This window comes from Gossypium hirsutum, chromosome A03 (genome assembly GCF_007990345.1).
Source record: "Gossypium hirsutum isolate 1008001.06 chromosome A03, Gossypium_hirsutum_v2.1, whole genome shotgun sequence".
Classification (NCBI taxonomy): Eukaryota; Viridiplantae; Streptophyta; class Magnoliopsida; order Malvales; family Malvaceae; genus Gossypium; species Gossypium hirsutum.
Window position 1 is genome coordinate 26,560,674 of NC_053426.1, and position 72,089 is coordinate 26,632,762.

General features: G+C 37.9%; 4 non-coding genes across 4 annotated transcripts; 1 reads left to right on the plus strand and 3 right to left on the minus strand.

Annotated features, from left to right (window-relative positions):
- Positions 1–12,768: 12,768 nt before the first annotated feature.
- LOC121225528 (small nucleolar RNA R71) lies at positions 12,769–12,875 on the minus strand. The gene has a single exon (XR_005923393.1). It is a non-coding gene; the product is annotated as a small nucleolar RNA R71 (small nucleolar RNA).
- A 24,165-nt stretch (positions 12,876–37,040) lies between these two features.
- LOC121225722 (small nucleolar RNA R71) lies at positions 37,041–37,144 on the minus strand. Its single transcript, XR_005923588.1, has one exon. It is a non-coding gene; the product is annotated as a small nucleolar RNA R71 (small nucleolar RNA).
- Positions 37,145–67,579: 30,435 nt separating this feature from the next.
- LOC121226917 (small nucleolar RNA R71) lies at positions 67,580–67,685 on the plus strand. The gene has a single exon (XR_005924601.1). It is a non-coding gene; the product is annotated as a small nucleolar RNA R71 (small nucleolar RNA).
- Positions 67,686–70,478: 2,793 nt separating this feature from the next.
- LOC121227814 (small nucleolar RNA R71) lies at positions 70,479–70,584 on the minus strand. The gene has a single exon (XR_005925336.1). It is a non-coding gene; the product is annotated as a small nucleolar RNA R71 (small nucleolar RNA).
- Between the last annotated feature and the right edge of the window lie 1,505 nt (positions 70,585–72,089).

Below are 72,089 nucleotides of genomic sequence, written 5' to 3' on the forward strand. Positions count from 1 at the left end.
TAATTTATCAAGTGAGAAATCTGTACGTACCGAAATGAAATAAGTTGATTTCGTTAAACTGTCAACAACAACCCAGATCACATCTTTCTTTTTCGAAGATAAGGGCAAACCCAATACTCTATCCCACTTCTACTTAGGAATCATAATAGGCTGTAATAAACCTAATAACACTTGATGCTCAGCTTTGACTTGTTGACAAATCAAACATTTCAAAACAAATTCTGAGATATCTCGTTTCATGTTGTGCCACCAATAAAGCTATTTCAAATCGTTATACATTTCGTGCTTCCTAGATGCACTGATAAACAACTATTATGTGCTTCATTTAGAATCTTTTGATTGAGCTCAAAATTTCTTAGTACACATATTCTATCACAAAACATCAAACAGTCATCAGGCCCTATTCGAAACTCTGAATCAGAAGTCGACTCACACTAAGCTCGTTTTGCTTACAATTCATTATCAAATTTTTGATCCCCACAAATCTATTATAGAAATAGTGGTCTCGCTTTAAACTCGGCCACTATCGATCCATCATCAGACAAAGCTAATTGCGTGTACAAAGCACGTAAAACAAATAAGGACTTCTGACTCAAAGCATAAACAACTATGTTCACTTTCCCCGGATGATAGTCAATCACTAATTCATAGTCTTTTAGCAATTCTAACCATCTCAGTTTTTGTAAATTCAAATATTTCTAAGTCATCAGATATTTCAAACTTTTGTGATTAATATAAATATGGCATTTCTCACCAAACAAGTAATGGCGCCAAATTTTTAATGCAAACTCTATCGCGGCTAACTCTAGATCATGCGTCGGATAATTCTTTTTGTGTGGCTCCAACTCTCTCGAGGCATAAGCTACAAATTTTCCTTCCTATATCAAAACACAACCCAGGCCATTTAATGATGCATCATTGAAAACTACGAATTCTTTATGTAACATCCCGAATTAGAGCCTAGTCGGGATAGTGGTTTTAGGACCACAAATTCGACGTAACAAAATTTATTTTATTATATTTTTATGGTCTACAATTTCACGAAATTATTTTGTGAAAATTTCGTTGTTTGGCACACAATTTGGTCAAAAGGACTAAATTGTAAAAAGTGCAAAAGTTGAGTTCTACATGTTAGAGGTGTCTAATTGTTATGAAATTTTAAATGGGAGGTCCTTAAATGGTAGTTAGACCATGTTATAACTTGTTGGACAAAAATGGCCTTGGTTGGGTAAAATTTGAAAAAATAGTAAAAAGGGCATTTTGGTCATTTAGGGGTAAAATGAATTAAAAGACAAATTTTAAAACCAAAATGTGTCCTTTTCTTCTTGATTCAGCCGAATGTACCAAGAGCAGCCATGGTTAGTGTTTGGCCAAGCTTCCAAACTCAATAGTAAGTGATTTCGACCTCTATTTTTAACGTTCTATGCATTTTTGAAGTCCCGATAACATGTTATAGCTATTTCTACCATTTATTTGGGCTAGGGTTTGTGTTTAAAAATTTACCCATGAATGATAATCATGTATTTTGATGTTTAATGGTAGAATATGAAGGCTCGGTGTGTAATAAATGACTTTTACTAAGCAAGTTTTGATGAAAACGTCCGAAAGGACCGTTTTGTAAAAATTGTAAAATTGGTCATAAAAGGGTGATTTAGTGGAAATTTGGGGCTGTCATAGTTATGAAAATGATTCGAATAGGCTTGAAATGCAAGAAAATTGAATAAAAATCATTTTACGAGCATTGGGGCAAAAGTGTAAATATGTGAAAGTTTAGAGCTCAAAATGTAAAATTGTAAAATATGATTTTTGGACCATATGAATAATGTGACTAATTAGTAGGCTAAATGTGATATTATAGATCAAGGAAAACAAGATTCAGGCTTAGAGCGGGGTTGAACAAGGTTAAGCACAAACTCGAAATAAACAGTCGTACTCGAAACCAAGGTAAGTTCATATGTCAATGATAATGCAATGATATTATTTTTCATACTTGAACTTAAATTGATGTATTAGCATTGTGTGATGGATATTTATTTAGTTGATGTAAAGATTATATATTGTAACAAATGCCTAAATAAAATTGTATGCAATACCATGTTTATTTCATGGACTAATGTCTAAATAAACATGGAAGTATGTTGAACTGGATGTACATTGCATGATCAGCTATGCATAACGAGAAACTTGATGAAAAGAGAAAAAATTCCGGTTGAATAAAAAGGGAAATTCGATGGATAAACCATGGATTACATGACTTGAGATCTTGCATGTGTTGTAGAAAAGGATTTAGCCCAGACAGGTAATCCGTTGATCTCAAATATAGAAAAGGATCTAGCCCAGACGGGTGTTCCTTGAGTGATCGAGCCTCCTGAAGAATATGTGTGCATTGTGGATTTAGCCCGGACGGGTAATCCGATTAGGGTCTGAATTTAGCCTGGACTGGTAATGTAGATCCGACTCATTAAGGGTGTTTGTCGCTATAAGGGATTTAGCTTGGACTGGTAATCCTGACATCACCTTATGAGTTTACATTACGGGGGTTTTAGCTTGGACTGGTAATCCCACCGTAAGATGTGAAGTTCACGGGAGTTTGTAATTGAGATGATCACTTGTATGACTTGACGGTAAATGGATTATCCATCAAGATTTTCGAGAAATTCAACGTGTATTAGAATGAACAACGTGATGAAAGTCCCGAGATGGGCGTGGTGATAAAGGTAAAGTTAATCGATATGCTATGGATAAATACAAGTACGTACATTATACTCATAAGTGATGCCTTATTGAAATGTGATAAATGATGAGTAAGCGAATTCATGCATACATATCTGTATACATGATGAACAAGTGAAAAGATTTGAAAGACGAAACTATCCTTATGCTTGTGATTATGAATTGTGTTTTAGTATCATGTTAACTTACATTGTGTAATTGAATACGAGATTTACGCAATAATAAGTCCATGATCAATGTGACAATGAAATTATGATAGCTATTGTGATTTTGCACTGAAACAGTGTTGAATAGCAGCAGTAGCCCAAGTTTGAAAAATCACCATAAATGGTGGAAGTCGAATTAGAGACTGAATAATATATAAAATTAAATCTTAATGAGTCTAGTTTCACAAAAAGGAAACGATGTAAGTAAAATAATTTTGTATTATGAGATATTTGAATTCTTGTGAGACAGAGTCGGAGTAATTCTAGACTCCCCTGTCTTAAATTTGGAAAATCACTAGAAATTGAAAAAAAAATAATTTTGAGTTAAAATTCATATTACTGAAATCCTTAATGAGTATGTTTTAAATAAAAAGATATGGTAACATTATCCGAGTCTCGTATTACGAGATATATGATTTTGAGTAGATAGAGGTTGAAGCTATTGGACAGCAAAATAGGGGAGAGTTTAAAGAATAAAATGTAATTATTGGCTAGACAAAAAAAATTGAAAATTTTTTGGTAATAAGATATATGAGTCTAGTTTTAGGGAAAATTAACGGATCTTAATTTAGAGTCCTGTAGCTTGAGATATAAATAATTTATGAACTTTAACTCGAGTAGATAGCTTGACCAGAATATGAATAAAAGTGTAATTATAGTTGTTTTACCTAAGGAAACATGTGTTATAATGCTTATTATTTTCATATGGACTTACTAAACATAAAGCTTACTCCCCCTTCCATTTCTTCTAGGGTCTTCAGGTCGGCTCGAGGTTGGAGATCGTCGAAGGCAACCTCACACTATCAAGCTACCATTTTTGGAGTATTGTTGAAACTTAATTTCTTCAAGTGAGTGGCATGTATAGGGACTTAATTATTGATATGTGTTTTTATGATTTGGTCAAGATGTTGGCTTATATTAATTCATTGTATATAGCCATGAGATATGGCTTATAATGATTTTGGCTTGTAAGCCTATTTGTCCAGGATATGTGTTAATGTCTTGTGATGTGGATATGTGATTATGCTTGTTCACTATGTATGAGAAGTATATGGTACATGTACATGATGAATGCCCCAGGACCATTTGAGATGGTCGTGACCATAGAGTGAATGTGTAACATGGTAGTAAGATGATAATGATGGACAATTGTTGAATGTGTAGAGATTAAGTGTTGGGTAATAAACAAATGTATGACAACATGCAAATTATTTAATTGAATTTCACCAATGGTTGATTAAACATTAAATTGATGTTATAATTTGTGCCTATGATGTGTAAAAGTATTGGGGAAAAATAAGGTCAACATAAGACTTGGAAAATAGCCTAAGTGTTAGCTACATTGGCAGAGACGTAACCATGTGTCTCAACCGTGTGGAGGACAAGGCCTAGTACACGGGCGTGTGGCCTGGCCGTGTGGTATAAATTATTTTGCTGACGTCATGAGCAAAGAGTTACACGGGTTGAGGACACACGCGTGTCCCAAGCCACACGGGCGTGTGCGGCCACATGGCCCCACCCACACGAGCGTGTGACTCTCCAAAGCAAGAAAATTTATTAAGTTGCCCAAAGTTTATCGAATGTTTTTGGTTTTGTCCTGAATCGCCCCGATGTATGTTTTAGGCCTCAAAGGCCTGTATAAGGGATGATATGCATATGTTTGAGAAGTTTTAATTTTGGGCGAATTTGGTGACCCGATTTTGTATGTTTGTGAACGTTTAGGTCTGGTAATGCCTCGAGCACTGTCCCGAAGTTGGATATGGGTGAGGGGTGTTACACTTTACCCGACTTAGGCAGAACTAACACTGGTGCCTCTTTCAATAATGCTTTCAACTGCTCAAAGCTCTGCTGAGACTTTTCGAACCACTCAATTTTAACATCTTTTTGAAGCAATCGTGTCATCGGAGTTGCAATCATCGAAAAGCCTTTCACAGATCGTCTATAATAGCCGACTAGTTCCAGAAAACTACAGACTTCAGATTCATTTCTCGAAGGCTTCCAATCTATAATTGTAGAAATTTGCTCGGGTCAACTCAGATACCTGCTGCTGAAACTATATGTCCTAGAAAACTAACCTTCCATAACCAAAACTCACATTTGCTGAACTTTGCAAACAACTATTTATCTCTCAAAGTTTGTAACACAATTCTCAAATGCTCGGCATGCTTAGATTCATCACGAGAGTAAATCAAAATGTAATTAATAAACACAACTACAAATCGGTCTAAGTACGGCCTAAAAATTCGGTTAATCAAGTTTATAAAAATAGCAGGTGCATTTGTTTGTTCGAAATGTAGAACTAGAAATTCGTAGTGTTTGTACCTTGTTCTAAGTGCAGTCTTTGGCACATTTGAGTCTTTAACTCTCAACTAGTAATAACCCGATCTCAAATCAATTTTCAAAAACACTGTTGCCCCTTTTACTTGATCAAACAAATCATCTATTCGTGGCAAAGGTTATTTATTCTTGATCGTCACTTTGTTGAGTTGTCAATAGTCTATACACATTATCTTTGTGTCATCTGTCTTTTTCACAAATAACATCGGCGCACCCCAGGGAGAGAAACTCGGTCTAGCAAAACCTCTATCTGTCAACTCTTGCAACTGGGCTTTCAACTATTTTAATTCTGTTGGAGCCATTCTGTACGGAGTTGTCGATATTGGTGTTGTTCCTGGTACTAATTCAATACCAAACTAAACCACTCTGATAGGTGGTAAACCCGATAACTCTTCAGGAAATACATCTAGATACTCACACACAACTGGTACTAATTCGATCTTTGTTTCAGACACCTTTGTATCAAGTACGTATGCAAGATATGCATCACAGCCCTTTTTCATACATTTTTGAGCTAACACAGACGACATCACAGTAGGTAACTCACTCGAATCATCAGACTCAATCCGAAGAATTTCACCGTTCTCACATTTCAATTCAATAACCTTTCATCTATAATTCACAACTACATCATGCATAGTCAGCCAATCCTTATCCAAGATCACATCAAACTCACCGAATGGTAAAAGCATCAAGTCAGCTAGAAAATAGTAACCCCGAATCATCAAAGGACAATTCTTACAAATTTTATCAACTAATATAGACTTGCCTAAAGGGTTCGATACTTTAATTGCAAATTCTATAAACTTGACATGTAAACTCTTTTTGTAACACCCATCATCCATATCCAACGCTGGGACAGGGTACGAGGCGTTACCGGACTTAAACCTTCACCAAAATACAAAATCGGGTCACCAAATTTTGCCCAAAAATTAAAACTTTCAAACACATGCGTACCGTCCCTTATACAGGCCTTCGAGGCCTAAAACATACATCGGGGCGGTTCAGGATGAAACCAAGAACATTCAATAAACTTTGGCCAACTTAATAAATTTTCTTGCTTTAGTGAGTCACACGCCCGTGTGGGTGACGTCGTGTGGTCACACACGCCCGTGTCTTTAGCCCGTGTAACTCTCTGTTTATGATGCTAGCATGCATTTAGGGGCACATGGCCAAGACACACGCCCGTGTGTCTAGCCCGTGCTCGAAACTGACTTAAAATTTTAGGTGCAGGGGACGCATGGCCATACCACACGCCCATGGGGGTGATCTGTGTGTCACACACGGCCTAGAAACACGCTCGTGTGTCTACCTGTGTGGACCTTGTAGGGCTATTTTCCAAGCCTTTGGTCACCCTCTATCAATTGATCACACTTATAGGCTAACTTAATACATAATAAGGCCAGATTATACACTTACATAGAACCTTGATAAACCTCATTGCACGTAAACCTCATATCATCAGTTTTATACATGATAGGTTAATTTCCTTTTCGTATTAAGGGTTTTCATTTCTCATTGACACATTTGAGATTGGCTCATTCTTATAACTCATTTCCAATTATAGTCAAGCCATCCAATGTAAACATAAACATGTATAGATTTGTAGGTCATAGCCTACTTCACAATGAGCCAATTCCCATGGCCATATACAAATAGAAGTGTATATCTTTACATGTCTTCATTATGGCTAATCAAATGACATATCTAACAAAATAAACCAAGAGCCCTAGACATGCCATTGAACAAAATAAAAGTGCCCATATACCAAAGCTGGACTAGTTGATAGTATGTTAACTCTCCAACCGTCTTCCAATCTTTACGAGTCCTCGAGCTCTGTAAGACAGGGAAAAGAGAGGGCTAAGCATTTACATGCTTAGTAAGCCCGAATAACTAGAAAGTAAACTTACCGATTAATTAGCATACAACCATATTAAGTAAATAAACCAATAAGAATGAAATAGTTTCCCTATCACATGCATTCAATCAACAAGTTAGTCATAATAATAATGCAACATGTAATTTGTCTTAGATGAGCTCATCATTCATCATTTCATTTATATACATCCTATTAATCCCGTTGAATTTCTAGGAAATCTCGATGGATTATCCATTATCCGTCAAGTCATAAGAATGATCATTTCAAGTATGCACTCCCGCGAATCTCACATCTTACGGCAGGACTACCAGTTCAGGCTAAATCCCCGCATCATAAACTCATAAGGTGAAGTCGAGATTACCAGTCTAGGCTAAATCCCTTATGGCGACAAACACCCTTAATGAGCTCAAATATGAATTACCAGTCTAGGCTAAATTCAGACCCTAATCGGATTACCCGTCCGGGCTAAATCCATAATGCACACATATTTTCGAGAGGCTCGATCACTCAAGGAACACCCGTCCAGGCTAGATCCTTTTTATATTTGAGACCAACGAATTATCCGTCCGGGCTAAATCCTTTCTGCAACACATGCAGGATCTCAAGTCATGTAAGCTATGGTTCATCCATCAGATTTACTTTTCAACCTCAACCTGGACATTTATACACATGTCATTATTAAGGATATATTTCATAGATTTTCATGCCATCATCAAATGCAATTACCATACATTCATAAATCATGCAATTAAGCATACTATGAGTTTACTTTAAGTTATTCAAACTTACCTGGTACTCATCTCGGTTTGTGTTTCGGTTATTCCAAAACCTTTCATTTTCTTCGATTAACCTCCGGAATTTGTTCCTCGGGGTCTATAACAATAAAAATAAACCATTAACACCTCACATTGTACTTTTTGAGTCTACATTTCACCCCGGTCCAAATGACCATTTTGCCCCTAACCTTTCACATTTTTTTGATTTAGTCCCTAGGCTCGTATAATGGAATGCATGCAATTTCTACATTACCCAAGCCTAGCCGAATGTTCTTTCCTCTTATGGAAGCCCACTTTTTTCCAATATTTCACATTTCTACCTCAAATTTTACACCTTTTACAAAAAGGTCCTTTTTAGGGGTTTTTCATGAAAATCACCTAGGAAATGATGTTTAACACACATCCAACTTCCATATTACTCCATAAACCATCAAAATGAAAGTAACTCATGCATGGGTAAATTTCTAAACATGAACCCTAGCATGAAATATGGGTAGAAATAGAGAGAGTAAGCTACCAGGATTTCAAAAATATGAAGAACATTAAAAACGGGGCTTGAGAGCACTTACTATTAAGCTTGAAAATGTTGAAAACCCTAGCTATGGTGACTTGAGAATTGTGGTTGGACAAGGAAGAAGAATGACTGATTTTTTCCTTCTTTTTCCCATTTTATTTCATTAAATTGCCAAATGACCAAAATGCCCTTAAGCCCTTTCTTTAAAATTTCATCCATACAAGCCCATTTTTGCCCAAAAACTTAGAAATTGGGAAAATTTCTCCTCAAGACATTCTAATTAATATTCTAATGTAATTTCATACAAATTACTTCTAAAACCCAAGTTTTACAATTTATTCAATTTGGTCCCTAATGTCCAATTGGACACCTTACTCAAAGAATTCCTTCATGAAACTTTAGCACATGCATATTCTCATATTCTAGACCTCATAATAATCATAAAATAAATATTTTGACGTCAGATTTGGGGTCCTGAAACCACTGTTTCGACTAGGCCCTACTTCGGGATGTTACACTTTTTAAATACTAAATTCATATAAATATATAAATGGGATGATCCAGGATCTATCAATGCAACTATATCAGTATCAAAAGAGAAAAAGTACCGGTAATGACGTCTGGCAATGATGCCTCCTCTAGTGCACAAATAGCGTAAGCTCGGGCAGGTGCTCGTGCCTCAGGTCTCACAGCAGAATCTCTCATCACACCTCTTCCACTGGATACATTTCCTATATTTCTTGGCGGTCTCCCTCTTATTTTTGTATTGCTTGATCCTGCATGCTGGGATTTATCTTTTTCATTTAGCTTGGGACAATCTCTAATAAAATGATCTCGCGAACCACAGCTGTAACAAGCTCTATTATTATTTTTTACCCAACAATCGCCAAAATGTCGTCTTCCACACTATTGCCATTCGGGTTTAACATCTTTCACATTGCCAATAGTCGATACTGATGTGGCTTGAGCCTTAGGGCTGATGTTAAAATAGTCTCTGGATTTCTTCAACAAAGATTGATAAAGTTTACTCATCAATCTCTTCCTTGAATCTCTTGCCTCTGAATCAGCCTTTTTCTTTTCTTTGCTAAGTTCTTCGGCTTTGCAAGCTCTATCTACTAAAACAACAAATTCCTTAAGTTTTAAAATTCCAACGAGAAGTTTAATATCTTCATTCAATCCATCTACAAATCACTTGCACATGATTTCTTCAGTGGAAACATATTTCCGAGCATACTTACTGGACCGTACAAATTATCTTTCATACACTGTCATGGTCATTCGGCCCCGTTTCAACTCTAGAAACTCTTTATGCTTTTGATCAAGGAACCATTGACTTATAGATTTCTTTCTGAACTCCGTCTAAAAAAATTCCCAGGTCACTCATTCTCTCAGTACTACAGACACCAAGGTATTCCACCATTGATATGCTTTGTCTCACAACAAAGAAACGACACTCTTTAAACATTCAACTGGCGTGCAAGAAAACTCGTCAAACACTCGAATCATATTGTCAAGCCAAAACTTGACTTTCTCAAGGTCATCATCAACATTAGCTCTGAACTCTTCCGCCCCATGTTTGCATGTCTTGTCAACTAGAGGCTTATTCAATGTTAAAAGCTTGAATCCTCGAGGAGCTATAGGTATCGGTTGGGGATTAGGAGGGGTGGAGGTTGTTGAGCAGCCGGGTTTGTTCTAATATATTGAGTGAACTATTCGTTCATCATTTGGATGAAGGCTTCTTTAGCCTCTCCTCCCTAGCTACCCGTCACGGGCCTAGAATTAGATGGCGCTGTTCCTTGCGTGGAAGCAAGTGCAGTACTCTCAACTTCATTGGCTATAGCTCGATTGAGATCCATTACTATATGAAAACACAGTTTAAAATGATAGGGGTCATCACACTATCTCAGTTTATATGTATGGCATGTATAGCTAGACTCACTTACACTACGTTAGTCTTAGAATCAACTAAACCGTATCTCTGATACCAATAAAATGTAACACCCCTAACCCGTATCCATCACTAGAGTAGGGTTACGAGGTATTACTGATCAATTCACAACATATAGCATACATTTATCAAACATAAAGCATTCATTCTCATAAATCATTCAGCACAATCACATTATCCCTTATAAGGGCCTACGAGGCCTTAAACATGCTTCAAAAGTGGTCCAGGACTAAATCGATAACATACGAAAATTTTTGGAAACTTAGAAAAATTTTAACCATACAGGGGTCATACGCTGAACAGGCCGTGTGCCTCACACAGCTCCTGATAAGTCGTAATTTGTACATATTTTATCCCATGCTTAAGCTTATTTTTTGGATGAATTATCATTAAATTTGCGGAATTTGATGCTTCTAATCCTTTAATTTATGTCTTATACTTAGGTGAGCATAGGAGAGTAAAAAGAACGAGAAATGAGCCAAAAACAGAGAAAATGGGTCAACGTGGTAAATCAACACGGCCTGGACTTCCTTATGCCGGTAGACCATACGGCCGTGTCTATTTAACAGACTCTAAACATGGCCTAAGCCACCCCACACGGGCGTGCCACACGGGCGTGTCCCTGTCGAGCCCAGTCTAGTTCTATTCGGAAAAGGCCACTCTTGAGGGTTTTGAAGCATTCTAAAGCCTATATAAACACCCTAGGAGGTACCTAGAAAGAACACATGGAGTAGGAGGCAAGGAATTACTCGAAAAAAGCCGATTGATGCATCTCAAAAGCTGGATTCTTCTTCAAGTTTGAAGATCTCCCTTCAATTTCCTTCAGGGTTTTCTTTATGTTTTGTTATCATTATTCTTCTGAGATGTTTTCCTTTACATATATGAACTAAATCCCCTAAATACCTAAGAGGGATGAAACCTAAGACGGATCTTGTTATTATTTTCTGAATTATATGATAAATACTTAATTTGTTCTTAATTATGTGTTTTTAATTCTTGCTTTAATATTCTAAGATATTGATTCAAGTATTGATGTGCTTATTCAGATGAGCAAAAGTCCCTATCTAAGAGTAGATCTAGCATAATCAAGCGGAGTTGATTGCACCCCTAGACATAGGGCGACATAAATCTGCCGGATTAGGGTCAAACCTAATAAGGGAATCCATAGATTGAGTTAATGCAACACTAGGGGTTTTAATTAGAAAGAGATTTCAATTAATCAACCTAGGGTTAGACGTTGTTAGTCTCGAGAGAGATAATAATATAAATTAGGGATTTCTACGAATCAAGCCAAGTGAATAAATCGTCTAATTCAGAGTCAAATAACAAGTGAAGTCTAGGTGAAATTTCCATTGGGTATTGTCTAAATTAATCAGTTTTCCCAAAAGTATTTCCTCAATTTACTTCTTGTGTATTCTTAGTTTAGTTAATTAGTTTTGATAAAACAAATCCTCTTATTTTTAGGCTAGATAATAAAAAGAAAGTTAATACTAGTACTTTTTGTTCCTGTGGGTTCGACATTCCGGTCTTACTATAAACTATACTACTATTCGATTGGTGCGCTTGCCTTCATTGTGATAGTAGTTAGTTTTCAAGTACGATCAATCATAAATATAAAACTTATCACGAGACATTGAATCAAGTTTTTGGCACCATTTTCGGGGATCTAACATATTAGGAATGTTTAATTTTTATTACTGTATCCATTTATTTTATTGCAATTTAAATTTTATCTTAGTTTTGTTAATTTTACTAAATTTTCTTTTGTTTGCTTCTAGTAGGTTTTTATAGTTTATGATTAGAAGAAACCCGTCAGGACCATTACTCTTTGACAGTGAGATTGAAAGCACAGCTCGCAGAAACCGAAGAGAAATAAGGTGAAACCTAAGAAACATAGAGGAAGGACAAGATGAAGATATCCATAATACAACCGAGGAGATGGCTGAAAATCAGAATAATCAGCTTCCTACGGCGGTTGCTGCAGATCTAATAAATCAAAATCCAGCTCCTTGTACTATGTATGATTATTCTAAACCTAATTTAACAGGAACTGAATCGAGTATAGTTAGACCTGCTATTGTTGCAAATAATTTTGAACTTAAACCTAACACGATTCAAATGATACAACAATTTGTTCAGTTTGATGGCTTGCAGGACGAGGATCCAAACACTCATTTGGCGAATTTTCTAGAGTTTTGCACACTTTTAATATCAATGGCATTTTTTATGATGCCATTCGCCTGTGATTGTTTCCCTTTTCGTTGAGGTATAAGGCTAAACAATGGTTGAACTCGTTACCACGAGGATAGATCACCACTTGGGAACAAATGACCGAATTTTTTTTGCTTAAATACTTTTTGCCAGCTAAAATGGCTAAATTAAGGAATGATATTTCTTCTTTTGTACAGATGGATTTAAAAACATTCTATGATGCATGAGAGAGATACAAGGATCTATTGAGAAGGTGCCCTCACCATGGGTTACCACTTTGGCTACAAGTTCAAACTTTTCACAATGGCCTGAATCCTTCGGCTAGACAAATGATTGACGCAGCTGCTGGTGGAATTATCAATAATAAGACACCTGAAGAGGCTTATGAATTTATGGAAGAGATGTCACTGAATAACTATCAGTGGCAAGTCATGAGAACAAAGCTAACAAAAGCAGTCGTTGTTTTCAACCTTGACGTGGTCACTATGCTATCTAACCAGGTAGAACTTTTAAATAAAAAGATTGATGGTTTATATGGTTCTACTCAGGTATATCTAGTGATGAGGTGCGATGCAAATGGAGGAGGAGTGCATATAGAATATCAATCTTTCAACCCTAGCACTAAGGAGGAACAAGATCAATATATGGGTAATAATAATTCTAGACCTCAAAACAACCAATACAGTAACACTTATAATGCAGGATGGGGGAACCATCCCAACTTCTCGTGGGGTGGCCAAGGAAATCAAAGGCCACAACATCTCCTAGGCTTTCAACAACCACCTTACCAGCAGGAAAAGAAATCGAACCTTGAGGAGATGCTAACAAAATTTATCTCGCTGTTAGAAACTCATTTTCAGAATACCGAGACAACACTTACGAATAAGCAAGTGTCGATCCCAGGGCCCGAAACCCAGATAGGCCAACTTGCCAGACGGATCTCTGAACAACAACAAGGTAGCTTGCCGAGTAATACTGAATCAAACACAAGGGAACAACTTAATGCGATTATCGTTTGAAATAAAAAAGGGTTAGTTGCACCTGAACCAGAACTGAGGCAAGGAATTGTGGTAAGTAAAGGTAAAGGTAAGCAAAAACCGGTAAGTAAAGAGTACAAACCTCGTGTACCATATCCCAATGTAACAAGGAAAGACCACACGGACGAATAATTTAGTAAATTCCTTAAATTATTAAAGAAATTACATATTAACTTACCGTTTATTGAAGCTCTTTCACAGATGCCAAACGCAGTTAAATTTTTAAGGGAGCTTTTAGAAAATAAACGAAAGTTGGATGAGGCGCCGCATGTGCAGTTAAAAGCAGTTTTCTCAGTCATTCTACAGAATAAGCTGCCCAACAAATTGAAAAATCTAGGGAGTTTTACGATTCCTTGTTAATTGGTAGCTTATATGTGAATAATGCATTGGTTGATTTAGGGGCGAGCATTAATGTTATGCCTTATAAAATGTTTAAACAGCTAGGTCTTGGGAAACCCAAACAAACTAGGATGAGCATTCAACAGGCTGATAAAACCATTAGATTTCCTAGGGGTATCATTGAAGATGTTCTTGTTAAAATCGATAAATTTATATACCCAGTAGACTTTGTTGTTCTAGATATGGAAGAAGAGAATCGACACTTTGTGTAGGCGATGACACGATCACTTTCCAAGCTTGTGATTATACTAAAATATCTAGCAATCGAGATGATTCTTTAAGTTTGGTTAATTTAAATAACATTACAAATCAAACTTCTTTGCAGGTGCCCCTTAGGACGAACGTGACAGAGCCTAACCCATGCCACGAAAACAAGCCGACTCATGAAGAATGAAGGCTTCAGATTGATGAACTAGATGAATGCCGAACACCTGTCAAGGAAAAACCGAAAGCACACAAAAAATCAAAACGACACCACAATGAGCATAGGGATGAAACAAAGCAAATTAAAGTTGGGGACAAAGTATTGTTAGATGAAAATGACCCCCGAATTTCTACTTTAGAGCGTAATACGGATAGAGTGACTCCCTTCACTGTAATAAACATCTTCCCTCATGGTACAGTCGAGGTAACACATACTATATTTGGAACTTTTCAGGTAAATAATACTCGACTCAGACCTTATTTTGATCAAATTGATAGTAGAGGTGAGGAGTTTCAACCCCTCAATCTACCATAATCATACGAAAATGAGGTAAGTCAAGCTTAAACTATAAATAAGCGCTTCTCGAGAGGCAACCCAAGCACTAACAGTGTTGATTTCTTTAAAATTTTAGTTTTTAACATCTAAATCAGTAACTGAGTCCTTGAACACAGTTTTTCCAAATCCACACGGCCAGGCACACGGGAGTGCCTTAGGCTGTGCTCATACCACGGGCAGTGTGAAAACAGAGTAAATATTTCCTAAAACACGAGATTCAATACATTGCCACGGCTGTGCGTCGTGGCCGTGGGCAATTCTGCCAAATCAATACGGGCGTGCGACATGCTCGTGTCTATAATCTGTGGTAGAAATTGAGAAATTAACACGGGCGTGCGACACCATAACGCCCCAAAAATCCTAAGACCCAAAAATTTTAGAATCCCGAACTTTCTTTGTTTTCAGTTTTAATAAAAAATTTGTTTTATATTCCTAGCCAAGTGATAATTATAGTAAGCCTTAATTAAGGTTTGAGTTCGAACCTAGGGGTAAATGAAATTATAGTTTAATTATAAAAAGGACCTTGTTGGCAAGTAGTTGGGCTTTTAAATAAAGATAGGGAAAAATGGCATCAAAAAGCCTTGTGGAAGAGTGGCTAAGTGACGCCACGTAGAGTGTAGGGAGGTGGCGTTAATAGCTAGTAAGGAGGTCCAAGGTTTGAATCCTAAGCTTAGTGTTTTTAAAAGTTTAATTTTGGCCTTCTAGAAGGTTGGAAGTGGCATGGAAATGGACTCCAAGGGATGTGTTCAAGAGAGAAATCTGATGAAAAGATCAAAGGGTTATTAGGGAGAAAAACAAGGAGATAAGAAGTGAGGAGCAAGTGGAGCCTAAATGGGAACTTGGGCTTGAGGAGTTCGACGTTAAAGGTTATAAATAGGTGCCGAATGCAAGGGTATGAGGCTAATGCCGAAATCTTTTTCTCACCTTGTTTCCAGAAACCCTCTTCTCTAAAAGCCGAAAACCCTTCTGTTTTCTTCCTTTTCTTTTTGTCGATTTCTCCAAAAGCCGAAAACCCTTGTTCTCCTTTTTAGTTTCCTTGTGCCAATTTCTTTGTTTCACTTTTGGGTTTAGCTGATTCTTCTTCCTCTCTCCCTTGGTGCCGAATAAGCAAGTGTTGCCATTCAAATCTCTAGAGCCGAATACTCTTTGACCAAATCTAGTGTAAATGTTACTCTTCCAATCGGTTTTCTTTGCTAAGTATCGAATATTGCTCCTCACTATTTCTTAGCTCATTGTCAAATTACTCCATAGGTGTTGCGGTATTGGTAAGTATTCCTCTCCCATTGGCTGAGGTGGCCGAATGTTCATAGTTAAGGTAAGGGGACTTGTGTTGGATATGAGTCATCTATTATTCTAGTTTTAATGAATACGATTAGTGCAGATCTAGGGAGTACGTGATCAAGGAAAGCTTTTAAGGATTGGTGTTCAAGGTAAAGTTAAGGTGAGGTTTCTGTTTTTGGGTAGAATATGGATTAAACATACGATTAATGAAAGGGTAATATCATTGTAGGTTGGTGACTAAGGGAATCGTGACACGCTTGCTTACCAGGTGTGTACATACATTATAGACACACTATGAATTGACAAAAGCCGAAATGCCGAAATACCGAAAAGCCAAAATGCCGAAAAGCTGAAAGTTTGGCTACGGTAGTCTTGCAAGTGCACGAACACCCGTAAGGAGGGGACCAATAGGTTGCCTGAGACCCACGGGCAATTCTGTGGACTTGGGTTGTGATTTGGCCATACTGGCCAGAACAAGCTAAATGGGCCCGATGGGCTGTTGGGCCCATAATAGGAAAACGCTGAATATTGATGCTATGTGATAGGAATTTGTATGTGAGCATGAATATGAATGTGACTGGGCCTAACGGCCTGTATAAATGTGATTTGGGCCTAATGGGGCATATATAGGTGATTTGGGCTTAAAGAGGCCATATGAATATGATTGGGCTTAATGGGCCAGATATAGGTATGTGAATTTGATTGGGCATTGTAAGGGGTTTTGTGCCTAGTATATGATAACTACATAAGACTTAATTAATATATTGTGACCGTGGACAAGTCAAAGGGTTAAAGTGTGGCAACGGGTATATGCATGTCTAGGATTGGATCTAGGGAGAGCTTGGTACTTAAGTGGTCTTAGTGACCCACATCCTCTTCTCTGGAATCCTACCTGGTGTATAGTATTTGTTCATCTTAGCTCGCGGGACTTGTTAACGGGTCAAGGAAAGTGAAAACTATAATTAAGGGAAAATTACCAAAATGCCCCTAAGGGTGAAAATGACCAAAATACCCCTAGGTGTTGAATGTAAGTTTTATAGATGTGACATGCATACATATGATGCTCTGCTTAGGTTGCATATAGGGTGGGAACTATGGAGCGGAGGAAGTATATGAGGATCACATGGTTGCCTGACAACCGTGGATCCACCGATTGCTTTTAATGCCCAATATATAAATGAAGGTAGTTCCGTAACCGGGCTACCATTGGTGTGTGGGCTGGGTGGGTCGATATCTATATCCCCACATGGTGTGACGAGGGATGGAGTTGGTGTGTAGCGGATGGATAATTTGGATGGGATTGCATTGCATGTTTGATGATTTCTCTTTGAATGCTTATTTTTCACCGAAGGTTGTACACACTGAGTTTGCGAAAACTCACCCCTCTTTTATTTTATTTTCAGGTGATGCTCAATAGAAGGTTTGATGTTTGGAGGGACTCTGGGTGGCCGGCTAGCAAGATAATTTGGACTTGGTTTTTTTTAAGCATTTAAGTTTTTATTTCTTTTTAAGTGTGTTCAGACTAGATTGTAATAAGGTTTTCATTATGTTATTACTAATTGAATTATTATTATCATTTTCATTATAATTTCTTAAATTATAGTATGTTTTCTACGTTTCCGCAACTAAGTTTTTTTTTTAAATCAAATGATTTAAACAAGGCTTTCGTAACTAAAAGGTTTTTTTTAGTTAATTAGGGTTTTTTTAAGAAGGGTTTTCAATGAAAACACAATTTTTGCTAAAACACTTCAATGCGACACGCTGAATTTGGCCATAACATCTGGGCCGAGTTTGGGGTGTTGCATTTAGTGGTATCAAACCCCAGGTTTCAAAACATAGGCTATGAAGTGGGCCTTATTACTTGAGTTCTTTTTGTGTTTTAAAAAAAATAGAAAAGGGGAAGTCTTGCTGAGCGGCACACCGAGCCTCCGACGTTGAACCAAGTAAGTACTTTTATTCTTAAATTTGTTTAAACTGTTATACAGTAGATAGTTAAAGGGCTACTTTAGATGAATTTGTTACAGTAGAACTGAAGCCCATAGGATCCTGAAACTACAGAGGATTTTCGAAAATAATATTCTCTCTAAATACTTTCATAAAACATTAAGTTAAATATTAAAACTAACTAAAACTTCATAAAATTTTTAATTCAGATAATATGTGAATCGACGATGAGTACTAGAAGGGGTACGAGAGGTCGTGGCTGAGGTTGCGGAAGTGTTAGGTGTGAGTCGTTAGCATCAGGCCATGTGCCTAATATTGGAGTAGAAGAGCCTCTCGCCTCACCCATGGCTGAGAATGGATAGTATGATCGAGCCACGGGGGATGATGCATTATCGCAGGTAATGCTAAGGATTTTGGAGAGGGTCGTTGGGCCCAAAAATGGCACTGAAAATAGGGGGTCCATTCTGGAGCGACTTTGATTGAACGGGCTGAGATCTTTAAGGGTGTGGCTAGCGTGGCTCCTAATGTGGAAGAATATTGGTTGGAGGCCACTGAAAGGTTAATGGAGGACTTGGACTGTTCACCAGAACAAAAGCTGAAAGGGGCAATGTCACTGCTTAGGGAAGAAGCATATCAGTGGTGGTTGACAATGAAAGAGGGCACCCAACCGGAGCGGGTCATTTGGGAGTTTTTCAAAGATGCATTTAAAGGAAAGTATGTAGGTGCGAGCTACGTGGATGCTAGAAGGAAGAAGTTTCTGAACTTGACCCAAGGAAACAAATCGGTGGCGGAGTATGAGGAGGAGTTTCTATGCCTTAGTAGGTATGCAAGAGTAACGGTGGCAACAGACTATGAGCGTTGCGGTAGGTTTGAGGATGGACTTAGAGATAACCTCAGGGTGTTTATAGCTCCACAAAGGGAATGAGTTTTCTCGAAATTGGTGGAGAAATCAAAGATAGCGGAGGAGGTAAAGCACACTGAGTGCCTAAACTGGGAGAAAGAAAGGGGTAAGAATAAGAGGAAGGCTAAAACTCCTAGTGTGGGACAAAGGCCTAGGGCTAGGGCCAGAAATAATGGACATGGACGTGGAGCACCAAGCAGAAATGCAGGCTATGCAGAGGCGAGGCAGCCAAATTTGGTTTATACTACTCGTCGCTGAGAAGATGGGGATACCCTAGATGTGATAACGGGTATCTTCTATAAATATGAGTTACTTTACACAGCATTGATTGATATTTGATCAACGCATTCATATGTTGCATGTAGTAAGACTGAGTCTTTGGGTGATATATTTGAGATTATTACAAATGAGATGATTATGGTAAGTCCATTAGGACAGTCTGTAGGAGTAAATAAGATGTTTAGGGAGGTACCCTTAGGAGTCCAAGGGGTTACCTTTTTAATAGATTTGATGGAGCTTCCGTTTAGTGAGTTTGACTTAATCTTGGGTATGGATTGGCAGGTGAAACACCAAGTCACCTTGGACTGCACTGCAAAGCAAATGGTGTTAAGAACGGCTGAGGATAAGGAAGTAGTGGTGATTGGTGAATGCCAGAACTATCTGTCGAACGTGATTTCGGTGTTAAGGGCTGAGAAGTTAGTACGAAAGGGATGTGAAGCCTTTTTGGCTTATATTAGTGATACGGAGGCTAAGAGCCCTACTGTTAAGGAGTTGAGAATGGTTAGGGAATTTTCAGATGTTTTTCCTGAGGAGCTGCCTGGGTTGCCACCCAACAGAGAAGTAGAATATGGAATCGAGTTGTTACCTAGGACGGCTCCAGTGTCTATCGCTCCTTATCAGATGGCACCAAAGAAGTTGGTAGAACTTAAGGCACAGATTTAGGAATTGTTGGATCAAGGATTCATATGACCAAGTGTGTCTTCATGGGGAGCACCGGTGTTGTTCGTAAAGAAGAAGGATGGAACATTACGAATGTACATTAACTATCGATAGTTAAACAAGTTAACTGTTAAAAACAAGTACCCTCTACTGAGAATCGATGATCTTTTTGACCAGTTTAGGGGAGCTTCAGTGTTCTCAAAGATTGACTTGCGTTCGGGGTACCACCAATTAAGGGTTAAGGAGGCAGATGTGCATAAGACAGCTTTCAGAACTCGTTATGGGCACTATGAGTTCTTGGTGATGCCATTCGGGCTGACAAATGCACCCTCCGCTTTCATGGATCTCATGAATATGGTCTTCCAACCCTACTTGGATCGGTTCGTGGTAGTCTTTATAGATGACATTTTGGTGTACACAAAAGATGAGGATGAACATGATGCACACTTAAGGATTGTGTTACAGACTTTGAGGGAGAAACAGTTGTATGCCAAATTCAGTAAGTGTGAATTTTGGCTAAGGGAGGTTACTTTTCTAGGACATGTGGTGTCAACCGAGGGGATTAAGGTGGATCCTCATGAAATTGAAGTGGTGTTAGACTGGAAAATACCCAAGTCGATATCAGAAATCTGAAGTTTTCTGGGCTTGTCAGGATACTATAGGCGGTTTGTGGAGGGCTTTTTAGTAATTGCTGCACCCTTAACTAAGTTTTTGAGGAAGGGGGTACCGTTTGTATAGACGGACAAGCAGCAAGAGAGTTTTGGAAAACTTAAGAAAGTTTTAACTGAGGCCTCTGTGTTGATTCAGCCAATGTCTAGGAAGGAGTTTATAGTTTATAGTGACGTGATCGCGAGGTTTCGTGATAGGTTTTAGATATTTATAATTACTCTTTCTTAAACTAACTATTATCGCGATGTAGGCAAGTGTACCTAGCAAACAGTAGTATAGTTTTAGCAAGACCGGATTGTCAAACCCAAAGGAACTAAAAGTACTAGTAATGACTATCTTTTTATTATCTAGCCTAAGAATAATGGGGTTTTGTTTTAATTAACTAATTATCTAAACTAAGAACGCGCAGAGAAAAGAATTGGGGAATTACTTTTGGGAAAAATCGATTGACTTAAGACAATACCTAAGGAAAAATCCACCTGGATTTACTTGTTATTCTGGCTCCAAACTGGACGATTTATTCATTCAACTTGTTCCGTAGAGATCCCTAAGTTATGTTATTATCCCTATTCAAGACTAATAACGTCTAATCCCTAGATTGAATAACCTAGATTTTTCTCTAATTAACACTCTAGGGTTGTATTAATTCGATCTATGGATCCCCTTATTAGGTTTCACCTTAATCCGGCAAAATCTTGTCACCCTTTCTAGGTGCGCAATCAATTTCACTTAATTACGATAAATGTACTCTTAGATAGGGTCTATTCCCCCTCTGAATAAGATCTTATCTTGAATCAGTATCCTGGGATATCAAACAAGAATTAAGAACACATAATTGAGAACAAGTTAAATATTTATCATACGATTCAGAAAATAATAACAATATTCATTTTAGGTTTCATTCCTCTTAGGTATTTAGGGGATTTAGTTCATAACTAAATAAGAAAACATCTCAGAAGAATAAAGAATACAAAACATAAAGAAAACCCAAAACTCCTGAAGGGAAATTGAGGAGAGATCTTCAGTCTTGATGATGAATCCGGCTTCTAAGATGGATCAATCGGCTTCCTTGGAGTAATTCCTTACTCCCCCTTCTCCGTCTCCCATTTTCTTCCTCCTCTAGGGTATATTTATAGGCTTTGGAATGCCTAGAAGCCCTCAAAAGTGCCCTTTTTCGAATTGGACTTAACTTGGGCTCGAAAGGGACACGCACATGTCTGATTACTTCAGGCCGTGTTCGAGCCTGTTAGAATGGCACGGGCGTGTGCTATGCCTGTGTGAGTCGTGCTTCAATTCTGCCAGATTGACACGGTTGTGTGGTCTGCCCATGTGAGGAGGTCCAGGCCGTGTTGATTTCGTACTTTGGCCCATTTTCTCCATTTTTGGCCCGTTTCTCGTTCCTTTCGCTCTCCTATGCTCTCCTAAGTGTAAAACATGAAATTAAAGCATTAGGAGCATCGAATTCACCAATTCTAATAGAAAATCATCCATAAATGCGTTAAACATGGGGGGAAAATATGTATAAATTACGGTTTATCATGATGCGTCGCATGTGGGCTTGGGATACGTGTTGATGCAAGAAGGAAAGGTGGCTGCGTATGCGTCATAACAACTTAAGACTCACGAGGTGAATTACCCAACCCATGATTTGGAGCTAGCTGCAGTGGTGTTTGTGCTTAAAATATGGAGGCATTACTTATACGGGGAGAAGTGCATTATTTATTCAGACCACAAGAGTTTGAAGTACCTCCTTACCCAAAAGGAGATAAACCCTAAGCAACATAGGTGGGTGGAGTTATTGAAGGATTATGACTGTATGATTGAATACCACTCTGGCACAGCAAATGTGGTAGCCGACACGTTAAGTCTTAGGGCTAAGTCAGACTTGAGGGCCATGCTCACTCGTTTAAGCTTGTTGGATGATGGTAGCTTGTTAGCAGAGCTTCAAGTAAAGCCAGTGTGGGTTGAGCAGATAAAGAGTAAGCAATTAGTGGATGAGACTTTGAGTGCTCATTTTAAATAGGTCGAGAATGGGGAAGCATCAGACTTTAGGTTAAATAGTGAAGGAGTGCTGTGTTTCTGTGGGAGAATGTATATACCTAAAGACGGTGATCTAAGACAGTCTATTCTGCGAGAAGCACATAGCAGCCTCTATGCTATGCATCCTGGTGGAAACAAGATGTATCGGAACTTGCGGGAGCTTTACTGGTGGCTTGGACTTAAGCACGAGGTTATGGAGTTGGTAAGTAAGTGTTTGGTCTGTCAAAAGGTGAAGGTGGAACATCAGCTGCCATCGAGATTGCTTCAACTAGTGAAGATTCCACTCTGGAAGTGGGAGAAGATCACTATGGACTTTGTTAGCGGGCTACCCTTAACGCCTACTAAGAAAGACTCGATATGGGTCATAGTGGATCGATTAACCAAGTCTGCCCATTTCGTACCGATTCGTACCGACTACTAGTAGCAAAAGCTGGCTAGGCTATATGTGGCGAAGATTGTAAGGTTGCATGAGTGCCAGTGTCCATAATATCCAGTAGGGACCCACGTTTCACTTTGCGATTTTGGAAGAAGCTGCATGACACATTAAGTACTAGGTTGAACTTCAGTACGGCATTCCACCCTCAATGTAACGCCCTGCACCCGAGACCGTTGCCGGAGTCGAACACGAGGTGTTAACGAACTTAATTCATTTATTTACACAGTTCATTTTAAAATTTCCAGACAAGCTGGCTAACTGCGTCACTGTCACCTTAAAAATCACATCTCGAGTTCCAAAACTTGAAAACTGATTCCATAAATTTTCCCTGAAACTAGACTCATATATCCATCTACAGATTGTTTTCTAGAATTTTTGGTCAGGCCAATTAGTACAGTTTATTAGTTAAAGTCTCCCCTGTTTCAGGGTTCGACTACTGTGACCTTCATGCATTACGACTTAGATATCTCCCTGTACAGGACTTCAATACTTATGCCGTTTGTTGCTAAAGAAACTAGACTCGAAAAGGAATCTGTACATATAGGGAATGACTTCTAATTATCTCTGATTAATTTATAATGAATTTCCAAAGTCAGAACAGGGGATCCAGAAATCGCTCTGGCCCTATTTCACGAAAACTTAAACATCTCATAAAATACGGCTCATATGATCGTTTTGTTACTTTCATATGAAAGTAGATTCATCAAGGTTACATTACATAATTTATTCACTATTTAATTCCATTCCTACTATTTTTAGTGATTTTTCAAATCCACATCACTGCTGCTGTCAGCATCTTTTTTTTTAAGGTAAACTTTACCTATTTCATGGTTTTCCATGGATCAACTAGAATTATGTCATACATAGCACCAAAATGATCGTGATTAACCATTCCAATGGCTAATCGTTACCAAAATTTCCATACCACTCAATGAACAACGTACAAAATGATTATAATGCTATGCTCAATATATATATAAGCCATTTTTGCATGGCTATCCAAATATATACATTACCAAAGGTACTTGACTAACAACAAAGGGCAGTCCTATACATGCCATTATCAGAGTTCAACTAAAAGAGTACCAAAAGGGCTTCGATAGTGTGGACGACTTCGACTTTGACAATCCCGAGTCCGATAGCTGACGAGCAAAATCTATAAAATAGAGAATCAAAGCAACGGAATAAGCATTTAATGCTTAGTAAGTTTGAGTAATGAAATTAGTTTTGACTAAAGTATAACATTCATATGGCTAAATGAATAACTTCATATATGCACATTCTCATAATCATACTTACTTCACGCTTCAATCAACATATTCATACACAAGGTATCAAACCTAACTAAAGGCCGAAAGTTCGTTAATCAATTGAACGAATACTATTTAAAACGAATCGACTTTTTCGATGCATATACGAAACATACCTTATCGTTTGGATTTTATGAGCGTATTAATTGAAATTATTACAGCAAGATCGCTCAGTTCCAAACCCAAGTATCTTCGGGATTTAGTCGGATATAACAACTCGTACAAATGCCTTCGGGTCTTAGCCCAGATATAGCAACTCGCACAAATGCCTTCGGGTCTTAGCCCGGATATAATCACTAGCATAAATGCCTTCGGGACATAGCCCGGATATAGCAACTCGCACGAATGCCTTCGGATCTTAGTCCGGTTATCATCCGAATAATCATGCACATATGTCCACAAATCATAACACATCTTTATTTCGTTTTCATTACTAGAACTCAGACACAAGGCACTTATCTACCATTACCATTTTCGGCTCAATAACCACATACAAAGAGCATGGTTTTGATTCGCTATATAACATGATCTAATCAAATCATAATCTAAGTTCCATTACTCGAAAACTTACCTTGGATGTTGTCGAATGATTTCAACGGCTATTCGATCACCTTTTCCTTTCCTTTATCGGATTTAGTTCCCCTTTGCTCTTGAGCTTAATTTAAAACAATGGAATTCATTTAATTTCAAATCAAATAGGCGATTTAATATAACACATGTATATTATAAGGTTGAGGTGCATATGACTTAATGGTTAACTATCAAACACCATACGCATATATATATACTCTAGTCATGCACAACCCAACATCTTACTTAGGCATTAACAACTTTATAGATATATGCATATCTATGTTAAGGCCGAATATATATATTTAACACATTCTACAAATATGGTTATTTATGATGACTAAGCACCATTTTACCTCAAGTTATACTTATAAGCACATCCATCCAAATACATTCGTACTTAAACATCATTCCGTCCTAACACTCATATTACATCTATAAACTACAAGCGAATATCCTATACTCACATCACTTAAACATCACCCTCAATTCTTTGACAAAGCACATTTCCGAAAATGATAAGGCAATATAACAGCTTTTAATCCAACTTATAATTCATACATATCACATTCCAAGCATTCACTCTATTCTATCACTTAAAATACACACATTACTCAATAACTTCCTAGTTCAAATTCGGCAACTACACCAATTCACTAGATGATTTATTATTATTATTGTTCATTTATTCAAACTACTTACAATTTCCTTAAACTATCACAATTAACAACCATTTATCTCTTCCATTTTCTACCATGGTCGAATGTTATAACCCAAGCCACACATATTGTTCCTCAAGGCCCTTCAATGACCACATTCGGCACCTCCTTAAGAACAACCAATTTCAACCTTCAAGAAAGAAGAAAAAAATATATGTACTAAGAGCTTCAAACTACTTGGCCGAATATCAAACTTCCAATCAATCAAAACTTAATCCATGGAATGAATAGAACTTGAACTAACCACCTTCTTTATACATAATTTTCCAAGAATTTCAAGGTACTTACCTCTTCCTAATCCTCATCCAAGCCGAACACGAAGCAAGAGAACTCCTTTCTTCTTCCTTCCTCAAGTTACGGCAAAATGGGGGAGCAAGGATGAAACAACTTTGGTTTCTCCTCCCACTCCCCTCATATTTTATTATTCTTCCCACAACATATTAACACAAAATGCTTACAATATGTTTTACCCCATAGCATGGCCGGCCACCATCTAGATTTTGGCTAATTTGACATGCAAACCCATCATTTATACAACATGCATTAATAGGTCCTTATAGATTAACCTATCACATTTCAAAGTGTCACACATAAGTCCTATTACTAAATTCACATGCAATCGACTAAATTGAAGCTTAAAACTTTCACACATTCATATTCACATATTTTAGACAATAAATATCATATTCAAATACTTTGGTGACTCGGTTTAGCGGTCCCGAAATCGCTTTCTGACTAGGGTCACTTTAGGGCTGTCACACTCAAACTGATGGACAGTCAGAAACGGGTGATCCAAGTATTGGAAGATATGTTGAGGGGATGCGTGATTGAGTTCCGAGGTAGTTGAGAGTGATAAACCATAAATTATACATATTTTTACCCCATGTTTAATGCATTTTATGGATGATTTCTCATTAGAATTGGTGAATTCGATGCTCCTAATGCTTTAATTTCATGTTTTATACTTAGGAGAGCATAGGAGAGCAAAAGGAATGAGAAACGGGCCAAAAACAGAGAAAATGGGCCAAAGTATGAAATCAACACGGCCTGGACCTCCTCACATAGGAAGACCACACAGCCGTATCAATTTGGCAGGCTCGAGCATGGCCTAAAGTAAACGAACACGGGCGTGTCCCTACCGAGCCCAAGTTGAGTCCAATTCAAAAAAGGCTAATTTTGAGGGCTTCTAGGCATTCCAAAGCCTATAAATACCCCCTAGAGGAGAAGGAAAATGAGACGGAGAATAGGGGCTAAGGAATTACTCCAAGGAAGCTGATTGATCCATCTCAAGAGTAAGATTCATCACCAAGACTGAAGATCTCTCCTCAATTTCCCTTCAGAAGTTTTGGGTTTTCTTTATGTTTTGTATTCTTTATTCTTCTGAGATGTTTTCTTATTTAGTTATGAACTAAAAACCCTATATACCTAAGGGGAATGAAACCTAAGATGAATCTTGTTATTATTTTCTGAATCGTATGATAAATATTTAACTTGTTCTTAATTATGTGTTCTTAATTCTTATTTTAATATCCCAGGATACTGATTCAAGACAAGCTCTTATTTAGAGGAGGAATAGACCCTGTCTAAGAGTACATTTATCATAATTAAGCGGAGTTGATTGTGCACCTAGACATAGGGTGACAAGATTTTGCCAGATTAGGGTGAAACCTGATAAGGGGATCCATAGATCGAGTTAATGCAACCCTAGAGTGTTAATTAGAGAAAAGTCTCGGTTATTCAATCTAGGGATTAGACGTTATTAGTCTTGAATAGGGATAATAACATAACTTAGGGATCTCTACGGAACAAGTTGAATGAATAAATTGTCTGATTCGGAGCCAGAATAAGAAGTAAAGTCTAGGTGGATTTTTCCTTAAGTATTGTCTTAAGTCAATCGATTTTTCCCAAAAGCAATTCCCCAATTCTTTTCTCTGTGCGTTCTTAGTTTAGATAATTAGTAAATTAAAACAAAACCTCTTTATTCTTAAGCTAGATAATAAAAAGACAGTCATTACTAGTACTTTTAGTTCCTTTGGGTTCGACAATCCAGTCTTGCTAAGACTATACTACTGTTCAATAGGTACACTTGCCTACATCGCGATAATAGTTAGTTTAAGAATGAGTAATTATAAATATTTAAAACCTATCACGAAACCATGCGATCAGGGAGGACTATTTACCATTAGCCAAATTCACGTACAATAATAGCTACAAAGCAAGCATTCGGATGGCTCCATACGAAGCACTGCATGGGTGAAGGTGTCGAACTCCAACATGTTGGAGGGAGTTGGGCGAACGAAGGGTTTTGGGCCCTGAGTTAGTAGCCGATACGGAGGATAAGGTGAAATTGATCCGAGATCAGTTGAAAGAGGCCTCGGATAGGTAGAAGTCGTATGCTAACCTTAGACGTCGAGAAATAGAGTATGCAGTGGGGGACTTAGTTTTTCTGAAGGTCTCTCTGTGGAAGAAGGTATTAAGGTTTCGATGAAATGGGAAGGTAAACCTAAGGTTCATTGGGCCATATCGGGTTATAAGGCGGATTGGGCCAGTCGCTTATCAGCTAGAATTACCTCTTAAACTAAGCCAGATCCACGATGTGTTTCATGTTTCCATGCTAAGGCGATATCTCTCGGATCCTTCACATGTTGTAGCGGTTGAAGAAATCGAGGTTAGGCCAGACCTAACTTTCGAGGAAGAACCCATACAAATAATTGGTCGAAATGTCAAAGAACTGAGAAGGTAGTCTGTTCCATTAGTCAAAGTGCTTTGGCGGAATCACAAAGCTAAGGAAGCTACTTGGGAACCTGAGGAAGCGATGTGATGCCAATATCCTCAACTATTTGAATCAGGTAAAATTTCGAGGACGAAATTGCTTTTAGGGGGTAGAGTTGTAACTCCCCAAAAATCCCGAAACCCAAAAATCCCAGAATCCTAAACTTTCTTTGTTTTCGGTTTTGATAAAAATTGTGTTTTATATTCCTAGCCAAGTGATAATTATAGTAGGTCTTAATTAAGGTTTGAGTTCGAACCTAGGGGTAAATGAAATTATAGTTTAATTATTACAAGGACCTTATTGGCAAGTAGTTGGGCTTTTAAATAAAGATAGGGAAAAATGGCATCAAAAAGCCTTGTGGAAGAGTGACTAAGTGACGCCACTTAGAGTGTAGGGAGGTGGCGTTAATAGCTAGCAAGGAGGTCCAAGGTTCGAATCCTAAGCTTAGTGTTTTTAGAAGTTTAATTTTGGCCTTCTAGAAGGTTGGAAGTGGCGTGGAAATGGACTCCAAGGGAAGTGTTTAGGAGAGAAATTTAAGGAAAATATCAAGGGGTTATTAGGGAGAAAAATGAGGAGATAAGAAGTGAGGAGAAAGTGGGGCCAAAATAGGAACTTGGGCTTGAGGAGTTCGGCCATAAAGGTTATAAATAGGTGCCGAATGCAAGGGTATGAGGCTAATTCTGAAATCTTTTTCTCACCTTGTTGCCAGAAACTCTCTTCCCTAAAAGCCGAAAACCCTTCTATTTTCTTCCTTTTCTTTCTGCTGATTTCTCCAAAAGCCGAAAACCCTTGTTCTCCTTTTTTATTTTCCTTGTGCCAATTTCTTTGTTTCACTTTTGGGTTTAGCTGATTCTTTTTCCTCTCTCCCTTGGTCCCGAATAAGCAATTGTTGCCATTCAAATCTCTAGAGCCGAATACTCTTTGACCTAATCTAGTGTAAGTGTTACTCTTCCAATCGGTTTTCTTTGCTAAGTATCGAATATTGTTCCTCACTCTTTCTAATCAACTGTGGTAGGGAATTAGTATGGGATCTCGGATCTTAGCTCATTGCCGAATTGCTCCTTAGGTGTTGCGGTATTGGTAAATATTACTCTCCCATTGGCTAAGGTGGTCGAATTTTTATAGTTAGGGTAGGGGGACTTGTGTTGGATACGAGTCATCTATTATTCTGGTTTTAATGAATAAGATTATTGCAGATCTAGGGAGTACGTGATCAAGGAAAGTTATTAAGGATTGGTGTTCAAGGTAAGGTTAAGGTGATGTTTCGATTTTTGGGTAGAATATGGATTAAACATACGATTAATGGAAGGGTGATATCATTGTAGGTTGGTGACTAAGGGAATCGCGGCACGCTTGCTTACCAGGTGTGTACATACACTGCACACACACTATGAATTGACAAAAGTCGAAATGCCAAAATGTCAAAAAATCGAAACACAAAAAAGCTGAAAGTTTGGCTACGGTAGTCTTGCGAGTGCGCGAACACTCGTAAGGAGGAGAACAATAGGTTTCCTGAGACCCACAAGCGATTTCGTGGACTTGGGTTGTGATTTGGCCATACTGGCCAGAATAGGCTAAATTGGCCTGATGGGATGTTGGGCCCATAATAGGCAAAAACTGAATATTGATGCTATGTGATAGGAATTTGTATGTGAGCATGAATATGAATGTGACTGGGCCTAACGGGCCGTATAAATGTGATTTAGGCCTAATGGGCCATATACAGGTGATTTGGGCCTAAAAAGGCCATGCGAATATGATTGGGCTTAATGGGCCAAATACAGGTATGTGAATTCGTTTGGGTGTTGTAAGGGGTTTTGGGCCAAGTATATGATAACTACATAAGACTTAATTAATATATTGCAATTGTGGACAAGTGAAAGGGTTAAGGTGTGGCAACGGGTATATGAATGTCTAGGATTGAATCTAGGGAGAGCTTAGTACTTAAGCGGTCTTAATGACCCACCTCCTCTTCTCTGGAATCCTACATGGTGCATAGTGTTCGTTCATCTTAGCTCGCGGGACTTGTTAACGAATCAAGGTAAGTGAAAACCATAATTAAGGGAAAATTACCGAAATGCCCCTAAGGGCGAAAATGACCAAAATACCCCTAGGTGTTGAATGTAAGTTTTATGGATGTGACATGCATACATATGATGTTCTGCCTAGGTTGCATATGGGGTGGGAACTATGGAATGGAGGAAGTGTATGAGGATCGCATGGTTGCTTGATAATCGTGGATCCACCAATGGCTTTTAAAGCCCAATATGTAAATGAAGGTAGTTCCGCAATCGGGCTACCATTGGTGTGTTGGCTGGGTGGGTCGGTATCTATATCCCCACATGGTGTGACGGGAGACGGAGCTGGTGTGTAGCGGATGGATAATTTGGATGGGATTGCATTGCATGTTTGATGATTTCTCTTTGAATGTTTGTTTTTCATCGAGGGTTGTACACACTGAGTTTGCAAAAACTCACCCCCTCTTTTATTTTATTTTCAGGTTATGCTCAGTTGAAGGTTCGATGTTTGGAGGGACTTTGGGTGGCCGGCCAACAAGATAATTCGAACTTGGTTTTTTTAAAGCATTTAAGTTTTTATTTCTTTTTAAGTGTGTTCAGACCAGATTGTAATAAGGTTTTCATTGTGTTATTACTACTTGAATTATTAATATTATTTTCATTGTAATTATGAGAACTAGAACATGGATTTTTTAAATTATAGTATGTTTTCTACGTTTCCACAACTAAGATTTTTTAAAAATCAAATGATTTAAACAAGGCTTTCATAACTGAAAGGTTTTTTTTTTGGTTAGTTAGCGTTTTTTCTAAGAAGGGTTTTCAATGAAAACACAATTTTCGCTAAAACACTTCAATGTGACACGCCAAATTCGGCCATAACGTCCGGGCAGAGTTTGGGGTGTCACAGACACTCCCGTGCCCACCATTCGTGGTCGAAATTGTCAAAATAACGCGGGCGTGCGCACATATGCACGAGCGTGGGAGAAGTGAACGAAGTAGCACACGGCCGTGCCACACGGCTGTGAGTACCAACATTCCCCAAAGAACACGGGTGTGGGTCGAATCTCAGATGCGCCCAAATTTGAAAATCACGAAACAGACGGGCTAAAATAAGGGCACATGGGCGTGCCCCACGGCCGTGTGCCCCCATAGCTATATAAACCCTCACTATTCATCACCTCCTTCCCCAAATACCCTAACCCTAGCCCCCGAAATCTCTTCCCCCTACCGACCGGCCACCCCTAGCTCCCCTTTCTTTTCTATTTTATCCCCTATCTCTTTCCCTTCTCCTCTCTTCTCACCCTTGCGTGCCCCACGACCTCACTGCCCACGCCTGTAGCTGACCCACATCACCCTCGCACAACCAACGCTTGTACCACTGACCAACCTTCCGACCACCACCAATCGTCGGTTCCCATGTTCTTTAACTTATTTATTCTCTATTTTACTCTATGTTATTTTTATTCTTTTGATTTGGATTATTATTCTTTTAACTTTAGTTTTATTATTAGTATTCATTCTTATTTATGTCTATTGTTCTTACATTCATTCTAACAATAGTATAGAATAGCTTGATTTTTATTTTTATCATTTTGATTTTTAGTTTCATTTACTATCCTAAATAATAGGTTCTTTTGATGGTTTTCGGTTTGGTTAGTAGTTAATTATGTTAGGAATTTCCACCTTATTCTTCACCATTAGGTGTATTTGGATGGTTTCAATTAGTTTGGTATACACTTAGTTTCGATTCATATATTGTGAGTTTTTTTTTCTTTTTGCATTTGTGAGCATTAGGCACACCAAAATAAAAGTTACATGATTTATTTATAACCTTCTCGATACGTTTGCTTGATGCTGTGTTTGTTTTTAGTTTACTGATATTGAAATGTTTTATCTTTCAGGCACACTATGACCAACACTAGAGGCAAGAGGACTGACGTCCCCGCCTCAAAGAAGCGAAAATGAGCAGCATCATCCTCGGGTCCTACCACTAAAATTCGACACCCATTTCTACAATTTCCACCGAGATCATAGGAGAAACTATTCCTGATACTACGAGCCTGACACCTAGGTGTGGGTCGTTGCATTGATTGGACCGCCCTAGAGCTGATCCAACTCTCTGACGCAGTCCAGGCTCTCCTGACAACTGAACCTTGGGGGCTCTTCTTCGAGATCATTGAGCCGACGTACGTCAAGCTCACACTCAAACTCTGTTTGACCTTCCACCTTAAATCAATTATGATAGAGTTTGATGATCCTGGAATGGTCCAATTCCATCTCGTGGTCTAGTTCGATAGTTGAGCGTGCCTGAGTTTGGTGTCGCACTAGGACTCTATACGGAGGAATTCATGGACGATGACGAATTCAACAGTCTCCATCGCCACATCCACTATTCTTCTTCAAACTGCTGGAAGGCCCTTGTCCCTGCTTCAGCCACCTATGACCCTAGCCACTCCAAGGCATTAGCTCTCGCCCCATCATTGAGATACTTACACGCCATCCTGGTCCACACCCTGACAGGACGGCGAGAGAGTATCGGCGTCGTCAACACTAATGACGCCTATTTATTATGGAGCATGGCGCATGGGCACGTATTCAACCTCGCTTATTTTATTGCCCTCACTATTCACCATCAGACGGAGTGGCATAGGAAGGGAGTTAATTCCATCGGCCCTTGTGTGGCTCACTTGGCGCAGTACTTCGGTCTCCTCAACACGACAGTGCAAGCATCCTCCCTCACCCTCATCGGTCAGATGTTCCCACAGGGTATCTCGAATATGCTCCGTGTGAGGATGATAGAGCGACGACGTAGATTTGATCCTCCCCAGTACCGCCTCGTTCAGTCAGCCGAGCAGGAGGACCTAGAGGACATTACTGATGATATCCCTCCACCCCATAAGGATCCACCAGCTCAGCCACCAACTATTCATCGTCCAGTTCATTCAGCCATTTCTGTACGAGTAATCATGCTACTTTAAATTTCGTAAATAGTTATTGACTCTATCGCAGTTATAAAGAGCTCTAAACCTCACTATTACTTAGGAATTTGCAACTCCGTTGGAAAAGGTCCTCCACGACTGTCATGTCCTGCTCGACCGTGACCATAGCTACCACTAGTTATAATATTCTTTTCGTGCACCACTTACGAAACCCAACCCCTACCACCACCGGAGTATCCTCCTCCAATCTCATCCTTGCCTTGGTCGATTACTTTCCATAACTCCAATTCAAGGAATCCATTTAACATTCAGGAAGTTTCACTTCTCTCCCTATATTATAATTTATATCTATATTTTTCAGTAAATCTATCTTTGTATATTGAGGATAATGTACATCTTAAGTGTGGGGGGTTATTTATATCATTATCAGAAAATTCCTGAATTTTGTCTTATTCTCACGTAACTCACTCATATCACTATTAGAATGAATTTTGATTAATTTATAATTTTCATTGATATGTATTGAATTAAAACATAGGCATTTATACGTTGATTGTTTAAAAATTTTTAGGTTGTTTTCTCAAGTTTAGGTATTATCTTAAGTTGAAATTCACAAGATTAACATAAAAAAGCCATAATTTTTGTGAGATCTTGAACCTTTAGAGCATATATTATTTCTTTCATGCTCACTTTTATTGTTGCTATGAGTGCGTCAATATTGATTTGTTATTCTAGAACTTGCATGTCAAGACCACACCATTTGATTTGATATGTCGAGATGATAAAGGCATTTAGGTTTAACCCATTTACTCCATAAAAGTCTACCCTCATAATTAACCCTTAGTGAACCCCCTTGAGCCTAACAAGCCATTCATTGATTTACCCTTAATATTAACCTATAACCCATTATTGTTGAAATCCCCTCATTTGATCCCTATTTTTGTCGAGATTTAATTTGAATAAATTGCTGAGCTATGTTTTATTTTTGAGAGTTAGCAAAGTTCTATGTTATTTTGATTTGTTCTTAAAAAAACAAATATATATACATACATACATATTAGTAGTAATTCTTTGTTTTTGAGCTTAAGTATTTAATTTCATATTATATGAAGAAAAGCTCAATTCTAGGATCTTCTAATTAGGAATGTAATTTGTCAGTTTTAGTATTTTTCTTGTTAGGTAATTTTTTAATGCAATCTCGATTCTAACCTTTTCTTTCAGCTTGTGACCACACCCCCTAACTAAAGCCACGTTACAACCCTCTAAAGACCTTTTGATTGATGTATCATATCAATATATAGTGGTGGAGATTTAATTTTCACGCAAGCCTATGGTAATAACTTTTCATATTGATTGTTGAGTGCTAAATTTCCTGTCCTTAAACACCTCGAGTGATTTGAGTGAATCTTTACTGAGGATGTGAAACTTAGTGATATTTTGAATCAAATGTGATTAATTAGATGAGGGGAAACACCTATGTTTTCATGATAAAATGCTCAACTTGGAATGTTTGAAACTATGATGTTCTTCGAGTTGAATTTTCAATGTATGATTACTTATGGATTATTTTGAGATACTGTTGAAAAGAATTATAAGTTGAGAAGAATTTATTTTGATTGTGAGTTGAGGATTTTTCTTGAAGACAAGGAAACGCTTAAGCGTGGGGGAATTTGATAAGTCGTAATTTATACATATTTTATCCATGCTTAAGCACATTTTTTGGATGAATTATCATTAAATTTGCGGAATTTGATGCCCCTAATCCTTTAATATCATGTCTTATACTTGGGTGAGCATAGGAGAGTAAAACGAACGAGAAACGAGCCAGAAACTAAGAAAATTGGTCAACGTGGGAAATCAAGATGGCCCGGACTTCCTTAGACGGGTAGACCACATGGCCATGTCCATTTAACATACTCTAAACACGGCCTAAGCCGCTCCACATAAGCGTGCCACACGGGCGTGTCCTTACCAAGCCCAAGTCTAGTTCTATTCGAAAAAGGCCACACTTGAGGGTTTTGAAGCATTCTAAAGCCTATACAAACACCCTATGAGGTACCTAGAAAGAACAATAATTACTTGAAGAAAGCCAATTGATCCATCTCAGAAGCCCGATTCTTCTTCAAGACTGAAGATCTCCCTTCAATTTCCTTCAATTTTTTTGGGTTTTCTTTATTTTTTGTTATCATTATTCTTCTGAGATGTTTTCTTTTACATATATGAACTAAATCTCCTAAATACCTAAGGGGGAAGAAATCTAAGACGGATCTTGTTATTATTTTCTGAATTATATGATAAATACTTGATTTGTTCTTAATTATGTGTTCCTAATTCTTGCTTTAATATTCTAGGATATTGATTCAAGTATTGATGTGCTTATTCAAAGGAGTAAAAGTCTCTGTCTAAGAGTAGATCTAGCATAATTAAGCGAAGTTGATTGTATCCCTAGACATAGGGCAATATAAATCTGCCGGATTAGGGTCAAACCTAATAAGGAAATCCATAGATAGAGTTAATGCAACACTAGAGGTTTTAATTAGAAAATGATTTCAATTAATCAACCTAGGGTTAAACATTGTTAGTCTCAAGAGAGATAATAATATAAATTAGGTATTTCTACAGATCAAGTCAAATGAATAAATCGTCTAATTCAGAGTCAAATAACAAGTGAAGTCTAGGTGAAATTTCCTTTTCGTATTGTCTAAATTAATCAGTTTTCCCAAAAGTATTTCCCCAATTTACTTCTTGTGCATTCTTAGTTTAGTTATTTAGTTTAAATAAAACAAATCCTCTTATTTTTAGGCTAGATAATAAAAAGAAAGTTAATACTAGTACTTTTAGTTCCTGTGGGTTTGACATTTCGGTCTTGCTATAAAGTCTACTATTGTTCGATAGGTGCGCTTGCCTTCATCGTGATAATAGTTAGTTTTCAAGTAAGATCAATCATAAATATAAAACTTATCACGAGACATTCCATCAAGTTTTTGGCACCGTTACCGGGGATCTAAAATATTTGGAACGCTTAATTTTTATTACTTTAGCCATTTATTTTATTGCAATTTAAATTTTCTCTTAGTTTTGTTAATTTTACTAAATTTTCTTTTGTTTGCTTCTGGTAGGATTTTATAGTTTATGACTAGAAGAAACCTGTCAGGATCACTACTCTTTGACAGTGAGATTGAAAGCACAGCTTGCAGAAACTGAAGAGAAATAAGGCGGAACCTAAGAAACATAGAGGAAGGTATCCATAATACAACTGAGGAGATGGTTGACAATCAGAATAATCAGCTTCCTCCTGTGGTTGCCGCAGATCCAATAAATCAAAATCCGGCTCCGCGTACTATGTATGATTATGCTAAACCTAATTTAACAGGAACTAAATTAAGTATAGTTAGACCTACTATTGCTGCAATAATTTTGAACTGAAACCTAACACGATTCAAATGATACAACAGTTTGTTCAGTTTGATGGTTTGCAGGACGAGGATCCAAACGCTCATTTGGAGAATTTTCTGGAGTTTTACAACACTTTTAAGATCAATGGCATTTCTAATGATGTCATTCGCCTTCGGTTGTTTCCCTTTTCGTTGAGGAATAAGGCTAAACAATGGTTCAACTCGTTACCATGAGGATCGATCACCACTTGGGAACAAATGACCAAAAAAATTTTTCTTAAATACTTTCCGCCGGCTAAAACGGATAAATTAAGAAATGATATTTCTTTTGTGCTGATGGATTTAGAAACACTCTATGATGCATGGGAGAGATACAAGGATCTATTGAGAAGATGCCCTCACCATGGGTTACCACTTTGGCTACAGGTTCAAACTTTTCACAATGGCCTAAATCCTTCGACTAGACAGATGATTGACACAGCTGCTGGTGGAACTATCAATAATAAGACACCTAAAGAGGCTTATAAATTTATGGAAGAGATGTCACTGAATAACTATCACTGGCAAGTCATGAGAACAAAACCAACAAAAGCAGCCGGTGTTTTCAACCTCGACGCGGTCACTATGCTATCTAACCAGTAGAAATTTTAAATAAAAAGATTGACGGTTTATATGGTTCTACTCAGGTACATCCAGTGATGAGGTGTGATGCAAATGGAGGAGGAGTGCACACAGAATATCAATCTTTCAACCTTAGCACTGAGGAAATCAAAGGCCACAACATCCCCCAGGCTTTCAACAACCACCTTACCAGCAGGAAAAGAAACTGATCCTTGAGGAGATGCTAACGAAATTTATCTCAGTGTTAGAAACTAATTTTCAGAATACCGAGACAGCACATAAGAATAAAAAAGTGTCGATCCAAGGGCTCGAAACCCAGATAGGCCAACTTGCCAAACTGATCTCTGAACAACCACAAGGTAGCTTGCCGAGTAATACTGAATCAAACCCAAGGGAAGTACTTAATGCGATTATTGTTCGAAATAAAGAAGGGTTAGTTGCATCTGAACCAGAACCGAGGCAAGGAATTGTGGTAAGTAAAGGTAAAGGTGAGGTGGACCACAGTAAGCGAAAACCGGTAAGTAAAGAGTACAAACCTCGCGTACCATATCCCAGTGAGACAAGGAAAGACCACACGAATGAAAAATTTGGTAAATTTCTTAAATTATTAAAGAAATTACATATTAACTTACCATTTATTGAAGTTCTTTCGTAGATGCCAAATGCAGTTAAAATTTTAAGGGAGCTTTTAGCAAATAAACGGAAGTTGGATGAGGCATCGCATGTGGAGTTAAGCATAGTTTGCTCAGCCATTCTACAGAATAAGCTACCCAACAAATTGAAAGATCCAGGGAGTTTTACGATTCCTTGTTTAATTGGTAGCTTAGATATGAATAATGCATTGGCTGATTTAGGGGCTAGCATTAATGTTATGCCTTATAAAATGTTTAAACAGCTAGGTCTTAGGAAACCTAAACAAACTAGGATGAGCATTCAATTGGCTGATAAAACCATTAGATTTCCTAGGGGTATCATTGAAGATGTTCTTGTTAAAATCGATAAATTTATATACCCAGTAGACTTTGTTGTTCTAGATATGGAAGAGGATAGTAACATACCTTTGATTTTAGGATGACCCTTTTTAGCAACTGCTAAAACTATTATTGAGGTTAGCACAGGAGAATTGACACTTCATGTGGGCGATCTCACGATCACTCTCTAAGGTCGTGATTCTGCTAAAATATCTACCAATCGAGATGATTCTTTAAGTTTGATTAATTTAAATAACGTTACAACTCAAACTTCTTTGTAGGAGCCCCTTAGAAAGAACGTGATAAAGCCTAACCCATGCCATGAAAATAGGCCAACTCACGAAGAACGAAGGCTTAAAATCGATGAACTAGATGAATGGCGAACACCTATCAAGGAAATACTGAAAGCACACGAAAAATTGAAGCGACACCATGATGAGCATAGGGATGAAACAAAGCAAATTAAAGTTGGGGACAAAGTATTGTTAGATGAAAATGACCCCCCCAATTGCTACTTTAAAGTACAATACGATAGAGCGACTCTCTTCACGGTAATGAACATCTTCCCACATGGTACAGTTGAGGTAACACATACTTTATTTGGAACTTTTAAGGTAAATAATACTCGACTCAGACCTTATTTTGATCAAATTGATAGTAGAGGTGAGGAGTTTCAACCCCTCAATCCACCATAATCACACAAAAATGAGGTAAGTCGAGCTTAGACTATAAATAAGTGCTTCTCGGGAGGCAACCCGAGCACTAACAATATTGATTTCTTTAAAATTTTAGTTTTTAACATCTAAATCATTAACTGAGTCCTTGAACACAGTTTTTCCAAATCCACACAGCCAGGCACACGGGCGTGCCTTAGGCTGTGCTCATACCACAGGCGGAGACACGATCGTGTGAAAACAGAGTAATTTTTTCCCAAAACATAGGATTCGATACATTGCCACAGCCGTGCGACGTGGCCATGGGCAATTCTGCCAAATCAACACGGGCGTGCAACACGTCCGTGTCTATAAGCCGTGGTAGAAATTGAGAAATTAACACAGGCATGCGACACGCCCATGCCCACCACCCGTGGTCAAAACTGTCAAAATAACACAAGTGTGCACACATATGCACGGGCGTGGGAGAAGCGAACGAAGTAGGACACGGTCGTGTGACACGGGTGTGCGCACCAACACGCCCAAAGAACACAGGCGTGGGCTGCATCTTAGACGCCCCCAAATTTGAAAATCATGAAACACACGGGCTAAAATAAGGGCACACGGGCATGCCCCACAGCCATGTTCCCCCATATCTATATAAACCCCCACTATTGATCACCTCTTTCCCCAAATACCCTAACCCTAGCCGTCGAAATCTTTTCCCCCCACTAACCGGCCACCCCTAGCTCCCCTTTCTTTTCCATTTTCTCCCCTATCTTTTTCCCCTCTCCTCTCTTCTCACCTTTATGTGCCCACGGCCTCACTGCCCACGTTCGTAGCTGACCTACATCACCCTCGTACAACCAACGCTCGTACCACTGACCAACCTTCCGACCACCACCAACCGTCGATTCCATTGTTCTTTAACTTCTTTATTCTCTATTTTACTCTATGTTATTTTTATTCTTTTGATTTGGATTATTATTCTTTTAACTTTAGTTTTATTATCAGTATTCATTCTTATTTATGTCTATTGTTATTACATTCATTCTAACAAAAGTATAGAATAGCTTGACTTTTATTTTTATCATTCTGATTTTTGGTTTTATTTACTATCCTAAATAATAGGTTATTTTGATGGTTTTCGGTTTGGTTAGTAGTTAATTATGTTAGGAATTTCTTTCTTATTTTTCACCATTAGGTGCATTTGGATGGTTTCAATTAGTTTGATATACACTTAGTTTCAATTCATATACTGTGAGTTTTTTTTCTTTTTGCATTTGTGAGCATTAGGGCACACCGGAATAAAAGTTACATGATTTATTTATAACCTTCTTGATACGTTTGCTTGATACTGTGTTTGTTCTTAGTTTACTGATATTGAATTGTTTTATCTTTTAGGCACACTGTGACCAACACTAGACGCAAGAAGACTGCCATCCCCGCCTCGAAAAAGTGAAAATGTGCAACATCATCCTCGGGTCCTACCACTGAAATTCGGCACCCATTCCTATAGTTTCCACCGGGATCACAGGAGGAACTATTCCAGATACTACGGGCTCGACCCCTAGGTGTGGGCCATTGCATTGATTAGACCACCCTAGAGCTGATCCATCTTGCTAATGCAGTCCGGGCTCTCCTGACTACTTAATCGTGAGGGCTCTTCTTCGAGACCATCGAGCCGACGTACCTCGAGCTCACACTCGAACTCTATTCGACCTTTCACCTTCAATCTATTATGACAGAGTTCGATGATCCTGGAATGGTCTAGTTCTGTCTTGGTGTTTAGTTCGATAGTTGAGTGTGTCTGAGTTTGATGTCACATTAGGACTCTATACGGAGGAATTCATGGACGATGACGAATTTGATAGTCTCCATCGCCAAATCCACTATTCTTCTTCAAAATGCTGGAAGGCCCTAATCCCTGATTCAGCCACCTATGACCCTAGTCACTTCAAGGCATTATCTCTCGCCCCATCATTGAGATACTTACACGCCATTCTGGCCCACACCTTGACAGGATGGCGAGAGGGTACGGGTGTCGTCAACACTAATGACACCTATTTTTTATGGAGCATGGTGCATGGGCACATATTTGACCTCACCTATTTCATTGCACTCTCCATTCGCCATCAGATGGAGTGGCATAGGAGGGGAGTCATTTCCATCGGCCCTTATCTAACTTACCTAGCACGGTACTTTGGTCTCCTCAACACGGCGACGCAAGCATCCTCCATCACCCTTATCGATTAGATGTCCCCACAGGGCATCTTGAGTATGCTCCATATGAGGATGATCGAGCGACGACGTGGATTTGATCCTCCCCAGTACCGCCTCGTCCAGTCAGTCGAGCAGGAAGACCCAGAGGACATTACTGATGATGTCCCTCCACCCTACGAGGATCCACCAGCTCAACCACCACCTATTCATCGTCCAGTTCATTCCGCCATTTCTTTACGAGTAATCATGCTACTTTATATTTTCGAAAGAGTTATTGATTCTATCGCAGTTATAAAGAGCTCCAAAGCTTACTATTACTTAGGAGTTTGCAACTCCACTGGAAAAGGTCCTCCACGACTACCATGCCCTACTCAACCACGGCCATAGCTACCACTAGTTATAATATTCTTTTGGCGCAGCACTTGTGGAACCCAACCTCTACCACCACAGGAGTATCCTCCTCTAATCTCATCCTTGCCTTGGCTGATTACTTTTCATAACTCCAATTCAAGGAATCTATTTAACATTCAGGAAGTTTCACTTCTCTCCTTATCTTATAATTTTATATCTATATTTTTTTAGTAAATCTATCTTTGTACATTGAGGACAATGTACATCTTAAGTGTGGAGGGGTTATTTATGTCATTATCAGAAAAATCCCTGAATTTTGTCTTCTTCCCACGTAACTCACTCATATCACTATTAGAATGAATTTTGATTAATTTATGATTTTTATTAATATGTCTTGAATTAAAACATAGGCATTTACGCATTGATTGTTTAAACTTTAAGGAATTAGAGAATCAAGCATGACAAGTTGATTTTTTAAAATTAAAAATTTTTAGGTTGTTTCCCCAAGTTTAGGTATTATCTTGAGTTGAAATTCACAGCATTAACATCAAAAAGCCATAATTTTTGTGAGATCTTGAGCTTTTATAGCATATATTATTTCATTCATGCTCACTTTTATTGTTGTTATGAGTGCGTCAATATTGATTTGTTATTCTAGAACTTGCATGTCAAGACCACACCATTTGATTTGATATGTCGAGATGATAAAGACACTTAGGTTTAACCCGCTTACTCCGTAAAAGTCTACCCTCATAACTAACCCTTAGTGAACCCCCTTGAGTCTAACAATCCATTCATTGATTTACCCTCAATATTAACCCATAACCCATTATTGTTGAAATCCCCTCATTTGATCCCTATTTTTGTCGAGATTTAATTTGAATAAATTGCTTAGCTATGTTTTATTTTTGATAGTTAGCAAAGTTCTATGTTATTTTGAATTGTTCTTAAAAAAACAAAATATGTATATATATACATACATACATACATACATACATACATATTAGTAGTAATTCTTTGTTTTTGAGCTTAAATATTTAATTCCATATTCCATGAAGAAAAGCTCAATTCTAGGATCTTCTAATTAGGAATGTAATTTGTCAGTTTTAGTATTTTTCTAGTTAGGTAATTTTTCAATGCAATCTCGATTCTAACCTTTTCTTTCAGCTTGTGACCACACCCCCTAACCAAAGCCACGTTACAACCCTCTAAAGACCTTTTGATTGATGTATCACTCAATATATAGTGGTGGAAATTTTACTTTCACGCAAGCCTATGGTAATAACTTTTCATATTGACTGTTGAGTGCTAAATTTCCTGTCCTTAAACACCTCGAGTGATTTGAGTGAATCTTTAGTGAGTATGTGAAACTCTATGATATTTTGAATCAAAGGTGATTACTTAGATTATAGGAGACACCTATGTTTTCATGATAAAATGATCAAATTGGAATGTTTGAAACTTTGATGTTCTTCGAGTTGAATTTTCAATGTATAATTACTTATGAATTATATTGAGATACTATTGATGAGAATTATAAGTTGAGAAGAATTTATTTTGATTATGAGTTGAGGATTTTGCTTGAGGACAAGCAAACGCTTAAGTGTGGGGGAATTTGGTAAGTCGTAATTTATACATCTTTTATCCCATCCTTAAGCACATTTTTAGGATGAATTATCATTAAATTTGTGGAATTTGATGCTCCTAATCCTTTAATTTTGTGTCTTAGACTTAGGTGAGCATAGGAGAGTAAAAAGAACGAGAAGCGGGTCAAAAAATGGAAAAAATAAGTCAACATGGGAAATCAACATGGCCTAGACTTCCCCACACGGGTAGACCACACAGCCTGTCTATTTAATAGACTCTAAACATGGCCTAAACCACCCCACACGGGCGTGTCCCTGTCGAGCCCAATTCTAGTTCTATTGGGAAAAGGCCACTCTTGATGGTTTTGAAGCATTCTAAAGTCTATTTAAACACCCTAGGATGTACCTAGAAAGAACACACGGAGCAGGAGGTAAGGAATTACTCAAAGAAAGCCAATTGATCCATCTCAGAAGCTAGATTCTTCTTCAAGACTGAAGATCTCCCTTTAATATCCTTCAGGGGTTTTTTGGGTTTTCTTTATGTTTTGTTATTATTATTCTTCTGAGATGTTTTCTTTTACATATATGAATTAAATCACCTAAATACCTAAGGGGGATGAAACCTAAGACGGATCTTGTTATTATTTTCTGAATTATATGATAAATACTTGATCTGTTCTTAATTATGTGTTCTTAATTCCTGCTTTAATATTCAAGGATATTGATTCAAGTATTGATGTGCTTATTCAAAGGAGCAAAAGTCCCTATCTAAGAGTAGATCTATCATAATTAAGCGGAGTTGATTGCACCCCTAGACATAGGGCGACATAAATCTGCCGGATTAGGGTCAAACCTAATAAGGGAATCCATAGATCGAGTTAATGCAACACCAGGGGTTTTAATTAGAAAGAGATTTCAATTAATCAACCTAGGGTTAGACGTTGTTAGTATCGAGAGAGATAATAATATAAATTAGGATTTTTTACGGATCAAGTCAAGTGAATAAATCGTCCAATTCAGAGTCAAATAACAAGTGAAGTTTAGGTGGAATTTACCTTGGGTATTGTCTAAATCAATCAGTTTTACCAAAAGTATTTCCCCAATTTACTTCTTGTGCATTCTTAGTTTAGTTAATTAGCTTAGATAAAGCAAATCCTCTTATTTTTGGGCTAGATAATAAAAGGAAAGTTAATACTAGTACTTTTAGTTCCTGTGGGTTCGACATTTCGGTCTTGCTATAAACTATACTACTGTTCGATAGGTGCGCTTGCCTTCATCGTGATAATAGTTAGTTTTCGAGTATGATCAATCATAAATATAAAACTTATCATGAGACATTCCATCACCTTCAGACATGTCCGTGTCTCTGGCCATGTGAAAACAGGGTATACATACTGACTTGGGTCACATGGTCAACCACACGCCCATATGTCTAGCCCGTGTGCCCTTCAAAGTGGCCACAGACGCCCGTGTGCTAGGTCGTATACTAGGCCATACCAATCCTATAGGGTATACTGACTTACGCAACACTGCCAAGTCACACACCCGTGTGCTAGGCCGTGTGCCAATTAGGGGGTCTACTGACTTGTACCACAAGGCCGGTCACACACTCGTGTGTGAGACTGTGTGGAGCATACTGACTTTATTTTAATTTCAACACCAGGGGACACACGATCATGCAACATGACCGTGTGTCACACACGGTTGAGACACACGCCCATGTCTCTACCCATGTGGACAGAAATAGGCCATTTTTCCAAGCCATTTTACCACCCATTTTGCACATGCTTATACAAGCCCAATTGATACCATTTCAAGACATAAAAATGCAGCCAAAAGTCATCAACCAATACACAATCATACTATATCCATTTCAACCATTTCAATACTCAATTCAGTGTCATTTACCTATTCAAGTACGTATCAACTCAACTTGTTTTACTAGACATAATTCACATATATAATTCATATGGTTAAACCATTCCAACATGCATTATCAATTCAACTTCATTCACTCAATATAGGTCAATTACCTATGTAATGCCCTGGAATTAGGCCTAGAAGTATTGGGTCTTGAGCATGGGAACGGTTAGGAGACTGCTCATTAATATTTTAGTTAAGCAAGAAAGTGACACAATATGACATGTTTGCTTTACAGCTTGGTGATTTGAGTGGGTTTGGGAGTGTTTGAGAAGCCTGGGTTCAAGCCTTGGCCTTTGTAGAATTTTTTATTAAATTAGCTCTTAAATGTATCTAGACTCTAGTACATAGGCTTTATAAATAATTGTGCTTGTTTTAAGTCACAAAAAGCCTTGTGGTCTAGTGGCAAGGTGGCATGTAAAGGAACCTTGAGGTCTGAGGTTCGAATGTTGTCATAGCACAATTGAGGTATTTATTTTGCAGCTTGGTTCGACAAGTGGTTGTCTTGCAGTAAAATTCTGATGGATGAGTGGTGGAGTGATAGGTGGAGGATATCAAGGAGGAAATCGTGGAGAGGATTGGGGAGAGATTTGTGGAGAGGAATTAGGAGTTTGATGAGTGTGGGGCTGTTGGTACCATTTGGTATCTCTAATTCGGCATTGGCAAAAAAAAATTGACCATTTTCAGTATTTGTGAGTGTTTTGGAAGAAGGTTCTTTTCTCCTTTTTGTTAGTGGTGGCCGAATTCCTTTGGGCAATTTTGACATTTGGTTGTTTCGGGTTTTTGCCTCTCGCGACATTGTTCTTCTTTTAGTCTTTTCTCATTCTCAACTGAACACTGTTCTTCTTTCTTTGCTACTCTCTTGACATTGCTGAACACATCTTCCTCCTCTTCCCTATCTTTTAATTTTCTTTCTTAGCCAACTTTCCTTCTTCTTCCCTCTTCATTTATTTTTCTCCCTTTTTCTTCTGTTCTACTTCTAAATTGAAAGTTATTATTCTTTGATCTTTCTCAAGCAATTTGGGTAGTGGTTGGCTAAATATTATTCTTCTCTAGTATTGGTAAATCGTTTCGGCCTGTAAGTGTTCTGATGAATCAGTGTTTCCAAGGAATGAAAGTACAAAAATTCTCTAGCTACCGAAACCCTGTCACCCACTAATTGATTAAGTTTTTCAGCAAAGAAAGGTGTGATAGATTTAAATTATGACCTAAAGGAACAAGTCGTAGTTCGTACAATCGAGGTTGGGCATTTAAAGAGTTTGAAGTGGTTGCGTAAAAAGGTGTGCAATCGTATACCAATCTGTTACTAACAAAAGCCAAAAAGGTGTGTATTCTCACCCCTCTTTACTGTGAATCGGTAAAAGTCGAAAAGCCGAAACTTCGACATTCGAGGCTTTACGAGTGTGCGATCACTCATGTGGTGAACCGAGCCCACAAAGCATGGGCGATAGACTACAGAGGCCACCACGAGTGTTCTCCTAGGCTTAGGCCATTATGGGCCACGTTGGGCCGTGTGGGTCCAATGGGCTCGTGAACCCCATAAGATTAAATCAACGATAAGTGATAAATATTGGACTGGGCTATGTAGGTCACATAGCAGTTACTGAATTTGGGCTAAATGGGCCACATGAGCGTGTGGCCCCCTTTGGGCCGAGTAATGGGCCTTGGGCCCCATTTGCACCCTTATGATCATTTAGGTTATTTGTGCTGCTCGAAGCGATTGTAGACCTTCGGAGAGGTCGTTATTTGAGCTAAAACCTCAAAATAGGTAAAATGACCATAATGCCCTTGTAGGGTAAAATAACCGTAATGTCCCTGTAGAATAAATGACCGTAACGCCCTTGTAGGGTAAAATGACCGTAATATAGGGTAAAATGATCGTACTGCCCCTGTAGGATAAAATGACCGTAATGCCCCTATCGGGTAAAATGACTATAATACCCTTGTATGGTAAAATGACGATTATGCCCTTATATTTTGTATGACTGATGTGCTTATGATTTACGTATATGATAGTACTTAGTATGACTTTGCATACACATAATATTTATGACATGACATACTGCTTGGGGCTGGGGACTGATTTGAAGGAAGTGTTATACTAGTGGTTTTGCCACGTATTCTGATTCTAGTGGCTCCGCCACGTTTTCTATTATTAGCAGCTTCACTGTGATATTGGTGTGCTAGCTGGGTGGGTCGATTTATATCCCTACATGGTGTGTTGGTTTGTATGGGTGGTGTGCTAGCTAGATTTGGGTGGGATGCATAATTGCATTACACTGTACTGATACTGTATCGGGCTTAGGCCCACACTATTACTGTATAGGGCTAAGGCCCAGATTGTATTGTTACTATATAGGGCTAAGACCCAGACTTTACTGATATTGTATAGGGCTAAAGCACAGACTGTTTTGCATATTCTGATTTCTATTGTTTGTTAGGGGATTACACACTTAGTTTTTCGTAAACTCACAATTTCTTTTAACTGTACAAGTAATCCTCAGCCTTAGTCGGTTTGGAGCCATGAGGGATTCAGAGGTGGCCACACGATTGTTGATGTTCTACTTTTGACTTTATTTATTTAAATTTCATATTGGGTTTTTGGTTATGTAATAAGGCCATTGGTGGTTTTAACTTTTATTTGGGCTTTGATTTCATACCTTAAACTGCTAGACTAGGAAAAGGTGAGTTTTCAAAATAATAACTGTTTTCAAGGAAAACACACATTTTAAACTTCAAGGCTTTTAAAAGCTTTCGCGATTTTATTCAGTTTAAGGAATCAACGGTGTCAAATATGGAAATCGTTTTGACAAATTGATTTCAATTAGTAACAACTTAATTTGCCAATTTTTCGCAAGCAATAAAAACTAAAAGGGTTTTAACTTAAATTCGGATTCTTAACGACAAGTCCTATTTTCGAAAAGAACTTTGATGTGACACACCAAATTCGACCATAACGTTTAGGTCGGGTTTGGAGTGTTACAACCTAACTCAAAATAAAGCCATTTACACAACTTAATACATTAACAAATTCATTATCACAAGCCAACTCAGATGGCCTAAAAACACATGTTCATCAAACATACCAAAATGACAGAAGCCTATACATGCCATATACCATATATACATAACTTTAAAAGTACCAAAATAGATGTTCAATAGTGCGATGAAGTCTCTGACGATCCCCAAATCTGAGCTAGCTTCGATATCACTATAAAACATGGGAAAAGACACAAAGTAAGCTAATAAGCTTAGTAAGCTTGTATGATATAAACTTAACTAATCACAAATACAACATTCATCAATCTAAACATATTATCATGTACTTTATGATCACTAATAAACCTTTCACCTACTTATTCATAAGCTTATACACAAACTTTATAACCTTTTCAATTTCAAGCTCATAATATATATGTACATACCTGTACCAATCCATAACAAGCTCATGCATACACGGAATACCGTTAATACTCAATGCCTCACACACTATGTGCCATACTCGATATCTTGCATACTAAGTGCCATACATAGCCGAAGCTATCTAAAATCACACACTAAGTAACATATATAGCCGAAGCTATATCAAATCGCACACTAAGTGCCATATATAGCCGAAGTTATGTCGAATCGCACACTAAGTGCCACAAATAGCTGATTTTTCATCGAACATAAATATAGCCCCATATATACAATTTATGCAATATCAAAGCACTAAAAGAATAATTATTACAATGCTTAATACATACGAACTTAGCTCAGATACTAAAACAACAAATCGAGTCGATTAGTCGATAACTTTATCTTTTCCTCGATCCAAGTCCGTATTCTGCTTTTCTTGATCTAATATATTCAAAATTAACTTATTCAATCATTTATTCATTCATTTTGGTCCAAAATTCACTTTAAAACACATTTACACTTTTGCCCCCACAAATATCACATTTTTCACAATTTAGTCCTTATTTCAAAAAAATCACAAATTAATGAAATTCAAGACTAACCCATGCTAGCCGAATTACCATAATGCCTCTAACAGTCCATAATTTTCATTAATTCACACTTTTAACCACTAACTTTACACATTTCTTAATTTAATCCCTACTTTTTATTTTCACTTAAAATCACTTAACAAAACTTGTATATCTATCAACAACCTATCATAATCTATCAAAAAACTTTAAAATACACATGTATTCATCAATAGAATCACTCAAAATCTTTAACAATTTTGCAATATAGTCCCTAGGTTAGCTAGACCTAGCTGTAACGATCTCAAAAACGTAAAAATCATTAAAAACGGGACAAAAGCCGTACCTAATTGAGCATATGAAGCTTGGCCAAACCCTAGCCCTCTTTCTCCTTGTAAAATTTGGTTCTTAGTATTTTAGGAAGAAGATGAACATAAAATTTTAGGTTTTGTTTTATTTAATTTAACCATTATTTACTAAATAACAAAATTAACGTTTAAAAACCTTACAAATTTCAAAATTACCAAGCCACTATCATCCAATAACATGTTTTTTGGGCTATTTACCACATAAGAACCTTCATTTTAATATTCTATAGCTATTAGACACCTTTAGCTAATAGAATTCAAGTTTTACACTTTACGCGATTTAGTCCTTTTTATCAAATTGAGCTTCCAAACTATAAAATTTCTTTACGAAACTTTCACACAATAATTCCATCATACTGTAAACTTTAATAAAATAATAAAATAAATGGGCTGTTACACTTATATTGAAATGCATTACTTGAATGCTATAATGGAAAATTTAATACATGCTTGAAATGGTGTAAAAGGGTTAAGTCACGATTGAATATTGTATTCCAATGAATATATGTGCTTTCCCGAAATGGATGAGGTCTCGTATTTGTTGTGAATGAAATTTAGCTCGGATGAGCAATCCTATTGACCTGATTATAGAAAGGATTTAGCCCGAACAGGTAATCCTGATATAATACCTCTTGAGTATATGTTATGATTAGGGTTTAGCCTGGACTGGTAATCTTGTTATACTATATGTGGCTCAAGATTGTGTTCTTGGATTAAGTGCCCTAATGGGTACCCTTGAATAAGAAATTGATAGATTATTGAATCATACACCTCGAGTGTACTACTTGACCATCTATCGGAATTTCAATGATTCAACGGACATAAAACTCTTGACATGGCATGAGAATTATGAGATGAAATGATAATGACGTGAAAGAATATTGCATTATGAGCTCATCTATGTTTACTTGATTGATATGAAGATTTTGGTGACTAACATGTTTGATTGAATGCAAGTGTTTAGGAAATTTTGCTAATGGATAGAAAACATTATATTGTATGCTTAGGATTAATAAACGGTATTGTCAAGTTTAGTTTTCGTTATACGAACTTACTAAGCATGTAATGCTTACTCCGGTTTATTTTCCCTATTTTATAGTGCTCGGAAGCTCGCGAAGGTTGGAGATCATTGGAGCATCGTCACACTATCAACTAGTTTATTTTGGGTATACATAGTAAAATCATTTTGGTATAATGGCATGTATAGGACAACTTGGCCTTTAATGGTTTGATAATGATGTTTGTAATCTAGCCATTGGAATGACTAGTAATTGTTGTTTTGATATACTTGTAATGTCATTCTATGGTAGCTATATATATAGGTTAAGTAGTTGATCAAATCATGTTTAACACATGGATTGAACTAAGGTAAGATTGTAAACATGTATGCATGCAATGATATGCCATGTTGAATTATGGAAATTGCCTAATTTGAATGCTTGCAATGGTTGAAATGTACTTGGTATGTTTTAGTGCAGGAAATTAGTAAATTTAGGTGACAAATGAGGCTAGGAAATGGCTTTATTCTGTCCACACAGGCAGACACACGGGTGTGTGTCTAGACCGTGTGTGACACACGGCTGGGTACATGGGCATGTAGTTAGGTCGTGTGTCCCCTGCACCATAATTTTTGAGAAACAGAATGCCTAGAATTGAGCACATAAGCAGAGATATAGGCGTGTGTCTCCACCGTGTGTGCTACACGGCCTAGAACACGGGCGTGCGTCTTGGCTGTATGAAACCTGCACCTAATTTTGAATTGAATTAATTAACTACACGGTCTAGCACACGGGCATGTCTCATGGCCGTGTGCACAAGTCAGAGAGTTACACATGGTCGAACACGGCCTGTAGCACGGGCGTGTGGGCCCTGTACCTTGGAAAAATTTTTTAATTTCGCAAAAAATTATAGAGTTCCCTTTTAAGTCTCGACTCGATCCTAATGCTCGTTTTGGGCCTCGAGGGTCCATTTAAGGAACATTATGAATAAATCTCGAGGAATGGATAGTAACTACTTGAATTATCTGAAAATATTTTGAAAGTTTTGATAATGTTGCATAACCCTATTTCAGCGACGGATATGGGTTACAGGTGTTACAGTATTTACATGACTAATATTAATTGATGTATATGTGCTTAGGCATTTGGCCAAAATGTGTTGGAATATGCTTTGTTACTTACCTATTACTTAATTAAATGGTAAGTTAAATTCTAAGTTATACGAGCTTACTAAGCTTAAATGTTTACTCTGTGTTAGTTTTTGTGTTTTATAGTGAGTCGGAAGCTCATTCAGGTTGGAAGCTTGTCAGAGTTATTTTGGCTAATGTTGGCCTATATGTTTTGTTGGGATTATGGCCATTTTTTTGGCTTGTGTTTTGTTATTTTGATGATGATATGAGTTTGGTTTTGGCATGTAAATATTACAGTTAATATGGTTGATGGTGTGGTTAATGTGGTTTAATGATGGAAGGTAAAATGATAGATGAATATGCATAATTTATTTGGCTTGTGACTTGTTGAGAATTGGTACTTTGTTTGAGTAGCTTAAATGAATATTGGTGCTAATTATTGAATGACATTTTGGTACCAAATGGTTGTGTTTTGGTAATAAAAGTATTTGGTATGTATTGGTGCAAAAATGCATGTAAGTTAATTGATTCTTTTTTGTTAAAGTGAATTCAAGGTTAGGCATGATTATATATTGCCATTTGAGATGCCTAAGGGCATATTGGTTGTATGATATTATATCATATGTATAAGACTTGTTTAAGCTTGATTTGGATGCTTTGTAATGGCTTGCAAGTATGTGCGATGTTGTGTGTAGGTACATACCAATTTGGGTGAGAAAACTGGCTTGTAAAATGCCTATTTTCGTCCACATAGGTAGAGACACGGGCGTGTGTCTCAGCCGTGTGTGACACACATCTAAAAGGGTTGCAAGTTAGGTTGTTGCACGGCCTAGCGCACGGCTTGGCACACGGGCGTGTGATGTTATTTCGAAGGGTACACAGCCTGGCACACGGGCGTATGGCTTGGCCGTGTAACCCAAGTCAGTGAGTTACATGGACAAGGACACATGTTGGGACACGATGGTGTGTCCTTCGCCTGAGACACGAGCGTGTCTCTTGATTGTGTGAGTCACATGTTCATGTGATCCCTGCAGCAATGTTTTTTGAAAATTTCTTTAAGTTTCTAATTTAGTCCCAATTGAACGTAGCGTGTACGAGTCTAGCTATACATGCCATTATATCACCAGCGATAGTGTGATATCTTCTGACCATTTTAAAACATGTTTTCTTATAGCAATGACATCCAACCGAGCTGACTCCGATGAAGTAAAGAGTAACGCTCAAGCACCCGTTGACGGAGTAGCATCGAGCGGCGCAAGGCCAGTATCTGACGGTCATGGAGGAGAGGCTACGGAAGCCTTCTTCCATATGATAAACAATGGTTTACCGAGTTCGTATGGACAAACATGGCTGCTCAACAACATCCACCCCCTCTTGCTCCCCAACCAGCTCCCGTTATTCCTTAAGGTATGGAACCAATCTGAGTTAGTAAGCCACCTGTTGATAAGATTCGTAAGTACGGGGCTTAAGAATTTTGAGCTACTTGTAAGGATAATCTCAAGAGAGATAAATTCTCATTAGAGAGTACAAGCAGGGTTTTTGGTGAGCTATCTTGTTCACCGGTTGAATGTGTTAAGTGTGCAGTGTCGTTATTGAAAGATTCAGTTTACTAATGGTGAAACACATTAATTTTTGTTATGCCAAGAGAGCAAATCACCTGGGAATTCTTTCAAACTGAGTTCCAAAAGAAATATATTAGTCAGAGGTTTCTAGTTAAAAAATGTAAAGAAATTTTGGAGCTCAAAGAGGGCTGCATGACTGTATAAGAGTACAAACAGGAATTTGTCAGACTGAGCAAATATGCCTGAGAGTGTATTCCAATGGACACTACTATGTATAAAAGATTCAAAGAAAGGTTAAACGAAGACATAAAGCTTCTAGATGGAATTTTGGAGCTGAAAGAATTCATTTTACTGGTTAAAAGAGCACATAAGGCCGATGAACTGGGTAAAGAGAAAAGACGTACTGACTTTTAAGCTAGAGACTCGAGAAACAGATTGACTGGGAAGTCATAACAGTCAACATCAAAGAAATCAAAAGAATGCCACAATCATTCTACAACTTTTGTGGGTTATTCTAGTAGGGACAGAGGTACTTGACGCTCTAGTCCAAAACCGCAAGCTACATCTGTAGCAAGTGTGGTTAGTGTTAGAGATATGTAGCCTGAGTGAAAGAATTGTAAAAAACCACATTATGGAGAGTGTCGATTAAATAATGAAGCGTGTTTTAGGTGTGGTTCCTCAAACCACTATCTTAGAGATTTCCTAGAGAAATTCGAGAAAGAGAAAGCTCAGACCACGAGGTCGAGCAATATTGCTGCGATAGGTAGACCACCTCGTAATCCCAAAAATGTGAGTGGTAGCCGTGGTGCTACTAAAGATTCTACTGTAAGATCTGAGGCATGAGCACAAACTAGGGCTTATGCTATTCACACACGAGAGGATACTTCTGCGCCAGATGTTATTACCGGTACTTTCTCTATTTTTGATATTGATATTACTACTTTGATTGATCCGGGATCCACTCAATCATATGTGTACACAAATTTAGTGTCTAGTAAGAATTTACCTGTTGAGTCCGCTGAATTCGTGGTTAAAGTATCAAACCCTCTAGGTCAGTATGTGCTAGTAGATAAAGTCTGCAAGAATTGTCCTTTGATGACTCGGGGTTACAATTTTCTGGCTGATTTGATGTTATTACCGTGTGATGAATTTGATGAATTTTTGGCATCGATTGGCTAACTTTACACGACGCTGTTATAAATTGTAGATGGAAGCTTATTGTATTAAATTGTCAGAACGATGAAATGCTTCGTATTGAATCAGATAATCCAAGTGGGTTGCCAATGGTTATATCAACTATGTCGGTGCAGAAATATGTGAGGAAAGGTTGCAATGCTTACCTTGCATATGTACTAGATTTTAAAGTGTTTGAATTGAAGCTTGAATCAGTACCAATGGTTTGTGAGTATCTTGATGTATTTCTAAATAAGTTACCTAGGTTACCGCCAATCAGAGAGGTTGAGTTTGCTATTGAACTGGTACTGGGGACATCACCGATATTGATAGCACCTTACAGAATAGCTACTACTGAGTTAAAAGAGTTGAAAACACAGCTGCAAGAATTGACAGATAGGGGTTTTGCTCAACCCAGTTTTTCACCTTGGGGTGTATTGGTTCTGTTCATTAAGAAAAAGGATAGATCGATGAGATTGTGTATAGACTACTGTCAGCTCAACAAGATTATAATTAATAATAAATATCCACTACCTCGAATTGACTATCTGTTCAATCTATTGAAAGGTGCCACAGTATTCTCAAAGATTGATCTTCGTTCTGGTTATTATCAACTACGAGTGAAAGATTTAGATGTACTGAAAATTGCGTTTAAAACTAGGTATGGACACTACAAATTTCTTGTGATGCCGTTTGGTTTAACTAATGCACCTGTGGTATTTATGGATTTGATGAACATAATCTTCAGACCATATTTAGATAGATTTGTTGTGGTATTTATTGATGACATTCTGGTCTATTCTCAAGATGAGTCCGAGCATGCTGAACACTTGAGGATTGTGTTGCAAACTTACGAGATAAACAACTGTTTGCTAAATTTAGAAAATGTGAGTTTTGGCTCCAAGAAGTCGATTTTCTGGAACATATAATATCGGCTGAAGGCATTAGAGTTGACCCAAGTAAAATCTCAATAGTTATTGATTGGAGACCATTGAGAAATGTATCCAAAGTTAGAAGTTTTCTGGGATTAACTGTTTATTACCAAAGGTTTGTCAAAGGGTTTTCAATGATAGCTACACCGATGACTCGACTTTTGAAGAAAGATGTGAAATTTGAATGGTCTGGGAAATGTCAGCAAAGTTTCAATCACTTGAAAGCACTGTTGATCGAGGCATCAGTTTTGGTTTAGCCTGAATCGAGTAAAGAATTTGTAATCTTCAGCGATGCATTTTTAAATGGTTTAGGCTGTATTTTGATGCTGGAAGGCAAAGTGATAGCTTATGCTTCTAAATAGTTAAAGTCGCATGAAAAGAATTATCCGACACATGACCTAGAGTTGGAAGCTATTGCGTTCGCGTGGACAATTTGTCGACAGCATTTATTCAGTTAAAAATTCCATATATTTACTAATCACAAAAATTTGAAGTATCTAATGACACAGAAAGATTTGAATTTGAGACAGTGCAGATGGCTCAAACTGTTAAAACATTATGAGCTGATCATTAATTATCATCCGGGAAAACCAAACGTAGTTGCTATTGCTTTAAGTAGAAAGTCCTTATTTGCTCTGCCAGTGTTGAACACATGATTGACATTATCTGAAGATGGATAGATTTTAGTTGAGTTGAAAGCTAAACTGATGTTTTTACAGCAGATCTGTAATAAGATCTTGATTTATTAGCTAAACCGGTACAGTGTGGATCGACTTTTGATTCAGAATTTTAGATAAGACCTGATGATTGTTTTTTGTTTAAAGGTAGAGTTTGTGTATCGAAAAATCTCAAGCTTCTTCAAAGAATTTTTCATGAAGCTCATAATAGTAACTTGTATGTTCATCCGGGAAGCAATAAAATGTACAATGATTTGAGATAGATGTACTGGTGGTCAGGAATGAAATACCAGATTTTTTATTTTGTATCAAGATGTTTGATATGTCAGTAGGTTAAAGCTGAACATAAGGAACCTTCAAGATTGTTACAGCCAGTGATGATACCGGAGTGGAAATGGGATAGCATTACTATGGATTTTGTACCAGGTTTACCCCTATGACCAAGAAAGAAAGATGCCATCTGGGTTACCGTTGACTGCTTGACGAAGTCTACACATTTTATTCCGACATGTATAGACTATTCCCTTGACAGATTAGCTGAGTTATACATTTCAGAGATTGTCAGATTACGTGGAGTGCCAGTCTCCATTATTTCAGATAGAGATTTTCTATTTACATCACGATTCTGGAGAAAGTTACAGGAATTTTTATGTGCACAGTTGTATTTTAGCACTACATTAAACCCTTCTGAGCGTGTGATTCAGATTCTCGAAGATATGCTTCATTGTTGCATATTAGAGTTTGAAGGCAACTGGAAGAAATATTTACCGTTGGTTGAATTTGTATATAAAAATAGTTTTCAATCGAGTATAAAAATGGCATCGTATGAGGCTCTATATGGTCGTAAATGCCGTACTCTGTTATACTGGACTGAGCTCAGTGAGAGAAAGATACACGGGATTGATTTGATTTGTGATACTGAAGAAAAAGTAAAAGTGATCTGAGGCAGTTTGAAAGCAGCTTCAGATCGTCAGAAATCATACGCATATCTTAAACGTAAAGACATTGAATTTCAAGTCGGTGATAAAGTGTTTCTGAATGTATCGCCTTGGAAAAAAGTCCTTCGGTTCGGTCGCAAAGGAAAGCTAAGTCTGCGATTTATCGAGCCGTATGAGATTATTGAAAGAATCGAACGTGTTGCTTATCGATTAGCTGTATTGTCAGAATGAGAAAAGATTCATAATGTCTTTCACATGTCAATGTTACAACGATACTAATCTAATCTAATAAATGTTATCTCCTCGGTGGATATCAAGATTCAGCTAGTTATGTCGTACAATGAAGAATCGAGTAGAATTCTGGCACGAGAGGTAAAAGAATTGAGAAACAAGAACATAAATTTAGTAAAAGTTCTCTAGCAGCGTCACAGATTAGAAGAAGCCACCTGGGAACCCATGGAAGCTATGATAAAGCAAAATTTGAACCTCTTTTATGGTAAGATTTTTAGGGACAAAAATTCCTTTAGGGGGAGAGTTGTAACAGTTCGTTTCCAGTGAAATCAGAATAGTGATTTCAGGACTGCAAATCTGAGGTCAAAAAATTTATTCTATAATTATTTTATTTCCTACAGTATGATAGTAATATCGTCTAAAAATTTCATTAAGAAATTTACATGCTCAATTTGATAAAAAGGACTAAATCGCGTAAATTGCAAAAGTTGACTTCTAATTGTTAAAAGTATTCAATAGCTATAGAACTTCAATTTGGAAGTCCTTAAGTAGTAATTAGACCATAAATATTGATAGTGGGATATGATGGCTTGGTATAGGTGAAATTTTTGATGTTTTAAGGTTAATTTTGTAATTGAGTACAATAAATTTAATAAAAAAAAGATGTAATAAAACACCATCTCCTTCAAATTTTACCCTAAAAATCTGCCACCATAGCTAAACTAAGGAGAAATTTTCGGTGTAACACCCCTCACCCGTATTCAATGCCGGAATAAGGTTAAGGAGCATTACCGGATTTATAACACATTTAAACATACATTTCACATATATTTTTCAGCTTCAAGTAATCATCATTCAATAACAATCACATTGTCCTTAATACGAGCCTACAAGGCCCCAAACATTCATTCGTGATGGTCCAGGACTAAACTAAAAACACAGGAAATTTTTACAAAACTTAGAAAATTTTTCAAACTACAGGGGACACATGCCCGTGTAGCTCAACCGTGTGTCTGACATGCTTGTGTCACAGGCTGTGTCCCAGTCTATGTCTGACCCTGTGTAACTCTCTGACTTGGGTCACACGACCAACACACACGCCTGTGTGGCTTGCACGTGTGCCCTAAGAAGTGGCCACACATGCCCGTGTGCAAGGCCATGCCAAACCTATAGGATATATTGACTTATCCCACACGCCTGTGTGTTGGGCCATGTGGAGCATACTAACTTGGTTTCGAATTAACACCAGGGGACGCACAGCCATGTAACCTGATCGTGTGTCACACACGGCTGAGACACATGCCCGTGTCTTTGTATGTGTGGACAAAAATAGGCTATTTACCAAGTCATCATACCACCCAATTTTGCATATTCTTACACCAAAAAAAATGGCACCAAAACATGGCATAAATTGACATTCAAACCAACTAAATCAAGCCTAATTCATGCTAGTTCTATACCATCATCCACAATATACACAAGTAGAAAAATAGGCCATTCTGATACATGATATTCACGATAGGTTTTAAAAATCTGTAATTAATCATTCTTGAAACTAACTATTATTACGATGAAGGCAAGTGTACCTATCGAATAGTAGTATAGCTTTAGCAAGACCGGATTGTAGAACCCAAAGGAGCCAAGAGTACTAGTAATTACTTTCTTTTTATTATCTAGCCTAAAAATTAAGGGATTTGTTTATCTAAATTAATTAACTAAACTAAGGGTGCACAGAGAGAAATTGGGGAAAAGCTTTTGGGAAAACTCGATTGATTAAGACAATACCCTAGGAAAAATCCACCAAGACTTCACTTGTTATTTAACTCTGAATCAGACGATTTATTTGTTTGACTTGATCCATAGAAATCCCTAAGTTATATTATTATCTCTCTCGAGACTAATAACGTCTAACCCTAGGTTAATTAATTAAAATCTCTTTCTAATTAACACCCTAGTGTTGCATTAACTCGATCTATAGACTCTCTTATTAGGTTTCACCCTAATTAGGAAAAATCTTGTCACCCTATCTTTAGGCATGCAATAAACTCCATTTAATTACGACAAATTTACACTCAGAGACTTTTGCTCCTCTGAATAAGCGCATTAACTTGAATCAATATCATGGAATATTAAAACAAGAATTAAGAGCACATAATTAAGAACAAGTCAAATATTTATCATAAAATTCAGATAATAATAACAAGATCCGTCTTAGGTTTCATTCCCCTTAGGTATTTAGAGGGTTTAGTTCATAATTATGAAAGAAAACATCTCAAAAGAATGAAGATAACAAAACATAAAGAAAACCCAAAACTCCTGAAGGAAATTGAAGGGGGTTCTTCAGTCTTGATGATGAATCCGGCTTCAGAGATGGATCAATCGGATTTGCTTGAGTAATTCCTTGCTAGCTACTCTGTGTCTCCCCTCCTATGTGCCTCCTCAGGTGTTTAAATAGGCTTTAGAATGCATAAGAGCCCTCAAAAGTAGTCTTTTCCGAATAGGAGTATACTTGGGCTCGACAGGGACACACTCGTGTGATATGCCCGTGTACGGTTGCTGCAGACCATGGTCAAGGTTGTTAAATAGGAACGGGGTGTGTGGTCTACCTGTGTAAGTCATGTTTTGATTCTACCAAATGGACACGGCCATGTGGAATACCCGTGTGAGGAAGTCCAGGCCGTGTTGATTTCTCATGTTGGTCCATTTTCTCCGTTTTCGGCCCGTTTCTTAGTCTTTTTATTCTCCTATGCTCACTTAGTATAAAACATGAAATTAAAGGATTAGGAACATCGAATTCACCAAATCTAAGGAGAAATCATCCATAAATGTGCTAAGAATGGGATAAAAATATGTATAAATTATGGTTTATCAAATACTCCCACACTTAAGCATTTGCTTGTCCTCAAGCAAAATCCTCAACTCACAATCAAAATAAATTCTTCTCAACTTATAATCCTGATAAACTGTAATATATACATATTTTACCCCATGCTTAACACATTTTATGGATGATTTTCCCTTAGAATTAGTGAATTAAATGCTCCTAATGCCTTAATTTCATGTTTTATACTTAGGAGAGCATAGGAGAGCGAAAGGAACGAGACACGGGCCAAAAACGGAGAAAATGGGCCAAAGTACAAAATCAACATGGCCTGGACTTCCTCACACAGGTAGACTGACCGCGAGGTTTAGTGATAGGTTTTAAATATTTATAATTGCTCGTTCTTGAACTAATTATTATCGTGATGTAGGCAAGTGTACCTATCGAACAGTAGTATAGTTTTACCAAGACTGGATTGTCGAACCTAAAGGAACTAAAAGTACTAGTAATAACTGTCTTTTTATTATCTAGCCTAAGAATAAAGAGGTTTGTTTTAACTAACTAATTATCTAAACTAAGAACTTACAGAGAAAAGAATTGGGGAATTGCTTTTGGGAAAAATCGATTAACTTAAGACAATACCTAAGGACAAATCCACCTAGACTTTACTTGTTATTCTAGCTCTGAATCGGACAATTTATTCATTCAACTTGTTCCGTAGAGATCCCTAAGTTATGTTATTATCCCTATTCAAAATTAATAACATCTAATCCCTAGATTGAATAACTGAGACTTTTCTCTAATTAACATTTTAGGGTTGCATTAACTCAATCTATGGATTCCCTTATTAGGTTTCACCCTAATCCGGTGAAATCTTGTCACCCTATTTCTAGGCGCGCAATCAACTCCGCTTAATTATGACAAAAGTACTCTTAGACAGGGCCTATTTCTCCTCTGAATAAGAGCATGTTTTGAATCAGTATCCTGGGATATCAAAACAAGAATTAAGAACACATAATTAATAACAAGTTAAATATTTATCATACATTCAGAAAATAATAACAAGATTCATCTTAGGTTTCATTCCCTTAGGTATTTAGGGGTTTTAGTTCATAACTAAATAAGAAAACATCTTAGAAGAATAAAGAATACAAAACATAAACAAAACCCAAAACTCCTGAAGGAAAAATTGAGGAGAGATCTTCAGTCTTGATGATGAGTCCGGCTTCTGAGATGGATCAATCGGCTTCCTTGGAGTAATTCCTTACCCCCTATTCTCCGTCCCCCCCTTTTCTCCTCTTCTAGGGTGTATTTATAGGCTTTGGAATACCTATGAGCCCTCAATAGTGGCCTTTTTCGAATTGGACTCAACTTGGGCTCGGTAGGGACACGCCCGTGTGCGATTAGTTCAGGCTGGGTTTGAGCCTGCCAAATTAACACGACCGTGTGGTTTTCCCATGTGAATCATGCTTCGATTCTGCCAATTTGACACAGCCATGTGGGCTGCTCGTGTGAGGAAGTCCAGGCCGTGTTGAGTTCGTACTTTGGCCCATTTTCTCTATTTTTGGCCCGTTTCTCGTTCCTTTCGCTCTCTTAAGTATAAAACATGAAATTAAAGCATTAGGAGCATCGAATTCACCAATTCTAATGATAAATCATCCATAAAATGCATTAAACATGGGGTAAAAATATGTGTAATTTACGGTTTATCAAATACCCCCACACTTAAGCATTTGCCTGTCCTCAAGCAAAATTCTCAACTCATAATCAAAATAAATTCTCCTCAACTTATAATTTCAATTGATAATATCTCAAACTAATCCATAGGTAATCATACATTGAGAATTCAACTAAAAGAACATAAAAGTTTCAAACATTCCAAGTTGAGTATTTAGTCATGCAAACTTAGGTGCTTCCCTTCATCTAAGTAATTACCTTTGATTCAGAATATCATAGAGTTTCACATCCTCACTAAAGGTTCACTCAAATCACTCGAGGTGTTTAAGGACAATAAATGAAGCACTCAATAGTCAATAATGAAAAGTCATTACCATAGGCTTGCATGAAAATCAAATCTCCACCACTATAATCTAAGATGATACATCAATCAAAAGGTCTTTAGAGGGTTGTAACGAGGCTTGGTTAGGGGGTGTGGTCACAAGCTGAAAGAAATGGTTAGAATCGAGATTGAATTGAAAAATTACCTAACTAGAAAAAGAGTTCATCTTCACTTGCATACAACAGAGCTTCTTCTCAGAATATGAAATTATAGATATGTATACATAGTTTTTTTTAAGAACAAGTTAAATAAAAAAACATAAACTAATTATTAAGAACAAGACATAGCTAAGCAATTCATTCAACTCAAATCTCGACAAAAATAGGGGTCAATTTAGAGGATTTCAACAATAATGGGTTAAAGGTTAACATTAAGGGTAATACAAGAAATGGTATTGTTAGGCTCAAGGGGGTTTACTAGGGGTTAATCGTGGAGGTAGGCTTTTCATGGCATGAGTGGGTTAATCCTAAGTGTCTTAATCATTTTGACATATCAAATCAAATGGTGTAGTCTCGACATGCATAATCAAGCAAGTTCTAGAATAATAGTTCAATACTGACGCACTTAAAGCAATAATAAAAGTGAGCATGAAAGGATTAATAGATGCTCAAAAGGCTAAAAAATCTCACAAAAATTATGGCTTTTTGATGTTTAGACTCGTGAATTCCAATTCAAGGTAATACCTAGACTTGGGGAAACAACCTATAATTTTAAATTCTTAAAAATTAACTTATCATGCTTGATTCTCTAATGTCTTAAAGTTTAAACAATCAATGCATAAATGCCTATGTTTTAATTCAAAAATATCAATCAAAATCATAAATCAATTAAATTTTATCCTAAATATGATATGAGAGTTTTTCAAGAGAACAAGGTGATTATTTAGGGATTTTTCTGATAATGAATGAATGCCCCCTACACTTAAGATGTACATTGCCCTCATTGTACAAAGATAGATATTAGAGTATAAAAATAAGATAGGGAGAGAAGTGAAACTTCCTGTATGATGAATTCCTCGAACTAGAGTTTTGAAGAGTAATTGGTTCCAGAGTGGAGGAGGATACTCCAGCGGTCATAGAGGTTCATTAGTCCATAAGTCCTGCGCCAAAAGAATATTATATCTAGTGGTAGCTATGGTCGTGGTCAAGCAGGACATGGCAGTCATGGAGAACATTTCTCGGTGGAGTTTTAGTTCCTTTATGATGATGAGCTTAAGAGCTCTATATAACTGTGATAAAATTAGGAACTTTTTAGGGGATATTAAGAAGAATAATTACTCGAAAAGAAATAACCAAATTTAATAAAAAAATAAAATTTCTAAAATCTAATAAAAATAAAAAGTAGTTTCGATAAAAATTAAAAACATAAAATAAGAAATAAATATTTCTAAACATCATCATTGCTAGATGGTTCGTGAGGTGGGACTGGAGATGAGATGTGGAGGTGCTGACAAATCTGTTGTAGAGTAGCATCAATGTTGTCAAATTGTTGAAAACACTGCTGCTCGAATCGAGTGAGGCACTCAGAGATGTCAGCTTATGAAGCTGCCGCATGAATTGGACCAGAGGGTGGTGGTGGCTGAGTCTGTGGGTCCTCGTGCTGTTGGGGGACATCATCAGGAATGTCCTCGTAGGCCTCCTCCTCGATAGATTGGGCGAGACGATACTGGGGAGGGTAGGTTTCTTGACGCCTCTCGATCATCCTCATGCTAAGCATGCTTAAGATGCCTTGTGGAGACATCTGGCTGATGAGGTGAGGGATGATTCTTGGGCCGCGGTGTTGAGGAGCCCAAAATGTCGCTCCATCCTAGTCATGTAGGGGCCAATGGAGATGACCCCCTTCCGATGCTGCTCCGTCTGGTGCTGAATCGCAAGGGCGATGAAATAGGCAAGGTCGATGACGTGCCCTTGTGACATGCACCATAAAAAGTAGACGTCGTGGGTGTTGACGACGCCAGTGCTTTCTCACCTCCCTGTAAACGTGTGAGCTAAAATATCGTGTAAGTACCTCAGGGATGGTGGGAGAACTGATGCCTTGGAGCTGTTAGGATTGTACGAGGCCATGCTAGGGGCCAAAGTGTGCCAGTACTTCAAGGGAGATAAATATATGTGGCGACTGAGAGCATGTAGTTCATTCTCCTCCTGAACTCCTTCGTATATAGGCCTAGTGCAGCACCAAACTCTGGGACGCTTAGCTGGGGGATTAATCTACCTAGGCGAAACTAGACCGCGTCGGGATCATCGTACCTTGTCATTACGGTCTGGAAATGGAACATTGAGCAGAGTTCCATCGTGAGCTCGAGGTATGTCGGCTCGATAATCCCGAAGAACAGCTCCCACGGGTCAGTGGTTAAGAGAGCCCGAATCGCATCAGCCATCTAGACTTGTTCTACAGTAGCCCAGTCGATGCAGCGGCCCGCTGTATTTGGAAGAGCTCTTCTTGGGGCCCTCGTGGAAACTGTAGGAGAGGGTGACGAATTTTCGCAGTTGGACCCGTGGAAGATGACGCTCCCTTCCTCTTCTTCGAGGTTGGTACGGAGGTTTTCTTTTCTCTTGAAGATGACATTGAGGGCCTGTAATATAAAGAATAATAATAATAGGTAAACATATTCGAGGGGGAAGTAAACTATTTCAGCCAAGACTACTAATATGAAGCAAACTCAACCACAATAATAATGAGAATGAGAATAGAAATGTAATGGGTATAAGGTTTTCCTAGTCTCAATTTAACATAAATTGTATAGTAACTAACTTAGGAATGCAATTTAAATGATAGACATTGGCATGATAATAGCATGAAAATAAGCATAGTAATGTCCTGGATATGAAGTGTGTCTAACAACTTGATTTAATTCGAAATGTATAAAAAAGAACCTAAAAATGAAAACTAAATGATAAAGTAATGAACAAAAATGAAAACTAGTTCAAAAGTAATGGAGATTATTGTAATAATAAGCATTAATAATGAGTAAAATAGAAGTGAAAGGAGTAAACGAACACCAAGGGAGAGAGATTGAACTTTAAAAACGAAGTTGGAGGCGGCGCACGGGCGTGGCAGGGGGCCGTGTGGAGTTGCAGCAGCTAGGGTTAGGGTTTTTGAATGGAGAAGAAAGTGAATAGTGTAGGGTATTTATAAATTTTGGGGCACACAGCCATGGCACATGCTTGTGTTCCCCAATTTCAGCCCGTGTGATTTGCGAATTTCAAATTTGGGCGCGTCTGACATTTAGTACACACCTGTGTTCCTCGGGCATGTGGGTTCACACGGCCGTGTCGCATGAACGTGTCTAACTTCCCTCGCTTCTTCCACGCCCGTGTTATTTTAACAGGTTCGACAACGAGTGTTAGACATGGGCGTGTCTCACGCCCGTGCTAGTTTCTCAATTTCAACCACGGGTCTTCCACACGGGCGTGTCGCACGCCTGTGTTCTTTGGGCAGGCTCGACCACGGCCATGTCACACGGTCGTGGCATTTAATCGTAGCCCGTGTTGGGGAAATCTTTTGCCCTATTTTCATACGGCCTTAAGCACGCCCATGTGCTTGGCCGTGTCTCTGTGGAAACACCTGTATTCAAGATCTCTATTAGTAGGTTAGGAGTTAAATACCAAAATTTAAAGAATTTAACAATGTTAGTGCTCAAGTTGCCTCCCGAGAAGCGCTTATTTATAGTCTAAGCTCGACTTACCTCTTAGTGAATGGTCATCGTGGTTTGAGGAGTTTATACTCCTCATTCCTACTATCAATCTCATCAAAATAAGGTTTTAATCGGGTGTTGTTTACCTTAAAAGTGCCGAACTTGGGATGACTCACCTTCACTGTACCGAATGGAAAAATATTGAGTACCGTAAGAGGGATTTCCTCATTCGGTGTGGTAGTGACAATGTGGGGATTTGTGGCATCTAATAAGACCTTATCACCAACCATAAGTAAATTTGGGGAGGTATCGAACTCATTCTAGCGTAATTTTGGTTTATCGTGTGTTCTCGATTTATGTGCTCGCCATTCGTCTAGCTCCTCTATTTGTAGCCTTCGTTCTTCATAAATGTTTCCTCTATCATTTTTGGAACATGGCTCGTAAACTTCTGTGAAGCTCAATTTTTGCAAAGTCATATTGTCAGTTTTAGTAGATTTGTGTGGACCATTACCTTCAATGTTCGATGTGATGCCAAAATTACGAGCTTGAAGGGTGATCGTTTCGTCTCCCACACGAAGTGTAAGCTCACTGTGCCAACATCAATAATTGTTTTAGCAGTTCCTAAAAAGGGCCTCCCTAAAATCAAAGGGCTATTATTATCCTCTTCTATGTCTAGAACAACAAAATCAACAGGAAATATGAACTTATCTACTTTCACTAGTACATCTTCAATAATACCCCTAGAAAATCTTATAGTTTTATCTGCCAATTGAATGCTCATCCTAGTTTGTTTAGGTTTCCCAAGACCTAGTTGCTTAAACATTTTGTAAGGCATGACGTTAATACTAGCCCCTAAATCAGCTAATGCATGACTTATATCTAAACTACCAATTAAGCAAGGAATTGTAAAACTCCCTGGATATTTCAATTTGTGGGGTAGCTTATTCTGTAGAATAGCTGAGCAGACTGCGTTTAGTTCCACATGCGACACTTCGTCCAACTTCCGCTTATTTACTAGAAGCTTTTTTAAAAATTTCATTGCATTTGGCATCTGCAATAGAGCTTCAATAAACAGTAAGTTAATATGTAATTTTTTCAAAAGTTTGAGGAATTTACCGAATTGTTCATTGAGCGGTCTTTACTTGTCATGTTAGGGTATGGGACATGAGGTCTATATTCTTCATTCACCGTTTTGTTATTACTTACCTAACTTTTACCTTTTCTCACTATAGTTTCTTGCATCAATTCTGGCTCAAGCTCAATGAATCCTTCCTTATTTTGAGTGCTAATTGCATTGAGGTGTTCCCTTGAATTAGGTTCAGTATTACTTGGTAAGCTACCTTGTGGTTGTTCGGAGATTAGTTTGGATAGCTGGCCTATCTGAGTTTCGAGCCCTTGGATCGATGCTTGTTGATTTTTAAGTGCTGTCTTGGTATTTTGGAAACGGGTTTCTGATACCGAGATGAATTTAGAGAGCATCTCTTCAAGGTTCAGTTTCTTCTCTTGTTGATAAGGTGGCTGTTGAAAACCCTGAGGATTTTGTGGCTTTTGATTTCCTTGACCACCCCAGGAGAAATTTGGGTGGTTCCTCCAACCTGCATTATAAGTATTACTGTATGGGTTATTTTGAGATTTAAAGTTATTGTTACCCATATAGTTGACTTGTTCCTTTTCAGTTGTAGGATTGAAGGATTGATATTCTGTATGCACACCTCCTCTACTTGAGTTACACCTCATTACTGGATGTACCTGCGTAGAACCAAGTAAACCATTAATCTTTTTATTGAGAAGTTCTACCTGATTTGACAGCATAGTAACTGAGTCGATGTTATAAACGCCGGTTGTTTTTGTTGGCTTAGTCCTCATGCCTTGCCATTAATAGTTATTCAGTGACATTTCTTCAATGAATTCATAAGCCTCTTCAGGTGTTTTTTTGTTGATGGTTCCTCCAGCAGCTGCGTCAATCATCTGTCTTGTCGAGGGATTCACACCATTGTAAAACGTTTGAACTTGCAGCCATAGAGGTAACCCATGGTGAGGACACCTTTACAATAGATCCTTGTATCTCTCCCATGCATCGTAAAGTGTTTCGAAGTCCATCTGCACAAAAGAAGAGATATCATTATGTAACTTAACCGTTTTAGCTGGTGGAAAATATTTTAGTAGAAAATTTTGAGTCATTTGTTCCCAAGTAGTGATGGACCCTCGTGGTAATGAGTTCAACCACTGTTTAGCTTTGCTTCTCAGTGAAAAAGGGAATAACCAAAGGCAAATGGCATCATTAGAAATGCCATTAATTTTTAAATTGTTGCAAAACTCTAGAAAATTCACCAAGTGAGTGTTGGGATCCTCATCCTACAAACCATCAAACTGAACAAACTGCTGTATCATCTGAATTGTGTTAGGATTCAGTTCGAAATTATTCGCAGCGATCGCAGGTCTAACTATACTTGACTCAGTTCCTATTAAAGAAGGTTTAGCATAGTCATACATAGTACGTGGAGTAGGATTTTGATTAGCTGCAATTGCAGGAGGTAGCTGATTGCCTTGGTTTTTAGCCATATCTTCGGTTGAGGGTTGAGTATCGTCTTCTTGCTCGTTCTTTGTGTATCTTAAGCTTCGCCCTATTTCTCTTTGGAATGCCTATGAGCCCTTAAAAGTGGCCTTTTCTAAATTAGACTCAACTTGGGCTCAGCAGGGACACGCCTGTGTGACACGCCCGTGTGCGATTACTTCAGGCCGTGTTCGAGCCTGCCAAATTGACACGGCCGTGTGGTTTACCCATGTGAATCGTGCTATGATTCTACCAATTTGACACGGCCATGTGGGCTACCCGTGTGAGGAAGTCCAGGCCGTGTTGAGTTTGTACTTTGGCCTATTTTCTCTATTTTTGGCCCGTTTCTCGTTCCTTTTGCTCTCCTATGCTCTCCTAAGTATAAAACATGAAATTAAAGCATTAGGAGCATCGAATTCACCAATTCTAATCAGAATCCATAAAATGCATTAAACATGGGGTAAAAATATGTATAATTTCCAATTTATCACAGGCCACACGGCCATGTCAATTTGGCAGAATCGAAGCACGATTCACACGAATACCCGTGCCATTCTAACAGGTTTGAGCACGGCTCGAAGTAATTGCACACAGGCATGTCCTTGCCGAGCCCAAGTTGAGTCCAATTCGGAAAAGGCTAATTTTGAGGGCTTTTAGGCATTCTAAAGCCTATAAATATACCCTAAAGGAAGAGGAAAGGAACGCGGAGAAAGGGAGGTAGGGAACTACTCAAGGGAAGCCGATTGATCCATCTCAGAAGTCGGATTCACCATCAAGACTGAAGATCTCCCCTCAATTTCCCTTCAAGAGTTTTGGGTTTTCTTTATGTTTTGTATTTATTATTCTTCTGAGATATTTTCCTTTTTAGTTATGAACTAAATCCCCTAAATACCTAAGGGGAATAAAACCTAAGATGAATCTTGTTATTATTTTCTGAATTGTATGATAAATATTTGGCCTGTTCTTAATTATGTGTTCTTAATTCTTGTTTTAATATCCCAGGATACTAATTCAAGATAAGCTCTTATTCAGAGGAGGAATAGACCCTGTCTAAGAGTACATTTGTCATAATTAAGCAAAGTTGATTGCGCGCCTAAAGCTAGGGTGACAAGATTTTGCTGGATTAGGGTGAAACCTAATAAGGGGATCCATAGATCGAGTTAATGCAACCCTAGGGTGTTAATTAGAGAAAAGTCTCAATTATTCAATCTAGGGATTAGAGGTTATTAGTCTTGAATAGGGATAATAACATAACTTAGGGATCTCTACGAAACAAGTTAAATGAATAAATCGACCGATTCGGAGTCAGAATAACAAGTGAAGTCTAAGTGGATTCTTCCTTAGGTATTGTCTTAATTCAATCGTTTTTCTAAAAGTAATTCCCCAATTCTATTTTCTGTAAATTCTTAGTTTAGATAATTAATTAGTTAAAACAAAACTCCCATATTCTTAGGCTAGATAAAAAAAAAAGACAGTCATTACTAGTACTTTTAGTTCCTTTGGGTTCGAAAATTCGGTCTTGCTAAAACTATACTACTGTTCGATAGGTACACTTACCTACATCGTGATAATAGTTAGTTTCAAGAACGATTAATTATAAATATATAAAACTTACCTGTCACGAAAATCGCAATCAAGTTTTTGGCGCCGTTGCTATGGAACTAAGGTATTAGGAACGCTCAATTTTTATTACTTTAGCCATTTATTTTTATTGCAAATTAATTTTATTTTATTTTTATTTTTATTTATTAATTTACTTTTTCTTTATCTTGGCAGGTTTTTATAGTTTATGACTAGAAAACACCCGTCAGGACCACTACTTTTTGACGAAGAAATCGATCGCACAGTTCACTGAAACCAAGGGGAAATAAGGTAAAGCTTAAGATATACAGAGAACGAGCAAGAGGACGATATTCAAACCCGAATCGAGGAGATGGCTGCAAACAAAGACAATCAGCTACCTCCTGCGATACCTGCTGAACTAGCAAATCAGAATCATGCTCCTCGTACTATGTATGATTATGCTAAACCTACTTTAACAGGAACTGAGTCAAGTATAGTTAGGTCTCCTATTGCTACGAATAATTTTGAACTAAAACCGAATAATATTCAAATGATACAACAATTTGTTCAGTTTGATGTTTTGCAAGATGAGGATGCAAACACTCACTTGGCAAATTTCCTGGAATTCTATGATACATTTAAAATTAATGGTGTTTCTGACAATGCCATTCGTCTTCGATTATTCCCTTTTTCATTGAGAAACAAAGCTAAATAATGGTTAACTCGTTACTATGAGGGTCAATTAATACTTGGGAACAAATGACCGAAAAATTTTTATTAAAATATTTCTCGCCGGCTAAAACAGCCAAATTACATAATGACATCTCTCCATTTGTGCAGATGGACATAGAAACTTTTTACGATGTATGAGAGAGATACAAGGACCTACTGCGAAGGTGTCCTCACCATGGATTACCTCTATGGTTGCAAGTTCAAACATTCTACAATGGTGTGAACCCCTCGACAAGGCAAATTATTGATGCAGCAGCCGGGGGAACCATCAACAACAAAACACCTGAAGAGGCTTACGAATTTATTGAAGAGATGTCACTAAATAACTATCAGTGGCAAGTCATGAGGACTAAGCCAACTAAAACAGAAGGCGTTTATAACATCGATTCGGTTATTATGCTGTCAAACCAAGTAGAACTTCTAAATAAAAAGATTGATGGTTTACTTGGTTCTACTCAGGTACATCCAGTAATGAGGTGTGAGACGAATGGAGAAGGAGCATGCACAGAGTATCAGCCCTTCAACCCTAGCATCGAGGAGGAACAAGTCCAATATATGGGTAACAATAACTCTAGATCCCAAAATAACCCATATAGTAACATTTATAATGCAGGTTGGAGGAAGCATCCCAATTTCTCGTGGGGCGATCAAGGAAATCAAAGACCACAACATCCTCTGGGTTTTCAACAACCACCCTATTAACAAGAAAAGAAACCGAACCTTGAAGAGATGCTGTCTAAATTTATCTCAGTGTCAGAAACCCGTTTCCAAAACACTAAGACAGCACTTAAAAATCAACAAGCGTCGATCCAAGGGCTCGAAACTCAGATAGGCCAGCTGTCCAAACTAATCTCCAAACGACCATAAGGTAACTTGCCAAGTAATACTGAACCCAACCCAAGGGAACAGCTCAACACGATTAATGTTCAAGATGAAGAAGGATTCGTTGAGCTGAAGCCAGAACCGAGGGAAGAAACTATGGTGAGCGGAGGTCAAGGTGAGATAGGTCATAATAAAAACAAATCAGTGAATTTTGAATATAAACCTCGTGTGCCATACCCCAATGCGACAAGGAAAGACCTCTCAGATAATAATTTGGTAAATTCCTTAAACTCTTAAAAAAATTACATATTAACTTACTGTTTATTGAAGCTCTATCGTAGATGCCAAACGCAGTGAGATTTTTAAAGGAGCTTTTAGAAAATAGGCGGAAGTTTGACGAGGCGTCGCATGTGGAGCTAAACGTAGTTTGCTCAGCTATTCTACAGAATAAGCTACCGAACAAATTAAAAGATCTAGGGAGTTTTACAATTCCTTGCTTAATTGGTAGTTTAGATGTTAATAATTCATTAGCTGATTTAGGGGCTAGTATTAACATCATGCCCTACAAAATGTTCAAACAATTAGGTCTTGGAAAACCCAAACAGACTAGGATGAGCATTCAATTAGCAGATAAAACTATAAGATTTCCTAGGGGTATTATTGAAGATGTGCTAGTTAAAATCGATAAATTTATATTTCCCGTTGACTTCATTGTTTTAGACATAGAGGAGGATAGCAACACTCCTTTGATTTTAGGAAGGCCCTTTTTGGAAACTGCTAAAACAATTATTGATGTTGGAACAGGTGAGCTCACACTCCGTGTGGGAGACAAAACAATAACCATTCAAGCTCGCAATTCTGGCAA